The sequence below is a fragment of the Rutidosis leptorrhynchoides genome, chromosome 8 (assembly GCF_046630445.1).
Source record: "Rutidosis leptorrhynchoides isolate AG116_Rl617_1_P2 chromosome 8, CSIRO_AGI_Rlap_v1, whole genome shotgun sequence".
In the NCBI taxonomy this organism is placed as follows: Eukaryota; Viridiplantae; Streptophyta; class Magnoliopsida; order Asterales; family Asteraceae; genus Rutidosis; species Rutidosis leptorrhynchoides.
This window is the reverse complement of record NC_092340.1, coordinates 73,339,727-73,411,815: the sequence shown is the minus strand read 5'-3', so window position 1 is coordinate 73,411,815 and position 72,089 is coordinate 73,339,727. Positions and strand designations below refer to the sequence as shown.

General features: G+C 34.2%; 1 protein-coding gene across 1 annotated transcript; it reads left to right on the top strand.

Annotated features, from left to right (window-relative positions):
* Positions 1 to 45,170: 45,170 nt before the first annotated feature.
* LOC139864989 (nucleobase-ascorbate transporter 12) lies at positions 45,171 to 51,069 on the top strand. The gene is made up of 10 exons (XM_071853536.1): positions 45,171 to 45,927; positions 46,058 to 46,155; positions 46,254 to 46,424; positions 47,681 to 47,781; positions 48,157 to 48,292; positions 48,428 to 48,478; positions 48,572 to 48,859; positions 48,946 to 49,180; positions 49,888 to 50,174; positions 50,589 to 51,069. The coding sequence occupies exons 1-10, from the start codon at positions 45,411 to 45,413 to the stop codon at positions 50,808 to 50,810; spliced, it is 2,106 nt and encodes a 701-aa protein (XP_071709637.1). The 5' UTR covers positions 45,171 to 45,410; the 3' UTR covers positions 50,811 to 51,069.
* Positions 51,070 to 72,089: the final 21,020 nt, after the last annotated feature.

Sequence of the window (72,089 nt, the reverse complement as noted above, 5' to 3'; positions counted from 1 at the left end):
ATTAAAAACTACTGTAATCATCATTATTATGAGATTATTTATTGAAAATTATCATTAATATCAAAATTATCATTTTAAGCAGATAAATATTTTATACATAAAATATTCTTACTATACTTATATTAAAATTTCACATAACTATATAGATCAAACTTACTAATATTATTTATATAAATACTTACAAATAACAAACTATCGATTTTTAAATATAACAATTAAACAAGTATAGATATATTAATATAACTAAATATATATGATATTAAACAATTTGAATATATGCACAAACTAAATAATTATAATATATAATTAAATAAAAATATAAAATTGTTCGATTATGATTATATGTATTAATATATATACAAATGATATAGGTTCGTGAATCCGAGGCCAACCCTGCATTGTTCAGTTGTTCAAAGTCGTCATATGTATTTTTACTACAAAATACAATATTGTGAGTTTCATTTACTCCCTTTTTACTCATTACATTTTTGGGCTGAGAATACATGCAAATGCTTTATTAACTGTTTTACAATATTTATATGCGTGAGTTTCATTACTCCCTTTTTAAATGCTTTTGCAATATATATTTTTGGGACTGAGAATACATGCGCTGTTTTTATAACTGTTTTACGAAATAGACACGAGTAAATGAAACTACATTCTATGGTTGGATTATTAAACCGAATATGCCCCTTTTTAGTCTGGTAATCTAAGAATTAGGGAACAGACACCCTAATTGACGCGAATCCTAAAGATAGATCTATCGGGCCCAACAAGCCCCATCCAAAGTACCGGATGCTTTAGTACTTCGAAATTTATATCATGTCCGAAGGAGGATCCCGGAATGATGGGGATATTCTTATATGTATATTGTGAATGTCGGTTACCAGGTGTTCAATCCATATGAATGATATTTTGTCTCTATGCATGGGACGTATATTTAAGAGAACTGAATATAGAAATCTTGTGGTCTATTAAAATGATGATAATGGTTATTTATGTTAAACTAATGAACTCACCAACCTTTTGGTTGACACTTTAAAGCATGTTTATTCTCAGGTACAAAAGAAATCTTCCGCTGTACATTTTGCTCATTTTAGGGATATTACTTGGAGTCATTCATGACATATTTCAAAAGACGTTGCATTCGAGTCATTGAGTTCATCAGGATTATTATTAAGTCTATTATATTTGGATATATTATGAAATGCTATACATGTCTGTCAACTGTCGATGTAACGAAAGTTTGTCTTTTAAAAAAGAATGCAATGTTTGTAAAATGTATCATATAGAGGTCAAGTACCTCGCGATGTAATCAACTGTTGTAAATCGTTTATAATCGATATGGACTTCGTCCGGATGGATTAGGACGGGTCATCACAGTTGGTATCAGAGCGGTGGTCTTAGCGAACCATGTCTGCATTAGTGTGTCTAACTGATAAGTCGTTAGGATGCATTAGTGAGTCTGGACTTCGACCGAGTCTGCATGTCAAAAGTTTTGCTTATCATTTTGTGTCAAAAATTACCTGCTTATCATTCTTAGAGAATCACTTGCTTATCATTCTTAGTCTAGACACGTTTTACTGCATTGACTACATGAATAGTGTATAGACAAAATTCATATCTTAGTGTATCGGCTACTTCATATCTTAGCGTATCTGTTACTATAACTTTGCCTAACAACTTTCGTAGATTCCTCCGTAACTTATGGGATTTTAGTATTATATATGCATATGTAAATTATGTATTGCAGGGTACTAATCTACATCCTATAATCTAATTCTTATCGAAAATCCTTCATCTGATCATACGAGATGAATCCTGCAACCAGTTCGAGTCCCTCAGATTCCGATAACTATTTCGATAGTTATTCCGACAGCTATTCCAACATAGATGTTCACCTAAGCTCCGAAAACAGTGTCATCGGCATGAATCAACCAATCAGCCATTATCAATTCATCCGATGGGTTCGTAGTCGACTTAATTAATGGAAACGCGCAGAAGGCAATCCCTTCCACCAACCGAATTCACCTCTTGACAATGAACCTGAAGCGTTTACCGGCGAACCTGTTCGAGACACCATTTTCAGTCCCATTTCCAGGGTAACTCGACAAGATTATATTCTATCCACAATTCTGAACCTTATTCATCCGCTCGTTCCGACCGACAATCATCCTGGAGTAATAAGTCAACGAACTTCGCGCTCGAATAATCAATTCGGAGAATATGGTGCAAAATGTACTAGCTTCAGCAACATCACTGATACTAACAGTACCATCAGTAACATCACCAGTACCATCAACAATTCATGCCTCAACATTTCATTCTGTACCTCAAGTATAATCATCGTTCTACATGACGTTCTACATTTTCGTTCTTCATAATGATTATGTAATCCCTAATGTTTCAGAGATTATGTATTCTAATTCTAACGGTAAATCAAATGAGATTAATATCACATTAACTCATTAAATCCATGATTATATCTGAAGAAAATATATATGTAAATATGTTTTCATAAAGATTGTAATTAAAAATTCTTTTGTATAAACTGTTAATGGTGAAAATATTTTAACGGGTAGGTAATACCCGAGGAGTATTTAGATTTCACATTAATAAGTTACACTGTACATTCTTCGGATTTGATTCAACGATCATTTACTATCCTATTTACAACCACCGATTTACGTATCCGTTCATCAAAGAATAACTATTTTCATTCAAATTCAATTTCATATTTGGATTTTGATCCATCATAATCCAACAAGTGGCATAATGAAGAAATAATGGACACAATAAAAATTGATTAGAAACAGACAAATTAACAATATGAAATTTTGTTAAGAAACCATGCTAACAAGATCCTAGCTAACTGTTAATTCTGTATCACATTTTATGTTATCGCAATTTATTTATTGCAATTTATATTCTTGCATTTTTATTTATCGTTATTTAATTTCTGTTATTACTTTACGCATTTTATTTATCGTCATTTAATTTCTGTATTTATTTTACGCACTTTAAATATCGGGACACGTATACAAGGTTTTGACATATGATATCGAGGCATTTATATATATTATTTGGAATAACCATAGACACTCTATATGCAATAATGATCGAGTTCTCTATACAGGGTTGAGGTTGATTCTACAATAATATATATAATTTGAGTTGTGATCGAGTCTGAGACGTATACGGGTCACGACACGTATTAATTAATTTGAATATTGTATATTAAACTATATATGAATTATTGGACTGTTACTGTGGACTATCGACTGTGGACTAATAACATTGGACAATTAAAATGAATTAAAATATTGATTATAACTTATGAAACTAAACATTCTTCAAGTTTGCCACTTGATTTCATCTTAAACCTCATTTGTATCTTTACGATTCCAATCTGCGTTCAAACCTTTCATGATTCTTGAAAATACTTTAATCGAGAGAATAAACCAACCGCACTTCATCTACGGAAGAAAAGATTGATGCATATAGTTATGCACCTGAAAGCACTCGGAAACTGAGTAAACGTTTAACGCGTAGCTGTGCTAATTTCTTTAGTGTTATTATTACCCAAAATAACTTTGCAATCCCTTTTCAAATTAGACAATTTTTTCACAGCTTCAGCAAGTCAACTTCGACTTTTCATTCGAAGTAGCCTTACTATAATCCTGATATATACGATTACCCTTTTGATACCGGAGAATTCGTTTATATTCCACCATATTACCAGCAGACGTACCAGCAACCTCGTTGCTTCTTGGCTTAAATCTCTCTGACAAATCATTATATTTATTCATTGAAACCCTATCATATAATCATCCGCATCTTGTAATGAGAACTGCCATACCAATTACCGAGAATCAGCAACCAGTACTTTGAAAACTCACAGCATATCTACATCAACAGTTATATGTAAGACATTTATCTTTTAGAATTATGATCTCTCATTCTGAAGTTCTGAAAAGCACTCAGTCACAAATCAATACTCTGAATGTTGAAAAAGCTGAATGAAGCAGCATAAACCATAGACAACCGTAAATGACCCTAATCATCGGAAGTTTAATGATAAAGAATAGTATGTTGGAAAAACTCAGAAAAGTTGGAACTGGAAAACGGATTGAGCTAACCACGAAGGAGACCAAGGACAAATACAAGAACCATACCATATATTCAAAGAATCCAGGTAATTCTGGATCCGATGAAACCTTCAACGAATATCTTGCTCCATACTCATGTTAAAATCTTGCGGAAAATCTTTCTTCATCAACCATCGAACTTTGAAATTCCAAAATATCATCATAAATATCTTCGATATTTCTGAAGATATTTTCATAAATATTCTCGTCCGAAATTATATACCTCTTCGTGTTTCCTGTGTTTCATTATATTGGAAACTTCTGAAAAATCTAAATTTAATTTATGAATGAATCCTGGAAAAATGTAAAGAAATTGATGCATGAATTAGTATAATATAATGACACTTGATCAACGTGATTATATTACAGTAAGTCATGCTGAGTTTCTAATGAAACTTGATGATTCACAGACCATAACTTCATCAAGTACCATGTTACATAACTTCTTCATTCTGCTTAACTTCTGAACATATCAAGAAAATATATTCTTGATAGTTTTATTCTCAGTGATTCAGGTAATTTAACAAATCAAATCGTTCGGTAACGTTCTTTCTTGTTTATAACATTAAGTTCATTCGAAACTCCATGCTTACGAATTCTGAACTGTTACTCGCTTTACTAGAGGTCGAGAGGATAATAAAAAGGCAAGGGGCTCCAAAATATATAAAAAGGGGCATATTCGATTTTGATCATTCAACCATATAATGTAGTTTTCAATTACTTGTGTCTATTTCGTAAAACAGTTATAAAAATTGCGCATGTATTCTCAGCTCAAAAATATAAAGGGTAAAAAGGCAAATGAAACTCACGCATATAAATATTGTAAAATAGTTATTAAAACATTGCATGTATTCTCAGCCCAAAAATATATATAAAAAGGGAATAATGAAACTCACAATACTGTATTTTGTAGTAAAAATACAAATTACGACATTGAACAATGCAGGGTTGGCCTCGGATTCACGAACCTATATCATTTATATATACATTAACACATATACTCGTAAACAAATATTATTATTATACATAATATTTATATATATTCAATTCTTATTTAAATATTTTAATTAGAGTATATATATGTCATTTATTATAAGTTTTATATATATACTTAAAAATATTATATAGTGTATCAAAATGTATATTTATATGTATGATTATGTTAAAATATGTATTTATACTATATATAAATTAATTATATATAAAATTATGGATAATAATATTTTATAACAATTTGTGTAATATTAATGTAATATAGTATATGTTATAAGTATATTTTATATACAAAATATTTATTTGTTACAAAATGATAATACTCATAATAATAATTATGATATTATTACAATTTAAAATTTTAATAATGGTAATATTGATAATGATAATAATAATAACAATAGTGGTTTTACTCATAATGATACTGCTAATAATAATTCTTATAATAATAATAATGATACTCATAATAATAATAATCATACTTGGGACTATAATCTTAATAATAATAATAATAATAATAATAGTTAATAATAATAATAATAATAATAATAATAATAATAATAATAATAATAATAATAATAACAATAATAATAATAATAAATTTTAGTAATACTACCTTTAAAGAAAAGCTCAAAAAAAAAATATAATTTGCCTCAGCCCGGACTCAAACCCGTGACCTCCAGTTTACAAACACAACACCTTAACCATCTGTGCTGCTATTACTTTTCTTTCTTGATTCTTAACTAAATTTTATATAACCCATATAACTGTTTCTCTCTTTTCTTCTTCTAATCGCCAACATTATCTAATTATCTTCATACTCTAATCGTGATTCATCATCAGTGCTATCATTATTTTATCGAATCACCATCATCATAGTTATCGTATATCATTATCAATAATCATATCATAATCATGATCATATTATAATCATAGTCACAATCACTAATATCTTTTATCATGCACCTTTATCATCTTAACATTTCATCATCAACTTATTATTATATTATACCATCATCATCAAAATTCTCGTACAAAAGAGTGAAGGACCGATGTATCAGCTCAAGTTAGCTAGTTGTTCTACGGCACGATTATCAAATACAATCATGGCAGCCCAATAGAATTTCGCAGTCCAATTAACCACTAACGGCCCAATTATAAACTAGTATCTATCGGTCCATCAGTAATTAAAACTTACAGCTCAATTCATGGTATAACTCCAGCTCATTACACTATCTAGGATTCGTTTTCATGTGATGCCCCACAATACACTTTATCATTCCACTAACTCCTAATCATAACTGATGCATAATACTAATTTAATTATAGTGACATGTTTATAACTTTTAGAACAAAATTGATTGAGTGAGATGTTAATCTACAATGGGTGATGGTTTTCAATCTTAAAATATGGCTGTGGGGGTGTGTTTGGGTCACGAAGAATAACAGCACAGCAGAAAAGAACGATTACAGTTCAGCAGCATAGTTGCACACGGGAGTAAATGGAAACAGCTCAATGGTGTGGTTTGTCGAGTTGAAACCAAAACAGATAGCAGCAATCATCATTCTGTCTATTTAACTTCTGCTATTCATTGTATCGAAAACAGAAATAGAAGGAAGCTTCAATCAGCGAATTTTCAGTGGGTTTTTCAAATAGGTTTTATTTTGGGTGCATAAGAAGTTGGGGATATGGGTGTTGCAAGATGGTTTTCGACTACAGCAAACAAAAGAGGAGTAATTTGATAGCAGCAGAAATCATGGGGTTTGAGGATGGTTTTTGGGTGACGGTTTACCACAATAATGTTGTTGTTGTAGTTTTTGGTTTGTATCAAAAGAGGTGATCGAGGGAGAGGGTAAAGGTGGTATAGATGATGGCTTCGATTGACACAAGATATAGAAGAAAAGAGATAGATGGTTCATGTTTCATGTATGTATATGCATATAAATAAAAGGTGAAGAAGTTGAAGTAGCTTTTGTGTCGTTAAACTTGTATCCGGAAGGAGGTGAATCTTCACTGCTATTTGGAGAGTAGTCATGATTGTCGTGATCTGTTGTTAGCGAGCTCTATCCATGACCCATGATAGAGTACTTCATTTTCTTGATCGATATCCGATAACTACCTTTATGTATAAATGCGTTTAATCATGTACAAAACTATTAATAATTGCGTGTAATTGTTTCGTATAGTAATTCTCCACAGCATGAGTTGTTCGGTAGTGTGTGTTCTTTGATGATGATGAACAAGAAAAGAGTGAAAGTGATGAGCTGTTGGTTAATAAAAAGAAATATAGGATATTGATTGTATGATAATTGAGAGAGTGATATCATGGTTTTAATCATGCAGGGAGAAACATAAAGCAACAAGTGGTTGTATAAATATATTTTAATATCATAATATCTTGAAGAGTTAAAAACTCGCATTTAGATTAGATGAAAGAAACATATTATATACTATTTATTATGTTAACAAATTGTAATACAATAATATGAATTGAATGAAATTGAATGGCAGCTGGATGTAGGGACCGATTGATGAGTTGATGGTGATATCTATGTGCATACATGTATATAACGCGTGCATATATTTATATCTAATAGATAATCACAGATATATCACCTAATCGAATTAATCAATCACCTGGACCCTGCTATCCCATGACTGATGCACGTCTTTTCCCAGTTTCAACAGATTTTAACTCTTTGCTTGTTGACAATAATAAATGAATAAATATAATATTAATTATAAAATATTTAAAATAAAACATGTGAAATTATTAGCTGTCGCTTTTCACGGACTGGATTTCGTACTCCGCTGTTAATCATTGATGGATAAAAGTCTGTGAAAAATCTCAAATTTGAAAAACTCTTTTTCGGATCAACGTTTATTTTAAAATCATATATGTTTGAATTTTAACTTACTTAATATCAATCGAATGACAAGTGAATGTTACTGTCGTTTACTAAATAGATCACAAAATATATATTTAATATACTTATATATATATATATATATATATATATATATATATATATATATATATATATACTTTAAATAATAATTATTATATATTATTATTATTTTTCAACATTGATAATAACAATTACAATATATAATATTTCTTTTTATAATATACATGTATGTTTATATATATATATATATATATATTTAATTATACTCATATCTATATATTATATATTAAATTAATAATATTAAATATATTGATATTATTTTATATATTTATTTCCAACAATAAAATCATATATTAATACAAATAATATTTCAAATAAAATTATATATATCTATATACAAATTAGTTGTTCATGAATCGTTCAGGAGTAGTCAAAGGTCAAATGATATTATGAATATAGTTTACAAACTTTGTTACTCAACATTACTGGCTTTGCTCATCGTGTCGAAATCAATTACGAATTAAGTTTAATTTTGGTCGGAAATTTCCGGGTCGTCACATTTATTATATCTAATGAGATATTAAATTATTACATTATCATGATATTATGATATATTAATATATCTTAGTATGATATATATACAGTTAAATGTTGTTACAACGATAATCGTTACATATATGTCTCGTTTCGAAATCATTAAGTTAGTAGTGTTGTTTTTACATATGTAGTTCATTGTTAATACACTTAATGACATATTTACTTATCATTTATCATGATTAAACATAGTGTATCAATATCTTAATATGATTCATATGTATTTAGTAAAACGTTGTTATAACGATAATCGTTATATATATCGTTTCGAGTTTCTTAATTCAATAAACTCAATTTTATGTAAATAACTCATTGTTAAAATACCTAATGAGATACTTACTTATCATAGTATCATGTTAACTATATATATAATCATATATATGTCATCATATAGTTTTTACAAGTTTTAACGTTCGTGAATCACCGGTCAACTTGGGTGGTCAATTGTCTGTATGAAACCTATTTCAATTAATCAAGTCTTAACAAGTTTGATTGCTTAACATGTTGGAAACACTTAATCATGTAAATAATAATTTCATTTAATATATATAAACATGGAAAAGTTCGGGTCACTACAGTACCTACCCGTTAAATAAATTTCGTCCCGAAATTTTAAGCTGTTGGAGGTGTTGACGTATCTTCTGGAAATAAGTGCGGGTATTTCTTCTTCATCTGATCTTCTCATTCCCAGGTGAACTCGGGTCCTCTACGAGCATTCCATCAAACTTTAACAATTGGTATCTGGTTTTGCTTAAGTCTTTTAACCTCAGGATCCATTATTTCGACGGGTTCTTCGACGAATTGAAGTTTTTCGTTGATTTGGATTTCGTCTAACAGAATAGTGAGATCTTCTTTAGCAAAACATTTTTTCAAATTTGAGACGAGAAAAGTGTTATGTACAGCTGCGAGTTGTTGTGGTAATTCAAGTCGGTAAGCTACTGATCCGACACGATCAATAATATTGAATGGTCCTATATACCTTGGATTTAATATATTTCTCTAAACTCTCTTTGTCCTACCTGTTCAAGATAGGTGTTCCACCATGTTAACGCAGTACCTGTGAAGGTATGCGTAGCGTACTTAACTTTGTTCTCTTCAGTACACTTACTTATGGCAAACACCGATTCGACTTTCTCGGTCCACCGTTTCAATCCAATTGGTCCTTCGGTTCCATCAAATTCCAAAGGTTTGCAGGCAGTGAATTCTTTGTAGGAGCATCCTACACGATTTCTTGTGCCGTTAGCTGCATTGCTAGATTTAGAGTTATTGTTGGTATGTAGCGCAGCCTGTACTGTGGCTATGTTTTCAGCAAGAAAGGTACGAAATTCCTCTTCGCTCATATTCATGGTGTGTCGAGTAGTCGGTGCCATTTCCTTCAAAATAGCCAACTGAATCGAGTTAATCATACAGAATATTAAGAGTAGTCAATAGGATTTCGTAGCATAATATGAACTCATTTATAAAAGCTTTTTCTTCATATTAGCGTTTTATAAGTTTAAATTCGGGTACTACCTACCCGTTAAGTTCATACTTAGTAGCTAATATACAATTCAACTACTATAATTCCATATGAAAAACTGATTATAATAATATATCACATATAAATATTCTTCAAACTTACAAGTTTGCTATATTACATATAACATGAAATATAGTACACTTTGATACATGACAGTTTTTGAAGATAAACCTAGTTAATACGCAAGTTGTTCAGCAAAGGAAATAAAGACACGTAGTTCATAAGTCCAGAAACAAGTCATGCATTCTGGTTTTACTAAGACGACTTCCCATCCTTGGTCTTGTGGAAAATAACCGTTATGACCATTGGCTAGGTAGCATGTTGTAATGTCGTCAAAAGGACGAGGGTTTCGTAATGTCCAATAGCCCCGTAATTATCTAAAAACCTTATTTCTCACCCCAACTACTGAATCCGTCACTTGTGGGAAGGTTTTATTTAAAAGTTGCAATCCGATGTTCTTTTTCTCACTTTGGTAAGAAGCGAACATCACTAACCCGTAAGCATAACATACTTCTTTATATTGCATGTTAGTAGCTCTTTCTAATTCACGAAATCCTATGTTGGGATATGTTGAGTCAAAATAGGTTCTTAACCTGTAGCGTAAAATTGTATTTGGGTTCCCCGCATTTAACGCTTTGAAGAAAACACGGCATAACTTACGGTCTCCCCAATGTGATATACCTCACCTATCAAAGGAAAGCCTTTTATAAACTAAGGCATTTCTGGAAAGTCTTTCAAATGTTTGACAAGTTAATTTTGCCATAATTAATTGTGCTGATGAATTCTGACCGACTCTAGACAAGATTTCCTCAATCATATCCTCTGGAAGATCTTCTAAAATATTCGGTTGTCTACCCTTAACGTCATTTTGTTTTTATACAGTAAAATAGACAAGGATTAGATTCGTAAAAGATAATTAACAAACAATACAAGCAATTTTTACATATAACATAAAAGTACAAGCACACTACAATACATATAATATACAACATGATTACAACCCTCTAATCTGAATCACTGGTTTCTTCTTCTTCGAACTTGGTTCGTTTTCCTAATTTTCTAGGAATATATGGTGTTCCTCTAATACGAGCCGTCGTTTTCCATAATGGTTTAGAAAAACCTGGTGGTTTAGAGGTTCCCGGGTCATTGTTAAATTTTAGGAAATACGGATGTTGCCGATACATATAAAGTTCATCGGGGTTGGAATCGGGTTTCTCTATTTTTATACCTTTTCCCTTATTATTTTCTTTTGCTTTATTAAATTGGGTCGAGGTAATTTCTATAACATCATCGGAAACCTCATCGAGATCCGATTCATCGGAAAATTGGTAATCTTCCCAATATTTTGCTTCCTCGGCAGAAACACCATTGACCATTATTAACTTTGGTCCGTTGGTTGAGGATTTTCTTTTATTTAATCGATTTACTATAGGTATCAATATTTCTTCCTCCAGAACCTCTTCTTCTGGTTCCTCCTCTTCCGGTTCCTCCTCTTCTGGTTCCTCTTCTTCCGGTTCCTCTTCTTCCGGTTCCTCTTCGGGAATTTGTGAATCTTCCCAAAGTATATTCGACTCTTCATTATTATTAGGTGAGTCGATGGAATTTGTACTAGTGGTATACATCTATCACACAATATCAAACACATTAAGAAGTTAATATATCACATAATATTTACATGTTAATAACATATAGTTTCCAACAAAAGTGTTAAGCAATCATTTTTAAAGAAAACACGATCGAAGTCCAGACTCACTAATGTATCCTAACAAACTCGATAAGACACACTAATGAAAATTTCTGGTTCTCAAAGACCAACGCTCGGATACCAACTGAAATGTCCCGTTCATATTGATTATAAACGTTCCATATTAATTGATTTCGTCACGTGGTTTTGACCTCTATATGAGACGTTTTTCAAATACTGCATTCATTTTTAAAACAACCATAACCTTTATTTTATCTATAAAGGTTTAAAAAGCATTACTTAGATTATCAAATAATGATAATCTAAAATATACCGTTTACACACGACCATTACATAATGGTTTACAATAAGAATATATTACATCAAAAATAAGTTTCTTGAATGCAGTTTTTACATAATATCATACAAGTGTGGACTCCAAATCTTGTACGTATTTTAGTATGCAATAGCGGAAGCTCTTAATAATCACCTGGGAATAAACATGCTTAAAACGTCAACAAAAATGTTGGTGAGTTATAGGTTTAACCTATATATTATCAAATCATAATAATAGACCACAAGATTTCATATTTCAATATACATCCCATACATAGAGATAAAAATCATTCATATTTTTTTTTTTAAAGGCAAACTCACACACCCACTTAAATCTAACTCGAATATATACACCACGAATTGTCCTAAACAGGACTCGAACCCTCAACCTCAAGGTTGTAAGGGTGACCTCGATACCGTCAAGCCATTGGCTCTTTGGTTAAAAATCATTCATATGGTGAACACCTGGTAACCGACATTAACAAGATGCATATAAGAATATCCCCTATCATTCCGAGAAATCCTTCAGACATGATAAAAATGAATTCGAAGTACTAAAGCATCCGGTACTTTGGATGGGGTTCGTTAGGCCCAATAGATCTATCTTTAGGATTCGCGTCAATTAGTAGATCAGTTTACTAATTCTTAGGTTACCAAGCAAAAGGGGCATATTCGGCTTCGATCATTCACCCATATAATGTAGTTTCATTTACTTGTGTCTGTTTCGTAAAACATTTATAAAACTACGTGTATTCTCATCCCAAAATATTAGATTTTAAAAGTGGGACTATAACTCACTTTCACAGATTTTTACTTCGTCGGAAAGTAAGACTTGGCCACTGGTCGATTCACGAACCTATAGCAAATATGTACATATATATCAAAGTATGTTCAAAATATATTTACAACACTTTTAATACATTTTGATGTTTTAAGTTTATTAAGTCAGCTGTCCTCGTTAGTAACCTACAACTAGTTGTCCATAGTTAACTGTACAGAAATAAATTGATATATATTATCTTGAATCAATTCACGACCCAGTGTATACACGTCTCAGGCTAGATCACAACTCAAAGTATATATATTTTTGGAATCAACCTCAACCCTGTATAGCTAACTCCAACATTACTGCATATAGAGTGTCTATGGTTGTTCCAAATAAAAAATATATATATGGATCGATATGATATGTCAAAACATTTTCATACGTGTCTATGGTATCCCAAGATTACATAATATATTAGAATACATGTATAATACAATATAAGTTAGCTAGGATATGATTTGTATAGAATTGTTACAATATTTCCCGTAGCTACAACAATCAAAAAATATCCAATCTTGTTTTACCCATAACTTCTTCGTTTTAAATCCGTTTTGAGTGAATCAAATTGCTATGGTTTCATATTGAACTCTATTTTATAAATCTAAAAAGAAAAATTATAGGTTTATAGTCGGAAATATAAGTTACAAGTCATTTTTGTAAGAGGTAGTCATTTCAGTCGAAAGAACGACGTCTTGATGACCATTTTGAAAAACATACTTTCACTTTGAGTTTAACCATGATTTTTGGATATAGTTTCATGTTCATAAGAAAAATTATTTTCCCAGAAGAACAACTTTTAAATCAAAGTTTATCATAGTTTTTAATTATCAAACTCAAAACAGCCCGCGGTGTTACTACGACGACGTATGTCCGGTTTTACGGTGTTTTTCGTGTTTCCAGGTTTTAAATCATTAAGTTAGCATATCATATAGATATAGAACATGTGTTTAGTTGATTTTAAAAGTCAAGTTAGAAGGATTAACTTTTGTTTGTGAACAAGTTTAGAATTAACTAAACTATGTTCTAGTGATTTCAAGTTTAAACCTTCGAATAAGGTAGTTTTATATATATGAATTGAATGATGTTATGAACATCATTACTACCTCAGGTTTTGTGGATAAACCTACTGGAAATGAGAAAAATAGATCTAGCTTCAAAGGATCCTTGGATGGCTTGAAAGTTCTTGAAGCAGAATCATGACACGAAAACTAGTTCAAGTAAGATTTCCACTCGAAATAAGATTGTTATAGTTATAGAAATTGAATCAAAGTTTGAATATGAGTATTACCTTGTATTAGAAATATATCTTACTGTAAATAAGAAAGATTTCTTGAGGTTGGATGATCACTTTACAAGATTGGAAGTAAGCTAGCAAACTTGGAAGTATTCTTGATTTTATGAAACTAGAACTTATAGAATTTATGAAGAACACTTAGAACATGAAGATAGAACTTGAGAGAGATAAATTAGATGAAGAAAATTGAAGAATGAAAGTGTTTGTAGGTGTTTTTGGTCATTGGTATATGGATTAGATATAAAGGATGTGTAATTTTGTTTACATGTAAATAAGTCATGAATGATTACTAATATTTTTGTAATTTTATGAGATATTTCATGCTAGTTGCCAAATGATGGTTCCCACATGTGTTAGGTGACTCACATGGGCTACTAAGAGCTGATCATTGGAGTGTATATACCAGTAGTACATACATCTAAAAGTTGTGTATTGTAAGAGTACGAATACGGGTGCATACGAGTAGAATTGTTGATGAAACTGAACGAGGATGTAATTGTAAGCATTTTTATTAAGTAGAAGTATTTTGATAAGTGTCTTGAATTCTTTCAAAAGTGTATGAATACATATTAAAACACTACATGTATATACATTTTTACTGAGTCGTTAAGTCATCGTTAGTCGTTACATGTAAATGTTGATTTGAAAAATTTAAGTTAACGATCATGTTAAATGTTGTTAACCCAATGTTTATTATATCTAATGAGATGTTAAATTATTACATTATCATGATATTATGATATATTAATATAACTTAGTATGATATATATACAGTTAAATGTTGTTACAACGATAATCGTTACATATATGTCTCGTTTCGAAATCATTAAGTTAGTAGTCTTGTTTTTACATATGTAGTTCATTGTTAATACACTTAATGACATGTTTACTTATCATTTATCATGATTAAACATAGTGTATCAATATCTTAATATGATTCATATGTATTTAGTAAGACATTGTTATAACGATAATCGTTATATATATCGTTTCGAGTTTCTTAATTCAATAAACTCAATTTTATGTAAATAACTCATTGTTAAAATACCTAATGAGATACTTACTTATCATAATATCATGTTAACTATATATATAATCATATATATGTTATCATATAGTTTTTACAAGTTTTAACGTTCGTGAATCACCGGTCAACTTGGGTGGTCAATTGTCTATATGAAACCTAATTCAATTAATCAAGTCTTAACAAGTTTGATTGCTTAACATGTTGGAAATACTTAATCATGTAAATAACAATTTCATTTAATATATATAAACATGGAAAAGTTCGGGTCACTACACATATGGTCAGGAAGTGGTTCCGGTTGTTGGAAAAACAACGGTGGGTCGATACACGGTGCGGGTGGTTCAACATACTCCGCTTCTTCAGGAAGAGATGAAGCATAGTTAATATAATCAACCTACTCATAATAAGGGGTAACCGTACGGCCATTCATTATTGCCATCTACGATTATCCCGAACATAATCTCGTTGCCTATAATACTCAGTCAAATAAAGTTGAGCTCGGGCGGTCTCAAGGGCTCTAGCACTATTCTTTTCCATTCGAACCAACCTTTCTTCCTCAATCATAACATACCAGTTTCTCCTTCCGCTAGTACCTTCCTCATTCGGGTCGTAATCCTCATCACCTACATCATCCGCTCTTCCTACACCTTCCCTAATACATTCCTCCGTACTCATTGAATGTGCTTCCTCTTCATCTGGTCCTAACACATAGTCATCCTCTAGCCCATGAATATGAATCTCCTCATTATCCCGATCCTCAATTTTATACACACGCCCTTGGTGATTAAAGGTTAACCCAACAACGTTATCCCTCATATATTGTATCTTCGTTATGCAGGGTATTGTGCTCGCTGGAACTCCTCCCTTTTTAAACAAGAAAAATGACAAAAACCGGGTATATGGAATAATAGCCCTTGATTTCACCAAATCTCGACATTCCCAAATCCAGCACATCATTAATAACCTCAAAGATGGTACCACATAATTGGTAACCATGGCATATAACAAAGGAAGCTCATACATCCGAACCTCAGTTAAGTCGCTTCTTCGAGGCAATATATTACTTGTAATCACTGTTAAGAGAAGCTTGGGCACTATCTTTAACCTCTTCTTTTCTAGCGTGAACCTATGAATTAGCGTACCCGGTGGTACATGAAACAATTCCCGAATCATCTCCTCATACCTATCTGCTGGAGGTTCAAACAATTGTTCCCTTGTGGGAGAGTCATACTCAGTTCGGCCTTGCAAATCAATACTCGCATCATATTGCAATTCCGAGTGTGCTAATTGGTTGAACGTCTCCATTTTAGTGGAATCTCCTTATTATTCACTTTCCACACTAGCCTAAGTGTCATCGGGAAATCATCTCCTTCTTCCCATTTCAATGTGGACATCCACTTAAGAACGTGATTCGGATAACCTACATTATACTTGATCGGGATTTGATTATCATCCCATCCGCATAACACCGGTTTAAGCGCCGCTTCCCAACCCCACTTTTGAAATACCGTAAAGGCACCATACCTTCTCCATGCTACCCGAGTTAAATCCCTCTCATATAACAACCCTTTGAGCAACGTGGTCTTTCTTTGCAAGTATAATTGGGCTTATGCCTCATACGGTGCCTCTTTGAGCTTTGTAAAATCCGCCAAGTCCAAGTTAGAACTTGAGCCCTCGGCTACTTCTTTACCTTTACCTCCTCGTGCTCATTTCATTATTCCTGAAAAGCAACACTTAATCACACGATTAGTATCTAAATAAACATTCACTCTACATGTATTTGCTGAAATAATAATCGTTCAAGTTACAAAGCAATACATGCATTCTTAACTTCTATCTTCGAATCTTATTTCCACTAACAATTACAAAATCATTCACTTTAACTTCTAAAACACCCCACTTCATCACTTCTAAACTCCTAAAGCCATACATATTCATACATATTCATGCTTGCTTCAAAAGACATCACACTTATGCCACAAACTTTCTTTATCATCATCAAGGTATGCGATAAACACAAAAGAAACTCACTTTAACACAATACATAATTGATTTAATCTTAAAAAGTCAAACCTAGTCAACTACTAACAAGTAATTTCTCAAGTTCACCCTAAATCATGAAACAATTATGTAAACATAACCTAACATATGCTATTAAACAAAATAAATTCGAATTTAAACAATAAATGAACAAAACACTAACAATTTCGGACCTTACACAAACCCTAAACATAAGTATCATCAAAAATTAAAATTAAACAAAGAAAAAGATAAAAGAACATAGGAATTGAAGTACCTTGAAGAATGATTGAAACAATCTACTCAATTAGTGGCAAAATTGAAAACCCTTGAATTTGGGTTTTTTCTCAAGAACACCCAATTAATCCCAAATACTTTTGATTTTGATGAAGGTTTGATGTTAGGATGGTGTTATGTTAAGATTATTTGATGGATTATGAGAAGATTTGTTGAAAAAAATCGAAAATTTTGAGTTTTTGGGGTGGAACCGTCGACTAGCGGGTGTGATAGAAGTGGGGGTTTGAGAATTTTTTTTTTTTTTATAAGTGCTGAAAAACCCGACCCATCCGCGATTTGCGGTGGGTGGGCGTATTTTTGCACCTGGCCGCCTAAAACAGCCGCCCCCTTGCGCCTGTTTTCCACCTGAGTGGTACCCGTGAAAACACCAACCGCAAATTGCGGCTGGCCACCGTAATTTGCGGCTGGAACCCCTCTTTTTTTTTTTTCGTTGACCCCCTCCCACACTTAGAGCAAAGCATTGTCCTCAATGCTCTAAAATAGAGATAGTCCATAAGTTTAACCCGACTCCCTCATAAATGAGGTCCTTTTTCCACCCGTATGTACGAAAAAATAAAAAAAAATAAAAATGCAAGCTTACAAACTTTACAAGAGGGTGCGGTATTTATTTTTGACTCGCGCACTCGACTCCTCTTCCACATTTAGCAATCGTCGAGGTCCTCGACTCCGATGGTGCTAGAGCTGAATCCATCTTCCATATCGAGAGTGATCATATTACCTTCATCTTTAATTATCAATGTACCCGTATCAAAATCTAGTGACATCCTCGCGGTTGCTAGAATTCCACGTCCCAACACAATTTGAGTGTTTTTATCTGGTTCACAATCCATAATGAAGAAATCTTCTTTATAACCAATACCATGGATAATAAAAAGGACATCTACCGCAACCCTGATTGGGTCATCAACGGTTTGGTTTCCAAATCAGATACTTGTATTAGTTCGAACCAACTCCCGAATGCCTAATGATTTTGCAACTTTGGCCGGCATCATATTAACACTTGCACCCGAGTCCAACAATGCCAAGTAAGTCTTCTTCTTTTTAAACTGACACATAACCGAAAACTCGCCCGGATCTCTATATTTTATACGAGGCTTGAATTCACATTGTGGTTTAGGCTTAACGTACTCAACTTCAATCGTCCAACCCTCATCATCAACAAAAGACTTTTTGGTGTTGTTCATGAACTTGTCCGTGTTTTCTTTACCCCACATACTCTCGAGCGTCTTACGAATCTCTTCTACATCCATATCCGATTCTTTTTCTAATTCGGGTGTTTCCTTCACCGTGTTAACACAAATGGTTTCAATTTTGCTCGAATTCTCTTCACTCTTCTTCTTCAATTGTCTTTCCAAGTAGAAGTGAAAAGGCTTTTCTTCTTCCATAATCTCTAGGAGTACATCATGTTCTTTCGGTTTTAACTCGAACAACATCCTCTCGGTTAGCTTGTGATCACCCCTAGCTTTCTTGAATTCTTTATACTTTCGTTTCATGGAGTCGTACAAAATTTCAGCTTTTTCATCTTCACTCAACTCGGAACCTAAGCGTTGATCGAGGCGAATACCCCCACACTCAACACTTTGATAGATCTCATCCATGTCTATCGTATCATCAACCATTTCCTCACTAACTTCTCCATTTGTTTCACTCTCTTGTACCCCAAGCATCATACAATATTCATCATCAAAGCCTCTCTCAACTATATAGGCCGAAGGAAACCGCATGTTTTCCGAATTACAAAATCTAAAAGTTCCATTTCCTCCTTCAAAAGTGATAGAACCCTCCCCTGGTCTATTTTACAACCCGCGATTGCAATGAACTCTCGTCCTACTAACAATGGAACATCTTCATCCGTTGGCATATTGAAAATGGTGAATGGCACCTCAAGAAAAACACCTTTCACACTAACCATCACATTACGAAGAATCCCACGTGCCCCACACTTAGTATTATTGCTAAGTGTGATTATCGCATCCGATTTTCTCAACTCACAAAGAGTACACTTACCATGAAATAATCGTTTGTACATTTCATATGACATGATATTAATGGATGATCCCGAATCGGCAATCACTTTGAATTCTCGGAGATTGCTAACAAGGTGAGGTAATACCCCAATGAGACTTAATTCGAATAATATCTCACCCGGATCTTCCTCTTGATAAAGAATCACCGGACTTCCTATAGCACCCTCTTCCAATGGCAACTCATGAAACTCTTCAAAACGCTCATCAGAAATAACTTCAGATACCGCATCTTCGGGCGCATCATCAAATCGCCCATCATCATCCCAAGAAATGTAAGCGGGCATATGACAAATAGTAACATTTTGATCAAGCCATGAATCAACACTCCCTTTAGTAATTCCTGTCTTCGGTTCATTCACCCTAATTGTCCTAAGTTGATGGCCTTGCATTGGTTCAAAGTGAACCGTTTCAATTACCTTAGAATCTTCAAGTGACAAACTCGGAGCGATTTTCAATCGTTGCCCATTAACTAAAAATGGTTCTCCACCTTTTGGATCTTTTATTTCGATTGCCCCATGTGGAGTAACCTTAGTCACAACATATGGCCCGCTCCACTTACTTCTCTACTTTCCCGCGAATAACTTTAGCCTTAAATTAAACAACCACACACTTTGCTCTACCTCAAATGTCTGCCTTATAATTTGCTTATCATGGAACGCTTTTGTTTTCTCTTTGTAGATTTTTGAACTTTCATAAGCATCACGTCTCAATTCTTCTAATGCCGTCAATTCTAACTTCCTTGCGTTTCCTGCCTCTTTTATGTTCATGTTCACCTGTTTTATGGCCCACTCTGCACGATGCTCAATTTCAATAGGTAAGTGACATGCCTTCCCATATACGAGTCGGTAAGGTGAAGTACCAATAGGGATTTTATAAGCTGTCCGGTAAGCCCAAAGCGCATCGTCTAGTTTTAAAGACCAATCTTTGCGATTAGGATTTACGATTTTTTCTAAAATCCTTTTTAATTCCCTATTAGATACTTCCACTTGCCCACTTGTTTGGGGATGGTAAGGCGTAGAAATTCGGTGATTTACCCCATAATCCCTTAAAAGTTTAGCAAAATGGGAGTTCTTAAAGTGTGAACCCCCATCACTAATTATGGCCTTAGGTATACCATGACGACATAAAATATTTTTCTTAACGAACTTTAGGAAAACTTTGTGGTCATTGGTCCGAGTAGCCTCAGCCTCCACCCATTTGGAGACATAATCAATGGCTACTAATATGTACTCAAACCCGAAGGACAGTGGAAAAGGTCCCATAAAGTCTATGCCCCAAACATCAAAAATTTCACAAATCAAAATTGGGTTCATGGGCATTTCATTACGTTTATAAATTCCCCCCATCCGTTAACACCTAGCACAATTTTTAACATACTCACATGCATCTTTGAAAATAGTAGGCCAAAAGAAACCTGAGTCGAGTACTTTGTACCCGATTTTCTTTATTCCGCAGTGTCCTCCACATGCGAAAGTATGACAATGAGCTAAAATGTCTTTATGCTCGTCTTCCGCTACAAATCTCCTTATGATTTGGCCGGGTCCAATTTGGTAAAGAACCGGGTCCTCCCAAATGTAATGCTTAACCTGTGAGAAAAATTAATCCTTCTTGTGCTTGTTCCAATGCTCCGGTACTTTTTTAGTCACCAAATAGTTAACAATATGAGCAAACCAAGGTACCTGCACAACACTAAACAAACACTCGTCGGTAAAATTTTCCTGGATTGGTTTAGCAGGGTCAAAAGGTGGCAGGGGTATCCGAGACAAATGGTCTGCCACTACATTCTCTATTCCCTTCTTATCCCTTATTTCCAAATCAAACTCTTGCAACAGCAAGATCCACCTAATTAATCTAGGCTTGGTCTCCTTTTTCTTTAACAAATGTCTCAATGCACTATGGTCCGAGAAAACAACTACCTTAGATCCCCACAAATATGATCTAAACTTGTCTAAGGAAAATACTACCGCTAATAACTCCTTTTCGGTTGTGGTGTAATTCACTTGGGCTTCCGAAAAAGTCTTACTAGCATAGTATATAACTACCGGTTTCCTATCAACCCTTTGCCCTAAAACAGCCCCAAGTGCGTAGTTGTTTGCATCACACATGATTTCAAACGGTTTAGTCCAATCGGGTGATTGCAAAATGGGTGCCTCGGTCAACTTACGCTTAAGGGTGACAAAGGCCTCCTTACATTGATCATCAAAGTCAAACGGCGCATCTTTTAACAACAAGTTGCACAATGGTTTAGAAATTGCACTAAAATCTTTGATAAACCTACGATAGAACCCCGCATGTCCCAAAAATGACCTTACCCCCTTGACATTGGTCGGTGGTGGCAACATTGAAATTAGTTGCAACTTGGCCCTATCTACTTCAAATCCCCATTCAGACATAATGTGTCCCAAAACCACCCCTTCCCTTACCATAAAATGGCTCTTTTCCCAACTAAGGATGAGATTGGTCTCGGTACATCATTTTAAAACCTTTTCCAACATTTTTAGACACGATTCAAAAGAGTTGCCAAATATTGAGAAATCATCCATGAAAATTTCTAAAGACTCGCCTATTAATTTTGGAAAAAATACTCATCATACACCTTTGAAAAGTAGCAGGTGCATTACACAAACTAAAAGGCATTCGTCTAAAAGCGTAAGTTCCATATGGACAAGTAAAAGTTATTTTTTCTTGGTCATTAGGATGGATAGGTATTTGGTTGTATCCCGAATACCCATCCAAGAAACAGTAAAACTTTTGACCTGACAACTTCTCAATTATTTGGTCAATAAAAGGCAAGGGAAAGTGGTCTTTTGAAGTTGCGGCATTTAACTTCCTATAATCAATACATACCCGCCAACCCGTCACGGGACGAGTTGTGATCTTTTATCCTTCCTCAGTTTCCATGACCGTGATTCCAGCTTTCTTTGGCACTGTTTGAGTGGGACTCACCCACTGACTATCCAAAATAGGGAAGATAATCCCTGCATCCAACCACTTAAGCACCTCTTTCTTTACAACCTCCTGCATGTTCAGGTTTAACCTTCGTTGAGTGTCATGAGAAGGTTTGACCTCAGAATCTGTCACTATACGATGCATACACACCGAGGGACTTATCCCTTTCAAATCAGCTATTTTCCATCCCACTGTAGCTTTGTACTTATTGAGCACCTCCATTAAAGCTTGTTCCTGCACACCTATCAAATATGAAGCAATAATAACTGGCAAAGTGCCATTAGTACCCAAGAATGCATACTTTAAATGGGACGGTAACGGTTTAAGCTCAAGGGTCGGTGGTGACTCTAATGAAGGTTTTGTGTTGGTATCTATGGATTTGGGTTATTGCTCATATTTATGAGTCCAAGGTGGTAACCTAGAGTCTAATGTACTTGCTATGGCCAACTCAACCTCCTTAACTTCCTCACACTCAATGTCATCCTCATCTCCTCAGCAAAATACTTCCACCGTATCATTTGTTATCAAATGAGAAGTATGTTTTTCCACTTGCTCATCAACCATGTCTACTTGGTAGCATTCATGGACATATGGAACATGAAGAGAATTAAAGATATTAATCCTCATTTTCCTATTTCCAAATGATATGTCCATGGCACCCGTTGTACAGTTTATATGGGCATTTATGGTGGCCAATAACGGGTGCCCCAAGATTATCGTGGGTTGGGCATCTCTATTCCTAGGTTCAATATCCATCACTACAAAGTCAACCGGGTAATAGAAATCCTCCACTTTTACTATCACATCTTCTAAGATACTCCTAGGCGTTTTGATTGATTGGTCCGCTAGTTGGATGATTATATCTGTTCTTTTCATCAATCCTAATTCAAATTGGTCATCTAGGCAAAAGGGTAAGATATTAATGCTAGCTCCTAGGTCCAATAACACCTTTTTCACATTTATGTTTCCTATGGTCACTGCTATCAATGGGGTCCTTGGGTCCTTAAACTTAGGTGGGAGTGTACCCGAGACAACTGCACTTAGGTGCTCAGTTAGCTCCACCTTCTTGGGTAAAGTCGCCCTTTGCTTCCTCTTTTGAGTGCAAAGGTCTTTCAAAAACTTAGCGTAGGACGGGACTTGCCTAATAGCGTCGAGAAGGGGCAAATTAATCTTAACCTATTTAAATGTTTCCCACATGTCTTCTGGTTGTGGTCCTTTCTTCCCATAAGGGAAGTGGTTCGGGGACTCTAAGGCTGTGGGAAATGGGACAGGTTTTGGTTTCGTACCCGATTTCCCAATTTCCTCAATGACGGGTTCTTTATTTTCCACCCCCTTCCCAAGGTCATTATTTTCACTTACCTCGTCCTCCTCATCAAGAACGATAGGAGACTTACGTGCATCGCATTGAGCTACCTCTTTCTCACCAACCTTATTGTTATACTTCTTTCCACTTCGCAAGGTACCTACCATATTAACACTATGCCCTTTTTCTTGATCCTTATGATTCGGATTTAGAACCGTGTAGCTTGGAATTGTACCCGGCTCTCGACTTCCCTTACTTTCCTCTACATTACCAATCTCCTTAGCCAATGCACCAATTGACTTGTTTTGCACTTCCACTATTTTACGCATTTCGGAGATAAGCGCGTCCATCTTGGTGTCCGAGCTAGATGGTTGATTGGGTGGGACATTGTTTTGATTTTGGTTTTGGTTTTGGCCTTGATTTTGGTAATTGTTTTGGTTTTGGTTCCGGTTGTTGGGATAAGGGTTTTGATAGTTTCTTTGATAGTTGCCTTGATTCTGAAAGTTCCCTTAGTTTTAAAAGTTGTTCTGCGGTCTTTGTTGGGTCCCTTGGGTGGCATTTAGAGCATTGTTATTGCTCCAACTAAAATTAGGATGATTTCTCCAACCCAGATTATACGTGTTGGAGTATGGATCAAATCTTCGTCCCTGCACTTCATTAACTTGTTCCTCCAATATTTGTTGATTCACCGGTGGAATCTCATTTCTACATCCATATGCAAAGTGAGAAGGATCTCCATAAATCTCACAAACTTCCTGAACCTGCGAAACATTACAAGCAAGACCATAGTTTGGGTTGTTAAATATAAGCATTTTTAAATCATCTAATTCTTGCTCTAAGTTCCTCGATGAACCACCCGAGTCAGAAACATGATTCACTCGGGAGGTACTAGGTTGTTTCCGATTAACCGAAGGTTGGGTTTTCGAACCCTTGCTTAACTGCTCAAAGAAGGTCCACTCGTCATCACTAGATCGAGTTAAAAATGCCCCACCACTAGCCGCCAACAGAAATTGCCTATTCTAGGAATCCAAACTATTATAGAAAACTTTAAACAATTCCCACTTTGGTATCTCATGGTGTGGGCATGCCCTAAGTAATTCCTTCAGACGTTCGTACGCTTCATGAAAAAGTTCACCAGGCAATTGCCTAAAAGATTTTATTTGCGTACGCATGTCTGAGGTCTTACTTATCGGGTAGAACTCCTCTAAAAACTTCCTTTTCATTTCCGCCCAAGTATTAATACTCCGGGCGGGTAAAGAGAGAAACCAACGTTTTGCCTTATCTTTTAATGAATAAGTAAATAAGCGAAGTCGTACCTCATCATCAGTGAAACCGTTTACCTGATTAGTAGCATATATTTCATTAAACTCAGTGATGTGTTCATATGGTTCCTCATTGGCCATACCTCGGTAGGTTGGCAAGATCGATATGAGTTGAGGCCGGACCTCGAATCTTCGTGTGTTTCCTCCCGCCGGTGCGGGAAAAACAATGGGTGAATGATCCGCATAATCACCCGGTTGGTAGTAGGAGTCCACTCCTCTTTCACGGTCAGCCATTTTGGTTTGTTGAACAAAAACTTCCTCCTCAACGTCGGAGTCTGATTTAGTCGAGTTTGGTGGAACAATAGGATGTGACTCTGGTGGTGGTTGTGTTGATGCTGAAGCCACCGTCGAGCTTTTAAGAATCCTTGTAGCTTTTTGATTAGCTTTTGCAGATTTCTCGATTTCCGGGTTTAAAGGCTCAAGATTTTGATCTCCTGAACTCCGAGTTTGCATACACTAACCTGCACTTCAACAAAAACAAGAATACCGAGCGTAAAACTTACAAACAAAATAAAAGAAACAATATTTTTGGATTTTTTTTTATGTTTTATAATTTTTATGGTTTTTCTAATTTAACAAGAAAGCAATTAAAATAAGAGCTTGCAATCAAGCGCACACCTCCCCGGCAACGGCGCCAAAATTTGATCGGTGTCGAAGGGCCGGTCAAAAATAGCCTAATTACTCTATTTTAGATAGGGTAAGCAGGATTCGTTCAACGGGAAGTTATGGTTAACTAGCAAGCAATTTCAAGATTGGTTTGTTTGTGATTAACTAAAATTAACTAAAGTAAAGACTAGATTAACAATTACTAAGCAAATGTAAACTTTGAGTATTTAAGAGCATAAACAATGAGCTAAATGAAAAAGGTTGTAATCAATTGATTAAAAGCCTTTATCCTTTCACAATCCCAATCTAACATGCATTCATTCAAACAAGTATTATGCTTATCAAGTATTGATCAAATCTCATAGACAAGATTTCTTAGGCTTATCAATTCTAACTATCTTGAGATTGAATCATGCAACCTAGACACTATGTCTTTATCCTTAATCTAATTAACACTAAGTTGGATTAAGAACATAATGTTAAATCACTATAATTCAACTTGCAATAATCACAATCAATAATACTTGCATTGATCAATAAACAATTGGTTTATAATATCACAATTCAAAAGACATAAGTATTATAACATTACAAACCACATAACTTTGAATGAAAAGAATACATGTATCAATTGTTCATTGAAGGAATAAAGTAAAAGAAACTAGCCAAGCATGTTGGTGATGATGATCATGGTTGCTTCTTGAAGTTGCATGATGAACACTCCTTAAAACCTAGCTTGAATCTTTATTTGATGATGATTGATGGTGTGTTTTTGTGTGTTTGATGCTCTTAAAACTGATAGAAAAGGTGTAATTTTCGTAGCCTAGGGTTTACCTTATATATGGGTGAAGTAGGGTAACCCCCAAGCATGAAATCCCTCAAATTTGGCCTCAAATTTTATCCCCGGGCGCAAATTACACCCGGGCGCCAATTTCGGGCGCCTCCTTATGCCCAAATTCCACCTGAGAAGATTTGTGACCCAGGCCAGGCGCCTACATGCGCCCACCAGCTGCAATTTGTAGCTGGGTTCCATTTTTCGCATCTTTTTCTTATTTTAACCCCCATTTTCGCGTTTCGTCTTGACTTGTTGCCCATCATGAAAACCTTATAAAATAACTTTTTAAAATTCAAATGCACGCGTAAAATCCATCTCTTAATATCAAATACGATCGGTATTTATGAACCGATCAATTCCAACAACCTCGGCTCTAGATACCATTGTTGGGATTTAACATGTTTCAAAATACTTAAACCCATTTAAGAAATAAACTTTGCGAAAGCGTGTAAACCGATTACAAACATGTTATTCTTTAACCAATTAAAGTCAAATCCCAAATCGGATCAAGTTGTGAAATATGCTTACAAACTACAAGTGAGTTAAGAGATTATACCTTCTCCAAGTTAGGAGGTGGGTGATGAAGATGATGATGAATGCAACTCCAAAATGATAAAGTCTCAAGTAGTGAAACCCCAAGCTTGTGCACCAACACACTCTTGATTTGGTTAGGATTTTACACTTGAAAAAATCACCTTAAAAAAAACTCAAGAACCCTTTTCTTGCTAGAAATATTTTGGCCAGCCAAAGAACAAGGAGAAAGAGAGAGTTTTGCAACTCTTGATATGTGTATTTGCATGTGTATGTCCCCAAAAACAAGTCTAGGTTCATATGCATATGGAAGTGGGAAGTAACCACACCAACTAACCAATTAAATGTGTCTAGGGGATGCAAACTTGCACTCCCAATGCCACTCCCACTTTATAAAATAGTTTTTATAAAAAAACATATTTTATAAACTTTCATATTATTTGTTATGTACACTTTATTTATAAAACCCATTTTATAAAATGTAACATAACATAATTAATTATTTTACCAATTAAATAATTAAATCCGCGATAAATTATTCCATAATTTATATACATATCAAGCGATTTAAGAAAACCATTTTTCTTATAATTCAAGTGTCGTGTATTATAATCAATGAATCAATCGCTAAGATTAAATACGAATAAGGTGTCGGTAAGCTTGTTATTGGGTATGACCCGACTTGGATCAAAACATACTAGCCACATTAATTTAATATGTCTCTCGGGCATACGAAATACCTTCAGTTTTGGGGTTGAGGGTACGACCAAACAAGGAGTGGGATTTAGTATATAAGGTAATTACTATTTAGCATTACCAAAAAAATATAAATAACCTCCCTCGTTTCTTTCATGGGCATGTTTGTGGTCGAACCAGCTGAAACATTAGCTACTTTTGAAAGTTATAAGCTGAAAGCTATTGCATATTATATTTTGTAAGTTTATAGTAAAGTACTTGAAGTTTGAGCCGTAATTTATAATTGTTCTAGAAGCGAATGTCTGTCGTTTAGAAGACCAAGATGTCAAATTATCACCTGAATAAAAATAGTATTCGAAAGTAGAATGGCGGGTGTTGGGGCAACCCGCCCAATCGGCATCGTATACGATATTAGAGACGAAGACGCACATTTAGAAATGTGTAAGCCAAGAGATAACATGCCTTTGATGTAACAAATGATTAGTTTCAGAGCTAACATGTTCGCATCATGAGGTGAGTGCATGTATAGACAAACTTGTTGCACGACATAAGAGATGTCGGGTCGTGTAAAAGATAAGTATTGTAAGGCACCGACCAAATTACGATAGTATGCAGGATTAAATTAAGGTGTATATATAGATGCACTTTGTTTACCAAGTGTGTCGACATGTGTGCTCATGGGATTGCATTGAACAAAATACGCACGCTGAATTAAATCTCTTGCGTAAGCCGTTTGATCAAGAAACAAACTGATGGGTGTCGAAGTACCCGTCAAAAATGATCTAAATACTCTAGCTTAGCTAGGGTAAGTAGGATTCGTTCCAAGGGAGATTGTGGTCAAAATCAAGCAATTCTTAGAGTTGATTTTGCAATTAAAACTAAATTAAAACTAATTAAAAGACTTTTAACGAAAATGACTTAAACTTTATGAAGTTTAAGCAACGGGAATGAAACTAGTAATTAAAAGTGATGTGTTGTGATCAATAGGTAAAAAGCTTTATCCCTTCCAAATCCCAATTAGGTACCATTCATTCAAACAAACATGTGTGCTTATCAAGTTATTATCTAAATCACATAGACATGAATTCTTAAATTTGTTAAAACAATTATCTTGGACACGATTATGTAACCTAAACACTTGTCTTCATCCCTAATCTAAATTAACACTAAGTGGATCAAGCACAATTGTTAAATCACAATAATACGTCTTGCAATTATCAAAATCAACAAACTTGCATTAAATAATCACTTGAACAATTTAAAAAATTATTAATCAACGAACTTTATCACTGTAAAATTACAAATCACACACATACTTGAATGAATAAACAATACACTAAATGTTCATTGGAAGGAATAAAGAAAGGAACTTAGCCGAGCATGATGATGATGATGAAGAACATGATGGATTGTTGATGAACCATGATGAACTCGCCTTCGATCCTTGAAACCTTGATGATTTTGGTGTTAGGGTTGATGTTTGGGGCTTAAAAACTGGAGAAAAAGGTCCCCAATTTGTGGCTAAGGGTTTCCCTTATATAGGGAATGAATAACTTGTTCCCAAAGCAAAAATCTCTCAAAATCCGGCATCAGTAAAATTGCATTGGCATAATTTACGCCGGACTGGCGTATATTACACCCATATTTGTACTGGCAAAAAAACTTGGCGTAATTGTACGCCCAAAAATGCCTTTTTCCTGATTTTGAAACTTGCCTGGCGTAAAAAGCTGGCGTAATTTACTCTGATGTGGCATAAATTACTCCAGTGTTAAAATGCTGATACTTTTCTGTTTTTTCTAACTTTTTCCACAACTTGACTTGAAACGCCATTTTTCGCACCTTTTTGTACTAACTTCTTTTCACACCTACAATACATGAAATTTCATCAAAGTTCCTTGTTTTTCACTTAAATGTAATCACTTTTATCATGTTTTTGAGTACGAACGATCGCGTCAAACAATGACCGATCAAACCCCCCCCCCACCACACACACACACTTGGCTTTTGCTTCTCCTCAAGCAAATATGTTTTTAACTGTAAGACAACAACACCCAGGTGATCTTCTTTTTATCATTCAAACAAATTTTTGCAAAACAATTTTAACTATTAATTGAGATGTAAATGCAACTCGGGTCAATCACTCAATACCTCAAACAATTTTTCCACATCAACTACATCAAACCACAAAATGTTTCTCATAGCACATTTCCTTAACTTACTAATTTCAACGCTATGCATAACATGATAAGCCTCAATCATTTCCCAAATCAACACTTAGAACCAAGTTAAACAAATATCCATCACAACTTTTTCATGATCCATACTTAATCTTTTAACAATAAATATAAATGTATCTAGGTAGCATGTCAAAAGAAACACAAAATGGGTTAAATTACATCTGGTTGGGTTTATCGGGTTGGTCATGACTCGGATAAAAATTGGTGTAAAATGGTTACGAATGTCGAACCAATCAAACTTTATAAAGTTTGAAGATTTAACGTGACCCTTATTCGTACAAAGATAAATTAAACTTAAATCAGAATGTTAATCATAACTAGAATCGTACATATGTTTGTGTTTTTGTCCTCCTTAACTTTCCAACTAACCAAACTCATGCCCTTGTCTACACTAGTACTAAGTGCATAGGTTTTAAGTCCCGACACCAATGAACCCCCTAAGTCTAATTAGAAATACTCTATATCACAAGCTTGGTGAAACAGATGTTGGTTACATTGCCCATTTATGCAAGGCATCACATGAAAGGTATGGATATATTTGTGAGGTCATGAGAAGTCTTCACTTTGATTTTGATTTTACATTTCAATGAGAACGAATTTTATGCCTCAGTGGTCCATGCTTTATAAGGCACTCATTTCACAATTTTTGGCATACTCTTCTTCTACTCTCTTTTTTCATCAATTTTTTTCCTATGCCTCAGTGGTCCATGCTTTTTAGGGCACTCGTTTCACAATTTTTGGCATACTTTTTTTTTTCTTTTCAAATTCGTCTCTTTCAACTCCCTCCTTTTCTTCTTACATGATAGCACACAAGATATAACATATTTGAAACATTTTTGATGTAACGGTGAATTTGTGATGATGTTGACAATGATATATAGATATATAGGATGTAGATTATGGGTGTCGGGTGTGGTAAATATCATTGTCATAACTTGTGATATAAAGTACTTCATTTCGACCTTTGCCTAGGGAAGAGTAAACTCTACAAGTGTTGCATTGGTCACAATCATCATTATTATGCACCTTCATACTAGTGAGTAAATCGTGGAATCCAATGTGGAACCTAGGAAACCACTCTGAGTCAAACTAATCAAAAAGCCACAAACACTATAATATGATAGCCAGTTATAATTGCATTTCTAATTTAAACTAATTATGTCTCAGCACTTTGCGTTGTCACCTAATGTTACTACGTCTAAACAAGATAAAGTAAGATTAAATTCGACATTAATAACCAAAAATAAGGGTAGGAATGGGAAGTTGGTTTTTCTTTGGTTTTCATTCTAAAGACTCATGCTGCTAATGGTAACTAATTGATTCTAGTACACAATTGTGTACTAACGACCTGGGTGGATTGGTTTCAAAATGGTGTAAAATAAAAATGGTTTAAAAAAAAAATCCTAAAGTGTTTCTTTATCATACATGTTACCTAAAGTACAACCACGGAATCTTATTTTCATCATTTTTTTTTCTTTCTTCCATGAGCATTCATATTCTTAAAGTCTATCGGTCGAGGTCAATAAGGTCAAATGCATTTGATAAATTGTCGAACACTATCATTCCTCATCGGCCAAGTCCAAAAATAACAAGTTAATTCTTAATCACTATGGGTACTCTCATGAGTCAACATCTCAATTATAGCCTTAAAATTAAAAATTTGACCACCTAGGCAATTAAAAAACATTTATTCCATAAAACCTTTGAACAACAATCATTTTTAAGCTAAGCCAAATGTGCAAATTTCCTTCCCCCCCCCCACCCACACTTAAGTCATGTTACGTCCTCGTATGCATGTTAAAATAATTTTAGACAAAAGTGAGGAAATTAAACAAAGAGAAGAAGAAAAAGAACAATATTACCCGGGGATAAAATCAATTTCCATAACAACCGTATTAAGCACACGAACTTCTCAGATTTCATCACATAAACATGTTTCCTTCCATCAAACTTTATTCTTACAAAACAAAAACAATAAGAAAATATAAAATCTAACTAGCCCACTTTCGTAGAGAACACGATTGCACTTAGCATGTGCAACAAGCCTTTAAACCACCCGATTCTCTCGGATGGACGAGTTTTGTCTCGTGAGGGCTTGCAGTGAACATACCCACAAAGTTCATATAAATAAATAAATAAAATAGAAATAAAAATAAAATAAAGGAGACTTACAAACTCTACACATAGTTCGTGCAGTTTTTATTTCCGAGTCGTGCACACGACTCGTTCTCTACTTCAGCTAATCCCGGGACTGTAGAAGATTCATCCTTCTCTCGCTTTGTGAGAATCTTCATTAACTCTAACTTTTCTCAACTTAGACTCCAACCATGCATCATCTTCCTTGGCGACATGCATTAACTCAAATAATTTATCTTTTTTCTTTAGGAGACAAGTTACACACAAGACGGTTACTCAAACTTTCGTCTCCTCTAATCCTAACATCATGAACCCGTCTATGTAATTTCCTCATGGACCGATGAATCACCGAGTCATCCACATATTCCTTACACTCACTATCATGCCTTAAAAACTATGTGGCGGGTTTACACTATCTCCCCCACACTTAGGCCCTTCAAGATCCTCGAAATTGGAAGACACTTCATAATCAACTTGAGAATTCACCTTCACATTCTTATTCATTTTTATCTTGTGACCTCCAAACCTTTCAACAAGTTTTTCTACGTTCCCCCATTACTTTGACTACTTTTCCACTGCATTCTTCAAAATTTTCAAGTGTATCATCAGACACATTCCCAGCACACATATTCTCCATTTTGTTACCACTAGATACATGCTCATTTGATTTTCTCATGGATGGTGGTCGGTAAGGCTCAATCATCTTCGGAGTTACCAAATGTTCCATCTTATCATCTTTCTCAATAAATGTGGACACTGCCATCACAGTTTCTTTCATCTGTAACAAATAAGTGGTGCTAATAGATGAACTCAACTTGATTTCAAGAACTTAACTCAAAATTTTCAATTCCCGCTCAAGATTTTGTATCGACTCTTGTTGATTCATCAAAATTTTTTCATTAGTTCTTATTTGAGATTCCATGAATTCACTCGTCATACCCTTTTCACCAGATTTCCTTACCTCATCTTTCTCTTTCACATCCAGTGCATACTTTTGAACCTGTTCATGGTTAGTATCCAACAAAAAACAATCCTGGACATCCGGTGTATGTAATGAATTAAAAATATTAATCTGTGATCTCTTATTACCAAAAGAAATGTCCATAACCCCGGTTCTACAATTGATAAGAGTATCAATTGTGGTTAAAAATGAACGACCAAGAATGATCGTCTGTTGGGTCTCCCTAAAGTTAGTCTCAATGTCCTTAACTATAAAATAAACAGGGTAATAAAAAATTTCGACTTTCACAATCACGTTTTCTAACCTACCTCTTGGAGTTCTTATTGATCGGTCCGCAAGTTGGATGGGAATATCAGTATGTTTTCAAGTTCCCAACTCGTACCGTTCAATAAGACTCGATGGAAGTATGTTAATACTAGCCCCTAAGTCCAACAAAGCCTTTTTAATATTTACATTTCCAACCATAACAGAAATTAAATGTGTCCCCGGGTCTTTAAACTTCGGTGGAAGTGAGCCAGAAATAACAGCACTCACTTTTTCAGTTAATTTGACCTTTTTGGGCAATAATGCATTGAGTTTCTGTTTTTGAACACACAAATCTTTTAAAAACTTAGCATATGCTGGAATTTGTTTGATCGCATCAATAAGTGGAATATTGATTTTTACTTGTTTAAATGTTTCCCACATATCATCTATTTTTGGTCCCTTTTTCCCATAAGGGAATTGGTTCGGGGACTCCAAAGCCTTGGGGAATGGAATAGTATTAGTCTCCATATCCGTTTCCTCAAACTTTTCAACTACCGATTTTTCAACATTTAACTCAACCTCAAAATCCACCGGAACTTCATTAACATTATTACTCAAATCATGTAAAATAGGAGACTTACCTGGACCATACTTGATTTCTGATTTCCTGTGCATTTTTACCTTGTTATCATATGCCTTTCCATTTCTTAAAGTGCCCACCATGTTCACTTCATCTCCTCTTCCTTATGATTCATGATTCGGGTTAAGCAATGTATAACTCGGAATTGTAACCGATTCTCGTGTTGCCTTTTCCTCTGCTACTTAACCAATTTGCTTACAATGCCGCAATTGACTTATTTTGAATTTCCAAAGTCTTCTTCATCTCTTCCATGAATGACTCCATCCTAGCATCCGTGCTTGAGGATTGACTTTGTTGATTATTTTGAGACAAGTTTTGGTTCTGATAGTTATGGTTTTGGTTTTGGTTTTGCCTTTTGTATTGGTTGTTGTTTTGGTTCGGGTAATGCTTTTGGTGTTGGTTTGGTGCATTCAATGTGTTGTTGTTGTCCCAACTAAAGTTTGGATAATTTCTCTATCCTTGGTTGTAGGTGTTGGAATATGGATCATATTTTTGCCCTTGAACCTCGTTCACTTGCTCTTCCATCATTGGTGGATTCCATTGCTTACATCCATTTACATAATGTGAAGCATCCCTGCATAGTGAACACACTTCTTGAACCTGCACAGAATTAAAACTACCACCCTAGTTCGGGTTGTTAAACATGAGAAACAACAATTTTATCTCATCTAATTCCTTTTGTAAATTCCTAGTCGAACCTCCCGAGTTAGAAACGTGGTTAACATGGGAAGGATTGTGAGTTTTCCTAGCAACCAAAGCTTGGGTTTTTGAACCCTTACTCAATTGCTCGAAAAATGCCTACTCATCCTTGCTATTTCGGGTCATAAAAACACTGAGAAAATATTTTTAAATTTTTTTAGGTTTTATAATTTTTATGGCTTTTTCAAAATTTAAAAGAAAACAAATTACAATTAAGAGCTTGCAAACAAGCGCACACCTCTCTGGCAGCGGCGCCAAAATTTGATAGGTGTCGAAGTACCCGTCAAAATGATCTAAATACTCTAGCTTAGCTAGGGTAAGTAGGATTCGTTCCAAAGGAGATTGTGGTCAAAAGCAAGCAATTCTTAGAGTTAATTTTACAATTAAAACTAATTAAAAGTCTTTTAATGAAAATGACTTAAACTTTATGAAGTTTAAGCAACGGGAATGAAACTAGTAATTAAAAGTGATGTGTTTTGATCAATAGATAAAAAGTTTTATCCCTTTCAAATGCCAATTAGGTATCATTCATTCAAACAAACATGTGTGCTTATCAATTTATTATCTAAATCACATATGAAATGTCCCGTTCATATCGATTATAAACGTTCCATATTAATTGATTTCGTTGCGAGGTTTTGACCTCTATATGGGACGTTTTTCAAAGACTGCATTCGATTTTAAAACAAACCATAACCTTTATTTTATCAATAAAGGTTTAAAAATATTACGACGATTATCAAATAATGATAATCTAAAATATAACGTTTTCACATGACTATTATATAATGGTTTACAATAATATTACACATCAACTTAAGTCTTTGAATGCTGTTTTTAAACAATATTATACAAGCATGCTGACTCCAACTCTTGTCCATACATTAGCATGCAACAGCGGAAACTCTTAATAATCACCTGAGAATAAATATGCTTAAAACATCAACAAAAATGTTGGTGAGTTATAGGTTTAACCTATATATTTATCAAATTGTAACAATAGACCACAAGATTTCATTTTTTTTCCATAAATATACATCTCATATCAGGCATTTCGCAAACTGCACAGAGATAAAATTCATTCATATGTTGAACACCTGGTAACCGACCTTAAGAAGATGCATATAGAATATCCCCATCATTCCGGGACTCTCATCAGATATGATAAATCGAAGTACTAAAGCATCCGTAACTCGGATGAGGCTTGTTAGGCCAAATAGATCTATCTTTAGGATTCGCGTCAATTAGGGGCCATTTCCCTAATTCTTAGGCTACCAAGCTAAAAAGGGGCATATTCGGTTCGATAATCCAATATAGAAAGTATTTTCGATTACTTGTGTCTATTTTGTAAAACATTTATAAGTATTCTCATCCCAAAAATAATAGATTTTTAAAAGTGGGACTATAACTCACTTTCACAGATTTTTACTTCGTCGAAAATTTAAGACTTGGCCACGGATCCATTCACGAACCTATAACAAATATATACATATATATCAAAGTATGATCGAAATATATTCACAACATTTTTTATTACGTTTTAATGATTTAAGTTTATTAAGTTAGCGGTCCAACGTTAGTAATCTACAACTAGTTGTCCACAGTTAGATGTACATAAATAAATCAATATATATTATGTCGAATCAATCCACGACCCAGTGTATACAAGTCTCAGGCTAGATCACAACTCAAAGTATATATATTATTTTGGAATCAACCTCAACCCTGTATAGCTAACTCAAGCATTACTGCATATAGAGTGTCTATGGTTGTTCCAAATAATATATATAGATGGGTCGATATGATATGTCAAAACATTGTATACGTGTCTATGGTATCTCAAGATTACATAATATATGTTAGAATACACGTATAATACAATATAAGTTAGTTAAGTTATGGTTAGTCTAGATTTGTTACAAAATTTTTGTAGCTAAAACTAGCAAATTTATCCAATTTTGTTTTACCCGTCATTTCTTCATTTCAAATCTATTTTGAGTGATTCAAGTTGCTATGGTTTCATAATGAACTGAAATTTATGAAACTAAATAGAAAAAATATAAGTTTATAGTCGGAAATACAGGTTACAAGTCATTTTTTAAAGAGGTAGTTATTTCCGTCGAAAAAACGACATCTTGATGACCATTTTGAAAAACATACTTCAACTTTGTGTTTAACCATGATTTTTGGATATAGTATCATATTCATATGAAATATTATTTTTTCAGAAAACAAACTTCCAATTCAAAGATTAAGATAGTTTTTATTTTTCTAACCCAAAACAGCCCCCGGTTTCACTACGACGGCGTATGTCCGGTTTTACGGTATTTTTCGTGTTTCCAGGTTTTAAATCATTAAGTTATCATATCATATAGATATATAACATGTGTTTAGTTGATTTTAAAATTCAAGTTAGAAGGATTAACTTTGTTTGCGAATAAGTTTAGAATTAACTAAACTATGTTCTAGTGATTACATGTTCAAATCTTCGAATAAGATAGTTATATATATATAAATCGAATGATGTTATGAACATCATTACTACCTCAAGTGTAGTAGGTAAAACTACTGGAAATGATGAAAAATAAACTTGAGCTTCAAAGGATCTTCGATGGCTTGGAAGTTCTTGAAGTAGAATCATGACACGAAAACAAGTTCAAGTAAGATTACTACTTGAATTAAGATAGTTATGTTTATAGAAATTGAACCAAAGCTTGAATATGATTCTTACCTTTGATTTAGAATGAAAACCTACTAAGATTAACAAAAGTTTCTTGATCTTGGATGATTACTTGGAATGGATTTGAAAGCTTGGAAGTAATCTAGCAAGTTTGAAAGATTTATTGAAGTGTTCTTGAATGGTTGTTTTTATGATGATTAAAGCTTGTAATTGAAGATAAAAGATGGTGAAAATGCTTGGAGATGATCAAGTATGATGTTAGGAGTATTTTGAGAGAGAATTTGGAGTGTAAGTATGGGAAAATGGAATGGAAAAATGAGGTGAAATCATAAAAACGTTTTTACTCATTATAAAGAAAGAAAAGATTCTTAAGTTTATTTTCTTGCTAAATAATTCATGCTAGTTGACAAATGATTGGTTCCACATGTTTGTTAATCATTTAAGGCTGCTAAGGAGCAGATTTTTATGTGTATATACCAATAGTGTGTATATCTAGGAGCTGGGTATTGTACGAGTACGAACACGGTTGCATATGAGTAGAATTGTTGATGAAAATGAATGAGTATGTAATTGTAAGCATTTTTGTTAAGTAGAAGTACTTTGATATGTGTCTTGAAGTCTTTCAAAAGTGTTCTAATACATCTAAATATACTACATGTATATACATTTTAACTGAGTCGTTAATTCATCGTTAGTCGTTACATGTAAGTGTTGTTTTGAAACCTTTAAGTTAACGATCTTGTTAAATGTAATTAATTCATTGTTATTATACTTAAATGAGATGTTAAATTGTTATGTTAACATGATAACATGGTGTATGAATATATCTTAACATCATATATATATGTTAAAATACTATTACAACGATAATCGTTACATATATATATTGTTTCGAAATCCTTAAGTTAGTAGTCTCATCTTACTTGTATAGTTCATTGTTAATACACTCAATGATATACTTAATTATCATTTTATCATGTTAAATATAGTATATCAATATCTTAATACAATACATATGTATTTAGTAAGACGTTGTTATAACGATAATCGTTATGTATATCGTTTCGAGCTTCATAATTCAATATTCTCATTTTTTTTTATGTATATCACACATTGTTAGTATACTTAGTGAGATACTTACTTATCATAATCTCATGTTAACCATATATATGTCCATATATATATATCATCATGTCGTTTTTACAAGTTTTAACGTTCGTGAATCGCCGGTCAACTTGGGTGGTCAATTGTCTACATGAAACTCATTTCAAATAATCAAGTCTTAACAAGTTTGATTTGTAGTGACCCGAACTTTTCCATGTTTATATATATTAATTGAGATTGATGTTTACATGATTAAATGTTTCCAACATGTTAAGCAATCAAACTTGTTAAGACTTGATTAATTGAAATAGGTTTCATATAGACAATTGACCACCCAAGTTGACCGGTGATTCACGAACGTTAAAACTTGTAAAAAACTATATGATGACATATATATGGTTATATATATAGTTAACATGATATTATGATAAGTAAACATATCATTAATTATATTAACAATGAACTACATATGTAAAAACAAGACTACTAACTTAATGATTTTGAAACGAGACATATATGTAACGTTTATCGTTGTAACGACATTTAATGTATATATATCATATTAAGAGATATTCGTACATCATAATATCATGATAATATAATAATTTAAAATCTCTTTTGATATTATAAACATTGGGTTAACAACATTTAACAAGATCGTTAACCTAAAGGTTTCAAAACAACACTTACATGTAACGACTAACGATGACTTAACGACTCAGTTAAAATGTATATACATGTAGTGTTTTAATATGTATTTATACACTTTTGAAAGACTTCAATACACTTATCAAAATACTTCTACTTAACAAAAATGCTTACAATTACATTCTCGTTCAGTTTCATCAACAATTCTACTCGTATGCACCCGTATTCGTACTCGTACAATACACAGCTTTTAGATGTATGTACTATTGGTATATACACTCCAATGATCAGCTCTTAGCAGCCCATGTGAGTCACCTAACACATGTGGGAACCATCATTTGGCAACTAGCATGAAATATCTCATAAGATTACAAAAATATGAGTAATCATTCATGACTTATTTACATGAAAACAAAATTACATATCCTTTATATCTAATCCATACACCAACGACCAAAAACACCTACAAACACTTTCATTCTTCAATTTTCTTCATCTAATTGAACTCTCTCAAGTTCTATCTTCAAGTTCTAAGTGTTCTTCATAAATTCCAAAAGTTCTAGTTTCATAAAATCAAGAATACTTTCAAGTTTGCTAGCTCACTTCCAATCTTGTAAGGTGATCATCCAACCTCAAGAAATCTTTGTTTCTTACAGTAGGTTATCATTCTAATACAAGGTAATAATCATATTCAAACTTTGGTTCAATTTCTATAACTATAACAATCTTATTTCAAGTGATGATCTTACTTGAACTTGTTTTCGTGTCATGATTTTGCTTCAAGAACTTTGAGCCATCCAAGGATCCATTGAAGCTAGATCCATTTTTCTCTTTTCCAGTAGGTTCATCCAAGGAACTTAAGGTAGTAATGATGTTCATAACATCATTCGATTCATACATATAAAGCTATCTTATTCGAAGGTTTAAACTTGTAATCACTAGAACATAGTTTAGTTAATTCTAAACTTGTTCGCAAACAAAAGTTAATCCTTCTAACTTGACTTTTAAAATCAACTAAACACATGTTCTATATCTATATGATATGCTAACTTAATGATTTAAAACCTGGAAACACGAAAAACACCGTAAAACCGGATTTACGCCGTCGTAGTAACACCGCGGGCTGTTTTGGGTTAGTTAATTAAAAACTATGATAAACTTTGATTTAAAAGTTGTTATTCTGAGAAAATGATTTTTATTATGAACATGAAACTATATCCAAAAATTATGGTTAAACTCAAAGTGGAAGTATGTTTTCTAAAATGGTCATCTAGACGTCGTTCTTTCGACTGAAATGACTACCTTTACAAAAACGACTTGTAACTTATTTTTCCGACTAGAAACCTATACTGTTTTTGTTTAGATTCATAAAATAGAGTTCAATATGAAACCATAGCAATTTGATTCACTCAAAACGGATTTAAAATGAAGAAGTTATGGGTAAAACAAGATTGGATAATCTTTCTCATTTTAGCTACGTGAAAATTGGTAACAAATCTATTCCAACCATAACTTAATCAACTTGTATTATATATTATGTAATCTTGAGATACCATAGACACGTATACAATGTTTCGACCTATCATGTCGACACATCTATATATATTTCGGAACAACCATAGACACTCTATATGTGAATGTTGGAGTTAGCTATACAGGGTTGAGGTTGATTCCAAAATATATATAGTTTGAGTTGTGATCAATACTGAGATACGTATACACTGGGTCGTGGATTGATTCAAGATAATATTTATCGATTTATTTCTGTACATCTAACTGTGGACAACTAGTTGTAGGTTACTAACGAGGACAGCTGACTTAATAAACTTAAAACATCAAAATATATTAAAAGTGTTGTAAATATATTTTGAACATACTTTGATATATATGTATATATTGTTATAGGTTCGTGAATCAACCAGTGGCCAAGTCTTACTTCCCGACGAAGTAAAAATCTGTGAAAGTGAGTTATAGTCCCACTTTTAAAATCTAATATTTTTGGGATGAGAATACATGCAGGTTTTATAAATGATTTACAAAATAGACACAAGTACGTGAAACTACATTCTATGGTTGAATTATCGAAATCGAATATGCCCCTTTTTATTAAGTCTGGTAATCTAAGAATTAGGGAACAGACACCCTAATTGACGCGAATCCTAAAGATAGATCTATTGGGCCTAACAAACCCCATCCAAAGTACCGGATGCTTTAGTACTTCGAAATTTATATCATATCCGAAGGGTGTCCCGGAATGATGGGGATATTCTTATATATGCATCTTGTTATTGTCGGTTACCAGGTGTTCACCATATGAATGATTTTTATCTCTATGTATGGGATGTGTATTGAAATATGAAATCTTGTGGTCTATTGTTACGATTTGATATATATAGGTTAAACCTATAACTCACCAACATTTTTGTTGACGTTTTAAGCATGTTTATTCTCAGGTGATTATTAAGAGCTTCCGCTGTCGCATACTTAAATAAGGACAAGATTTGGAGTCCATGCTTGTATGATATTGTGTAAAAACTGCATTCAAGAAACTTATTTTGTTGTAACATATTTGTATTGTAAACCATTATGTAATGGTCGTGTGTAAACAGGATATTTTAGATTATCATTATTTGATAATCTACGTAAAGCTTTTTAAACCTTTATTGATGAAATAAAGGTTATGGTTTGTTTAAAAATGAATGCAGTCTTTGAAAAACGTCTCATATAGAGGTCAAAACCTCGCAACGAAATCAATTAATATGGAACGTTTTTAATCAATAAGAACGGGACATTTCATGATTGCTTGACATGTTGGAAACATTTAATCATGCAAATATAGTTTTCATTTAATATATAATCATGGAAAAGTTCGGGTCACTACAACATAGACATGAGTTCTTAAATTAGTTAAAACAATTATCTTGGGCACGATTATGTAACCTAAACATTTGTCTTCATCCCTAATCTAAATTAACACTAAGTGGATCAAGCACAATTGTTAAATCACAATAATACGTCTTGCAATAATCAAAATCAACAAACTTGCATTAAATAATCACTTGAACAATTTACAAAATTATTAATCAACGAACTTTATCATAGTAAAATTACAAACCACACACATACTTGAATGAATAAACAATACATTAAATGTTCATTGGAAGGAATAAAGAAAGGAACTTAGCCGAGCATGATGATGATGATGAAGAACATGATGGATTGTTGATGAACCATGATGAACTCGCCTTCGATCCTTGAAACCTTGATGATTTTGGTGTTAGGGTTGATGTTTGGGGCTTAAAATCTGAAGAAAAAGGTCCTCAATTCGTGGCTAAGGGTTTCCCTTATATAGGGAATGAATAACTTGTTCCCAAAGCAAAAATTCACAAAATCCGGCATCTGGCGTAAATTACGCCCATATTTGTACTGGCGTAAAAACTTGGCGTAATTGTACGCCCAAAAATGTCTTTTTCTAGATTTTGAAACTTGTCTGGCATAAAAAGCTGGCATTATTTACTCTGATGTGGCGTAAATTACTCCAGTGTTAAAATGCTGATACTTTTATGTTTTTTCTAACTTTTTCCACAACTTGACTTCAAACTCCATTTTTCGTACCTTTTTGTACTAACTTCTTTTCACAGCTACAATACACGAAATTTCATCAAAGTACCTTGTTTTTCACTAAAATGTAATCACTTTTATCATGTTTAAGTACAAACGATCGCGTCAAACAATGACCGATCACAAACCCGTGGAGTTTCGGGCAACCGAAATACTGAGGAAAAAACTTAGTTGACCCAAATCCTTCATAGCAAATTCTTTAGCCAATAATCCCATAAGATAGTTGCGTAGATTAGAAGAAGAGTTTGTCAATATGATCTCATCGACATAAAGAAGCAAATACGCAACGTCATTACCTTTGTGATACACGAAAAGGGATTGATCACATTTACTGTACACAAAGCCAATGGTAGATACAAAATTGAAAAACCTTTGGTACCAAGCTCGTGGAGCTTGTTTCAAACCGTAGAGAGATCTCTTGAGAAGACATATGTGACCCGGACGGTGAGAATCATGAAACCGTTTCATTTAAAATGCCATGGAGAAAAGCGTTTTTCACATGAAGTTGATATATATCTTAACGATTAAAAAAAAGATCACGATATATATTAATACATACATTAAAAAAATAATCTACGTAGCCTCCATCTAGTTACCACATTACACAGCTTATATACATTGTTTTTGTTTTTTTTAAAAGATCACGACATATATTAATATATATCTTAACGATTAAAAAAAACTCTACGAACATTTCTAGCTGCAAACAAATTAAACCCTAACCCAATCGGTTCTTACTTCAAGGTTTATCCATCATCATGGTTTATCATCATTATCATCAAACCCTAGTTATAACACAACTCAGGTAAGTGTGATCGATTACACAATATTGTGTGTTTGAATCTTTAGCTCGTTTTACTACTGAATGTAATTATTTATATAAAACAGTGTCATCCACTGTGGCATCCGAGTCGGCATTTAGTACAGATGGTCGTGTACTTGACCCGTATAGAACAAGGTTGTCAACCCAAAATAGTGGAAACTTTGATTTGCACTAAAGATTGGATAAAACAATCAAGTACTCCTATATTTTAAGATGAAGTGATTGATATATTGAAAGATGATGACGTCACAATTGGTAAAATATTATGTTTTATTTATATTGTTTCTAAAAAGTATATTTATATATGTTTGTGTGATAAATAATGACCAATTAATAAAATTTGTGTCTTTTTATTATATAGAGATGAAAGAGGCGATCAAGAAACAAAACAAAAAGGAAAAACAGAAGGCGACCTTCAAAGCTTAGTTGAATTTTTTGTTAAACTTTATTTAGACGAATTTTTCATGAATTTTTTCTATTTTTTTTAGATTGTTCATGTATGCAATTTTATTTAAGCAAATTTTTTCGTTTATCTTAAATTTGTTTGTCGCATATTCATCTTCATCTTATTTATATATCACTGTTCTTTAACGAATAATCTACACTTTATATTATAGCAACGTGTATTCATTGATGAACCATATCATCATTAACTAGATAAACTACTATACTAATGAAAATTTACAGCTTACATATATTAATTGATTATATAAGTTTGAGTCAAACTCACTAGCAAACTCAATGTATATGCACAAGTGGGACATATATCTTGACGATAGTAACATACTTGCAAACTCATTGTATATGTAAATTATTCTTTATAAACTCAAATATGATAAACTAATAATAATAACGTTATATTTTTTTTCGAACAACATAATTTTATTAGAAACACCCCTAGCAAGACGCTAGGGAGAGAAACGTACAAAATTTACAACGGCTTTTGAAGCCACAAGTTCCAACTAACAATTTTGCGACCTCTATTACAATTACAATTACAATACCAATTAAAAGACAATAATAACATTATAGTTGCATTTATGAAAAAATTTCGATACCAAATGAGTAAAAAATCGAAAAATACCGCTCCGTACCGGTACCGAAACCAGTACCGTATTGTAATTCGCTACGGTTTCGGTTCTCCATTTTACCTATTTTCAGTACCGGTACTAAATAGTTCCAGTATGGTTCCAAAACCGATCTCATCCCTAGTATAAACATTCGTTAGCAACACATAACACATGGGCGAATTCTGCAACAATTTAAAATATAGAGGTTGAACATTAGTTAACATCATAATACAAGGATCAATATGCAAAACACGGTTTTCCCCCTACACTCATTCACGGCCCACACCGTTTTCTTCTCTCCGTAATCACTTGCTATATTAGCTGTATGTATATATATGTATATATACGTACAGCTATATCTATATCTATATCTATATCTCCCTAAAACACTATCACACACTGTACTTCGCTCACTTACAAACACATAAATACATACAAATCTTTATATCTACATCCACTTCCATGCGATTGGGATCTTCAATTTCATGAATGACAACATCAACAACAATTTGCGCTATTATCACTCGTTAATTCACTTCACTCCTAAAACCTTCTCTCATTTTTATTTCTTCAAAACCCTAATTTCAGATCTACTACTAAAACTATGAATTAACAACAATTAAGCTCGAATGGCACAGAATTCCGACCCGACCAAGCGTCCGACACCCGGTCCATGGCCTCCGGGTCAAAACTCCACCGATTCACCTGCAATGCCTCCTTCTTCCTGGGCCAAACGTACAGGTTTTCGCCCTAGGTTTTCCGGCGAAACCAATGCCAGTGATTCCGGTCAAATTACTAGGTCTCCGGGTGATCTCGAAGCCTCTCGCGTCCGTCCGACCACCACAGCGGCGGTGAACGGTACGGCTACGCCTCCGCCACCACAACCGCAGCCGGCGAACGCTCAGGTGCAGGTGCAATCGGATAAGGATCAGTCTGCGAAGAAGGAGACAGAAGTTGCTTCTGCTCGGCTACCGCCTAAGCCTGTAGCTACAAATGGTGCTGCAGCCGCTCCAGCCGCGCCTCGGCCGACTCAAAGAGTGGTTAGAAACGGTGATGTGGAAAATGCTTTGCCACAAATGGTTGATGATGAATTTCCATCACGTAATTTGCATATGAAATATGAGCTTAGAGACACTCCTGGTCTTGGTAATTATTACTGTATTATTTTTATATGACGCTAATATATTTAAATATTTCTAAATTATACTATGTTGACTGTATTGACTGATTATATTATTGCAGTGTTAACTTGTGTAATTATTGTGGTTGTTATCAGTTCCTATTGGTTTCTATGGATTGCAGCATTATATATCTATGTTAGGTTCTTTGGTTTTAATTCCGCTTGTGATAGTTCCAGCAATGGGTGGTGACCATGTAAGTGAATGAACCCTTATTGAAGGTTAACTTATATTTGTAATAATGTGAATGATTTTGATATACTGAGTTGGTCTGATGAGGATTAGTTGGTGTAGGAGGATACTTCAATGGTGGTGTCCACTGTGCTTTTTGTTTCGGGTATGACTACATTGTTACAAGCTAATTTTGGATCAAGGTTGCCACTCATACAAGGTCCGTCTTTTGTGTTTCTTGCTCCTGCACTTGCGATTATAAAGTCCCCGGAGTTCATTGGATTGAATGGAAATGTAAGCTTTACTTTTTTGATTCAATTTGTCTCAAGCTTCCATTTAATGTATTTTGTTATTGTTATACTTTGTTGGTAAACTATGTGATTATTCATTATTAAAGAGGCTTATACAGGGTATGCTATGTGAATCTGATTCTAAAACTGTCTCAGCTAAACTTATACACATATGTTGCTATTCATGGAGCATAAACTAAGCTCCATATATCTACTGTTTAAAAAAATAATCTCGATTTTTTATTTACTTTGCTTAGTTTCAATTTAATTCTTTGAGAATGATTACTAAGACTAGGACTGTACTCCTTAAAGCAAACACGAGGCTAAAAAGTTGTATAGGTTGAGGCTATTAGTAGGCTAAGAAAGCGGAACACCAACTAAACATTTAAGTATCAATATATTATCAACAAGTTGGCTTTATGTTGTATAATTCTCAAGTCATTTCATTTTTTCTAATATATACCTCAAAATTGTCAGTGCACGTTAATACTTGTTATTTAAAGTAAATTGAGAAGATAAGAATAACATTACGAGCTCAAAGAGAAAAAGGTTGGGAGTGGTCCATACATTACTTGACTATTACATCTAAATTCAAGCTTCACCTTAAAGATGTATTCATCAATGGGAAGCCCCATAAAGTGAGAGAAGTGTTTATAGCCCCTCCTCGTCCTAGGCACGCCCAACGTGACAACTATGAGAAGAATTTGATTTTCATTTGTACTATATTCTTGTCCAATTGTGTAATTTGTATATATATTTGTAATAAAGTATCTTTAGATTAGTTATATTTTAAGCTGCTGTCGCTATTCCTTTAATCTTTATGGATGTTTATAGCACACTAACGTTAAAAAAAAAAAAAATTCATTAAACTCTGACCAAATTGGTTATTGGGAGATGAGGAACAAAAAAGAAGTAATAATATACCAATTTCTCCTAAGTACCACATCTCCATCTCATGAGTAAATAGACATGGTTTAGTAGTGTTATCGTCTGCCGCTGACATATTTATACTAGATTGTCTCACATGCTTGTCCCTATTGGGGATTAAACCCACAATCTCTTAGTTGTGGGTCACATTTGACATCAATAAGGATAGGCCACACACCTTTTGATAAATATTACTTTGTTGCACTCCTTACGGATTAACCATGCCATAAATATTGTGAAAGGTTGCATTCCTTGCTACCTTTCCTATTCAAATGCCTTTATTTGTCCATTAATAAATGACACGCGTGAACTTTTACTTCCCTTACATTACAGAATTTTAAGCATATAATGAAGGAGCTACAAGGGGCTATAATAATTGCATCAGCTTTTCAAGCATTCCTTGGATACAGTGGACTGATGACACTGCTCTTGAGGTACGTATCACGTCTCCTCATTTGGTTGATTCTTCCTTTTAATCACATTGAGGTTCAATAATGTATGATTGTCTTGATGGTTACTCGCGTACGATAGATTTAAATTGAAATATTAATAGTTATATCATTTTCTAGATTTTATGTACTCACAAATTACTTAAAATATTTATTACATTTCTTTTGATGAGGATCTTCGAGTACCATTTTTTGTTTTCGTGTACATTTGAATGGGTGGTGTGAAGGTTTGTCTGTTTGTTATTACATGATTGTGAGCTTTAAATTTTATTTACTAGCTTTAGCACACCCAATGGAATATAAATATAACTAATGATGTGCAACAAAGTTAACCACGATTTGTATCATATGCCATTTCAGGTTGATTAACCCAGTGGTAGTGTCCCCAACTATTGCTGCTGTTGGACTTTCATTCTACAGTTACGGTTTCCCACAAATGGGTGCATGTCTTGAAATCGGCATGGTGCAGATTTTGTTGGTTATCATGTTTTCTCTAGTAAGTGATCCTTTTTCTACTTAGTGTACCGTCCAAAAAGTTGTTGATTAAGAGTTGTAAAACCTTCAAATATTTTACACTATTCTGTAGTTCACCTCACTTGTTTTATAACACAGTCTACTATGTGTGTTTCAGTATCTCCGCAAGATATCTGTTTTGGGACACCGGATATTTCTAATTTACGCTGTAAGTAAACCTAATGTTCCTTTTCTTTTATGTTATATATCACTACTTCGGTTCAAGTAGCAAATCTAACGTATCTACAATATGTGTCCCCAGGTACCGTTAGGTCTAGCAATTACATGGGCTATGTCGTTCCTTCTGACCGAAGCAGGGGCTTACAAGTACGATGGCTGTGACGTAAATATACCGACCTCAAATATGCTATCGGACCATTGCAGACGTCATGTTGCGAGGATGAAAAGTTGTCGAGCCGATACTTCCCATGCCCTGAATTCTTCCCCGTGGTTTAGATTTCCATACCCGTTACAATGGGGTACACCCGTTTTTAACTGGAAAATGGCCCTTGTAATGTGTATGGTATCTGTTATCTCTTCTGTTGACTCAGTAAGTTGCAAGTCTACGTGGCCTATTAGGTTATTAAATGAGTTGTTGAATATTGAATTTATAATTTTTTGTTTTTGTTTTGGTAGGTTGGTTCATATCATGCATCGTCTTTGTTGGTTGCATCTAGGCCACCCACACCAGGGGTTGTGAGCCGCGGGATTGGTCTTGAGGGTTTGTGCAGCATCTTGGCTGGCTTGTGGGGAACCGGGACCGGTTCAACTACTTTAACTGAAAACGTGCACACAATTGCTGTAACAAAGATGGGGAGTCGCAAAGCAGTTGAGTTGGGAGCCTGTGTTTTGATTATATTATCCCTAATTGGTATGTCTCATTTTTTTAAATTGACCACCCGGTATCTTATATATTAAGGATATTGTATTCATAAGCTGCCAAATGTCAACATCGCATTTCAGTCACCACTCACCAAATTATCTATCTGGGTGGCCTGTTGTGTTGATATTTGAGGTGGTTTCGTGTAATATTTCTACTTCTTGAGTGATCTATGTATAAAATCTAACTACTTTCTTTTTATATCTATTTATATACGGAGTATCTATTATTATTATTTACGGAGTATTATTTATTTATTATTATGTAGGAGTACTATTTTACTATTATTTATTATATATTATTATTTTATTTATTAATTTCTTATTCTTATATTCTTATTCTTATTTCTTATTTCTTATTTCTTATACATATAAAAAGAAAGCCATAATTATGTCTTATCATTTTTTAAAACATTGAGTTTCAACCTTTAGATTAGTTCACAATTTTAAATTTCAACCATGTATTTGGATGATGATGTCATATTTGTCTATGTTATTTTATTTCAACTATCGACTGATTTGAATTCCAACCATTATCTTGAGATTTCAACGGTAACTCAAATAAAACTACTTTTTTATGCTTAATATCAAATAATAAATAATCAGTTATTCAGCGGGTTATAAACTGGTTTTATCTTAATTTGATAAAAAAAAAGTTTAGTGTTTTACTCTCTGATTTCTCTTTACATTTACTGACAGGTAAAGTAGGAGGGTTTATAGCCTCGATCCCTCAAGTAATGGTTGCAGGCTTACTCTGTATTATGTGGGCCATGCTTGCAGCATTGGGCTTATCAAATCTACGTTACAGCGAGGCCGGAAGCTCCCGGAACATAATCATCATCGGGCTTTCGTTGTTTTTCTCCCTTTCTGTTCCATCCTACTTTCAGCAATACGGTCTCTCCCCAAATTCCAACTCCCCCGTCCCAATTTACTTCCAACCGTACATTGTTGCTTCTCACGGTCCGTTCCGCTCACAATACGGAGGGGTACGCCGTATATATATATTCTCTATATCATTTCTTGTCCTTCATATATTTCTATAACTAGGTGTGTGTGGGCCCCATTACACAAGCAAGCGAACAATATCAAAATAATTAAACAAATACATTTTTATACGGAGGGGTATGTCGTATATATATGTTCTCTATATATCATTTCTTGACCTTCAGATATTTCTATAATGAGGGGTGTGTGGGGCCCCATTACACAAGCAAACAAACAAAATTAAAATAAATAAACAAATACATTTAAAAAAAAGGAAAATGAAAAATTACTAAAATACCCCTGTGTAAAAAATTGTGAAGGTTACTGTTCACAGGGGCATATTAGTATTTATGGGTGCACGAATGGTATGTAATAGTTAGTTTCTAACAGAATGTTTATTTTGATGATGACTATAGTTGAATTATGTTATGAACACATTGATGTCGTTCCACATGGTGATAGCGTTTCTAGTGGCGGTAGTATTGGACAATACAGTACCTGGGAGTAAGCAAGAACGAGGGGTATACGTGTGGTCTGAACCAGATGCAGCTCGAAGGGAGCCTGCTGTTGTTAAAGATTATGGGTTACCGTTTAGAGTTGGAAAAATGTTCAGATGGGTGAGATGGGTCGGGCTCTAGAGGTTAAATTAAACGCTGCATCGTTGAAGTTTTGTTATGAAAAGAGAATGGCTGGTTATGGTCATTAATTATGTAAAACGGATGCCACGGATTGTAGTTTTAAATGGAGCAGCTTGCAAAGGTAGTGAAGCATGATGAAACAGGTGGATTTTGTACATTGAAGAGAGAATATGTGTTGTAATGTTAAAACTACAATCAGATGCTTTTGTATGTAATTTGTAATTGGAAATTCTTGTTTAAATTGAACCGAATTTTTCTTTATTTGCGCGTCGTTTAATTAATGGTATATTGTTGGTTGGAGATGGGGATTGAGGTACAATCTTAATAGGGTTTACAGAGTGTACAAATGTTGTTAATGAGTTCTGCTAGCAAAGTTAATAGGATTTAAAGTGTATAATTTGTGTGCTTGGGTTGTAAACCCTATTTTGGCGAAAAACGAATTTAATTAAAACAGATTTGACAATCTAAAGAGAGGAATGACTTTCTCTACTTTTCTGGGTGGAGAAATGACTTGTTTTTTTTTTTTTATTCTCGGATAAGGGAAGGATTGTCTACATCGCACCTCCCCCATACACCACTCAAGTGGTATTGGGTACTGTTGTTGTTGTAGATTTGACAATCTAGTTAAGTTACAAAATGATTTAGACTTATCGACAAGATTTTACCATATTTTTGAACTTACAAGGGATCTAGATCCTATTACATTGATTAGAACTATATAATACACAATACAATTACCAAACAAAACAAAGCGACAATTGAAGCATTCGTATAGACTCTTCAACCAGCAGCAATCGAAAACGTCATTAGAAATAGTCGTCGACTTGCAAATTGATGGCGAAGATGTGTGAACGTTAGTCTGGAAAACGACGTTAATAATTGTTATAAAGCCCCAACAAACTTCGATAAAATAATCCCACCGAATGCCTACACACAAATAGGGGCGAACACCCAGAATGTTGTTACTTGTTTGAGATGTGATCATAGCAATAATGCCGTCAAATGTTTATAAATAAATTTATAAATGAACATAAAGTTGACCTCTATTTTTAATCTCTAATAAAAGAATAATAGAAATAAGAATTAAAAATCCTTATTTGAAAGATACCAGATAATCAGAACGTGTTTTGTGTGTTAAAGTCGAAGGGATGCAAATGAGTTAAAACGTGGTGGTTATTAATAAATTTAATATAAATAAATAAATGTTTTTTATTTTATACTTACAACTCAAAGTGTTTGGGTTCGAGTTATTTATTTATTTATTTTTTTTTTCAAAAACGAAAACTTTTATAACAAAAACTTTATCTCAAAAGAGACGAAGAATAATAAGATACAAAAGGAGAAACACGCACGGAGCTTGGAAGCAGTAAGCTAACCTTAAACGACGAACCAGAACTTTGGGTTCGAGTCAGTGACGATTCCAGGATTATAACTCAATAGGGTTCCGAAATTTTTTTCGGGTACCAATTAAATTTGAATGTTATTTTAGTCGTAGTTTACCTTAAAAATACTACGAATTCGACAAATATATCGGGTCCAAGTAGTTACATTTAGTAGTGTCTTATATACTTTAAAAGAATAACTATATATTTAAAAATTTTACTGGGTCCTTCATTTAAATTTAGTTGTGTCCCGTTACCCACTAGTATATACCTAGATTTCCCATTGGTTCGAGTTTTGTTTTCTTATAATTTATTCAGCAAAATACGTGCCCACCTTTGGACCATTTGGAAGCGTAGATGTTTTTTGGAAGTAGATAATTTGCAAATAGATTCATATTTTTAAAATAATACATTCAGATCTGGAGGATATTTTAAAACAGATTATTTAATTCTTATATGTATTTGGTTATTTCTTTATGCATTTAGATGATTAAACTCAAATTAAGGTCTTCAATTAGCGAATTTGTTATCATAGTTTTTGAATGGCCATGAAGACTTAAAGAGTAATAGCCTAATGGGTTGGCACTTGTCACAAGATATTAATCATTTATATTTTCATATAAGTTTGGGTTCAACGTTGTGAACCATCATTTTATAGCCTCATTTAGACATTTGATTTTCATTTCGAATCATGAAATTATAATTATAATGTAACATATTAGATAAGTGGTGAGTCGACGTGCAAGTGTTTTGGTGGGAAACTAGACGTATAAGGTATAGTTTTATTCATGTCACGTATATAGTTTTTATTTAGAGCTAAGTATGTGTGGTACGTTTGTATTGTTTTTATAGTAAGTATCGTTTGTAGTAATTTTTAAAGTTGCAACTTTCATGAAGTAATTGAAAGACAATTGCTATTATTCTAGAATGAGATAAAGGATTAGAAGGTTGATTTTGATTCTTTTATAAAATAATTGCTATTATTCTAGAATGAGATAAAGGATTAAAAGGTTGATTTTGATTCATTTATAAATATTAAACTTTACGTATTTTACCTATTATATGCATAAATACTAAAATTTATTCAAAGATAGCTTTAGTTGCTATCTTTAAAAACCATAGTTGTATATAATTATGTGATAGTTTGGTTAGTAAAAGTAGTTATTTTCAGAAAGTGAATACTTTTTATTAATATACATGTAATTTATGTATGTCTTTATTTTTTAAGAATAATCTTTTGAGCTATACATAGATTAATCTTAACGTTACATGGGCATTTTATTAAGTGTTACTAGTATTAAGATGATTGAATTTGAGGATTACATAATTAAATTCTATATTGGCATAGTCTAATTTTTATGGATTTTTTTTTTGTTAAAGCTATAAATACGTTATATACTTTCACTTTTGTTTTAATGTAGGGTTTTCATCAAATAAAATATCACTAGGTCACATACTTTCAAAAAGTGTTTTAATATAGTCTATTGCTGACTGGTTACCTGCTGAACTGGTAAAATTAATTTTTTTAACATTTTTTTTTAATTATATATGGCTACACAAGTTATATACTTTAATCTGTGTTTCGATGTAGGCTATATACAAAAATGATATGTTCCACTGTTTCACTAGCTACATTTTTCACAAAGATGCTACGCCAACTCATTTTTGTTTTATCCGGTTAAAAAGTTCAGTGCATTCATACTATCACACTTTTTGAAAGTATATATAGCCTACACTGATATTTTATTGGGTAGATAGCCTACATTGGAACAAAAGTAAAAGTTCACATCATATTTATAACTTTAACCTTTTTTTCCATCTCAAATAGTAATAACAAGTTACAGAACGGCCAGCACGTTGTTGTGAGTGCGTTTGGTTCGCTATAGTTTTGTAGTCGATTATCTGTGAGTCATAGGCTAATATTATTCGATAGCATTAGTGTTTCTTTGTTGCATAACGTTACTTATTTACATAAACAAAATGGCTACGGCGATAATCTTGTTTATGTGATCACATACATAAGGTTTAAAGGTGGCCCTCTTCTCAAAATGACGTTATTTTCATTTATTAGATTAACATCAGTCACAATTTTTTTGGAAAGAATTAACAACTCTGCAGTCTTTCTTCGGCATCTCCATATCATCATTATTGCTTTTAATAAGTTCATGATTTCTCATATAGGACTCTTGGTCTTCCACAACATCGTCACCAATTGGACTGTTCAATTCTTTTTCGGCAGGTTCATCTGGTGATGAAATGCCAGAGAAATATTGGTTAACTTCATGATCTGCTTTTTCAGATATTCTTATTCGAAATCATATATGTCTTCATCCTCATATTCATCATAATCAAACCCATCGCCGATGCAACAGCCCGTCAAATGCCCTTGATGACCAGCGTTAACTTCAGTCATATAACTAACGGTACGCCCTTTATATGAGACGTTTTCAAAAATATTCGCATTTATTACTTCAAACATTTTCCAGTAACAGTAAGTTCTCGTAAAAAGTAAATGATTTTAAAGTAACATGATACATTTAACAATGTTTAAGTCTTTAAAATCCAAATGTGAATAAATAAAGTTTAAAATGACAACCGGATCTCCAATTATGTAGTATGCGACTTCCAAGAATACAACAAAAGCAAATCATCTAAATACATGTTAATAAACATGCTAAAAAGTCAACATAAAAGTTTGTGAGTTATAGGTTTAACATTTCAAAAGATAAAAAGAAAAGACCACAAGAGTTTTCATGTTCAATAACATTTATAAGAATAATGCAAAATATATTCTAACGTTAATCTGAGCACACCCAGTAACAAAACCTTAACAAAAATTATGGATAATCACAAAATAATAACGCCAAATCAATTTTCTCAACCTCGAAGTACTAAACACCCGATTGACAGCCTAAGTGGAGTTGTCAAATTCTATAGATCTATATTTAGGATTCGCGTCCACCAGTTCAAAAACCAATAGTTACTAGTTACCAAGCTCGGGAATATTTTTGATTCACTCAATGTAGAATTTAACTTTTGATACTTATGTTCATTATGTAAAAATAAAATCTTCCATCTATTCTCACCTCAAATATGAAACAGTAAAAAGTTTAAAAAGTGGGGCTATAACTCACCTTAAGCACAACGATGAATTATTAAACAAAGCGCAATAAGCAAGACCGAAACTGGTCAACAGTCAACCTAGAATAATAGAATAAGTTAATAAATACCTAACACGCTAGCTCGGGTCATAGTGTATTCGTAATCCTGGTGCTTTAAGTACTTTGAAAAATATTTAAATCAAATAGTATACGCCTTTTTAATAAGTATTGATTTGATTTATTAAAATAGTATTCTTGTTTTTTTTTTTAAAAGTCAATTAAAAAAATTAAACTTAAAAAGTCAACTCTAAAAGTCAATCTTAAAAGTCAATTTAAAAATCTTATTTATAAAGTCTGTAGTCAACAGTTAACTTAAAAGTTAACAGTCAACGATCAAATCAAAAGTCCATGTTGAAAGTCAACACGACCTAAAAATGACTTTTAAAATTCATAAATATTAACTATATAATTATGTTTCCGTAGTGTAAGTCTCGATAGTTGGATGACTCGATATTATGTAAAACTCAAAAATATTGCAAAAATGACTAAACTGCCCACTTTAGAAATTTTTAGACCAATCAGCGGGACTTCGTTTGACAAATGGCCAATGCCAAGAGTTTCTTGTTACCACAAAGATACTACACAAAAATTTTCAGAAGCTAATTCGACCTGAGCAACTCGTACCAACTGGTATTGTTTTGATATTTCAATGGCTTTGCAATCAGTTTTTCGAAAAACATTCATTTATGATCAAGTGACATACTTTGACGATTTTTAGAACGATCCTCGGGACTTGGAGTGGCAAACGAAAAGAGCCGAGAGCTTCTCCTTGTCTCAAAGATATAACACGATTTATTTCAGAAGCTAAATCACATTTGAATGACCTTGGCGATCGATATGATTTTGACATTTCACATATTTTTAATCAGCACTTTTAAAAAACTATGATTTTTATAAAAATTTAAAAACTCATAACTAATTAAAAAAATGCAAATGACGTGTTTCAAAAGCCTAAACTTATTAATTTCTCGATACACAGGCAACCGTGAGCCCAGAAATCTGGTGTTGGGTTGCACGCATCTCGAGACAGCTCAATTAGACCTGAATTTAATAATAATTATAAATATTGAAAATATCGAATTTGATTTTGCCATAACTTTTGACTATTTCGACGGATTTTAACGAAATCTACAAGAAAGTTTAACTACTCGACGAGACCAACACAATGTAAAACAAATCACAAATCAAAAATCAACGCACGCGTTCCCAAAAATCTGTTCAAAATCGGCTATATACATATGTATACCAAACGTTCGTATTTTCGCATCAAAGTCAAGATTCAATTTAAATCAAGCACCATAACACTAATACACTTAATAGATCACATAAAGAATAAGAATTGAAAATTAAGGTTTCATGAACTTTACCCTAGATCAAAATTGAATAGAGTTACAGATAGAGGAGAACACGTAGATTTCGAATATGCAAGCAATTTAGAGATCGGGTAATTATTCGATGGTGTTTTGATGATGAAAAACGGTGATGGTGATGGTGGTATTCGACTATATCGATTGGAGAAGGAGAGGGAAAGAGATTGGGCAGTTAAAATATTTAAGGTTAGGTTTAGTTGCCTTTAAATACCCCATCCATTTAATTAATAAGTTCCAAAATTTGGCAAAACACCCCCTCTCATACAAGGGCCATTGAGAGCCCCAAGTTAGCTTTACGGATGCAATCTGGGAGCCCCAAGTCACCTTTACACCATACATCACAAGTGCTTAGCCCTCTTGAAACTAGCCCCTCGTAAATTCATCATCACATACTTAGTAAGTGCATAGTTCTCTCGGAACTAGCCCCTTGCATCATTCATCATCACATACTTAGCAAGTGCATAGTCTTCTCAGAATTAGCCCCTTGCATCATTCCACCTTTCTCTCTATACAAGTGCGTATTCCTCTCGGAACTAGCCCCTTGTATCATCAACAATTAAAACGATACTTGGATACTAGGAATTAGCCTCATAACTTAGAGAGAAATGGTTGATTTTGATGAGACCTTTTCACCAGTTGTGAAAATGGTAACTGCGAGATGTTTGATTAATATTGCTATTCAAAATGATTGGGAACTTTATCAACTTGACAACAATAATGCATTTTTGTATAGTGATTTAGATGAAGATGTTTACATGTCTTTACCACTTGAGTATTTTAGTGATAAAGAAAACAAAGTGTGAAAATTAAAGAGGTCTTTATATGGTTTAAAACAAGCTCCTAGAAAATGGAATGAAAAATTGACTGCTGCTTTAGTTGAAAATGATTTTGTTAAAGTATAGATGATTATTCAATGTTTATTAAGTCCGTGAATAATGTGTTTAGAACTGTTCTTGTTTATGTTGATGATATTGTGGTTATAGGGAATAATGTTGATGAAATAAACAAGTTTAAGACTTTTTTAAAAACTAAGTTTCAAATAAAAGACCAAGGTGTTTTAAAATATTTTCTGGGAATTGAAGTGATTAGAGATAAAGATAATATTTGTCTTTCTCAGAGAAAGTATACTCTTGACTTATTAATCGAGTTTAGTTTGTTGGATAGTAAACCTATTCAAACACCAATTGAACCAAATCTTGTGTTATGTGTTGATAATGATCAAAATGATTTACCTTTGAAAAACATTACCGAGTATCAAAAGTTAATTGAAAATTTTTATCTATTTGACTTTGACTAGACCAAACATTTCTTGTTCTGTTCATGTTTTAAGTCAGTTCATGCATGCACCAAAGTACTCTCACTTAAGATGTGCTTCAAGGGTGTTAAGGTATCTTAAGTCTGCACCAGGAAAAGATGTATGCGTTAAAAAAGGAATTGAAACAAATTTGATTTGTTATGTTGATTCAGACTGGGGAAAAAGAGTTATGACAAGAAAGTCAGTAACAGAGTATTGTTTGTTTTTTTAATGGTTCACTTCTTACTTTGAAAAGTAAAAGCAAAGTACTATCTCAAGGTCATTTGTAGATGCAGAATACATAGGTCTTGCAGATGCCACTTTTGAAGTCATTTGGGTTTTAAAATTACTAGTATAAGATTTTGATTGAGTTGTCACTTACTTTTTCATGTTTGTATTGACAACTCAATAGCACTAAAAATTGCTACAAATCCAGTTTATCACGAGAAAACTAAATATTTTGAATTGGATTTTCACTTTGTAAGGGAAACAAAATCAATAAAGGAGTTATTCAAACTATAAAGATTGAGTCAGCAGTTAAAACTATTAATGCTTTTGCAGTTGTTCTCTCATGGATTCTTGAATCCATATCAAAAGAGCTGTATTATGGTCAACTTTATTCTAAAGTTGGCTCAGAAGTCTGGGCTGAATTAAAAGAAACTTATGACAAAGTTGATGGATCTATATTGTTTAATCTTTATCAAAAAATCAATTCTCTCACCCAAGGTGGAACTCCTATTTCAGATTATTACTATCATAAACTAAACTCTTTGTAGAAGCAATATGACACAATGGTTCATTTACACAACAGTTGATATGACTTAACCCTAAGGCAACAATAAGACAAGAATATGCAATAGGAGTGGGTCACACAGTTAAGGCACTAACTAGATCTTAGTAGCTCCTAAGAGGTCTCCTTGGAACAACTAATAGGCATACTAGTTCATTCATGTTTTAATTCCTAAGTTCTGTGTCCTAAAAGCGCATTAGATGCCTCTCGGGAACACCGACCATGTCGAGTTCATACAATCTTCAGACATAGTATAACCAGGGTTCTTATTCCTATGAATTAGCTAAGTTCATATAGATGGATAAGTCATGATCACAACCTAGGTTGGTCAATCCTCAAGATACTAGCATATAAACCTATCGGGGTTACAGATACAATATAACAACAATAATCGTACTAATGTAACATAACTACGCTAACCCAAACTTCTATCGTGGCAACATACAAATTAATTAAGCCAACATGGTAATATCAAAACGCATATTTAATCATAAATGATAATTGTACATGTTTATAAAAAGACAATCATTTTGGATAAAAACCTGAAAAGGCCGAAGAAATCTGCTCGAGATCGCAGTGACTCACCGAAATATCCTCCAAAAAATAAAAGCTAAGCTAACTACTACTAAAAACTAACTAATAAATTGAAAACTACATTGAAATCAAAATTGAGTGTGTGTTGAAAATGAGCCCAAATGACCCTATTTTTTGGCTAGAAACGGCTGGCAAGCCGGCCTGGCAAGTCAGCGCTCATGCTCGACGTGGGTGCCCGTTTCCTGGTGTAACGGATTGAAACCAGGGCTAGTTGTAAGTGGACTATTTTGCCCTTAGGGTTTGTGCTTAGTCTTAAGTGCTTTTTATTTTAATTATTTAATTAGTGTTTTATTATATTTGTGTTGTGTCCAGTTTGTGACAAGGGTCCCAGAACAGGTTTGTTTATTTTATTTGGACCTCGTTTGGGTTACCTAATCTTGTGCGAAAGATATCAGATAATTGGTGAATTCCCGTGTGCTGCTCAGTGTGGGAATTAAACCCAACTAAGAGACTAGTGTACTGTATTACCTTCCCATTTCTAGAAAATTCATTCTTCACTCCCGTACCTAACTTCAACCTCTTCAAACCCTAATTCCTAAATTGTGTTCTAGAGCTCAAATTGTTCATACCATCTTGTTTCTTATAGATTACTGAGTCTATCAAGGTAAGTAACATGTGTTTTTGTGTTTAATTCGTTGTTAAATTCTTGTTTTTGTGTGAGTTTTGTAAAAAGCTTGAATTTGTGTCAAAACAAGTGATTTAAGTGTTGTTATGGTCAAATTGTTGTGAATTTTGAGTCTATAACAAGTAGTGAACAAGTTGTGGTCGATTTTGGTGTTTAAAACGAGCTCTAGATCGAGATTTGAGGATTTCATCGTGAAGTCCGTAGCCTTTGTTCAGTTTCTGAGGAAGATGAACACAGTCGACCGACTGTCGGACGACAGTTGACTGACGGAGGGTGAACCGACCGACTGGCGAGTGAACCGACCGACTGAGATTTACCTTCGGCCGATTGATGTATTACCCAATGAATCGACCGACTGGACAGGTCAGTCGACCGATTGTGTCGACAGTCGACCGACTGTAAGTGTCAGTCGACCGACTGTGTGTCCAGGGCAGAATGTTTTACCAAAGTGCCTTTTTCTAGCCGTTATGCTGCCCGTTTATATTTTGGTGTTCAGGATGTAAATTTTGAAAGTGCAGAAGTGTTAAGCATGAAAATTTTAGCGGGCGCATTTTTTTTATGAATTTGCTATAATTCGCTGCCAGTGTGTCTAATCTTGATGGGAACACTATTCTAACTTGGTTTTTGCTGTTCTCAGGAGATAAGGACAAGGAAGAAGCTCAGAAATAATAACTGAGCAGTTGCTGGTAATTGGTGAGTGGGTCTATCTACGGATAGAGTTTAAGTAGCATATCATGCTACAGTGGTTGACTCTTTTACCATGCATAGTGTAGAAATTGCCATGTTAGAATAATAATATCGTTTCCTGATGTTGTATGTGAATTTTGTGTATACTGTGTGAATGGCACCAGTCGGGCTTAGGGAGACTGGGGACTCGAGACCGTGCCTAGGAGAGGTTAGAGTCCGTATGAGGTCAACCGTGCCTAGGGGAGGTTGGGTCCATAGGCTACTAATTGTGGAATATAGTGTGAACGATGCACCCCCTGCATCTGGATAACTATACTGTGAATTGAGTAGCAGGGACTATCGATAGACTCAGGCCCGATGAGCTGGGAGTCGTGTGCTCGTACAAGCCGCCGATCCTCGTATTGTCTTATTGTATGCTAGTTGGTAGTTAGCAAGTGTTGTTGTTAGCATATAGCTTGTGTGTGGCTTAAGCTATATCTGTTAGATAGATTCCATTCACTTAGCGGTGCGCTAATCCCCCACATATTCTCCCCTTGCAGGTTTAGGTACTGCTAGTCGGGGTGGGTGCTGTGGCAGAAGACATGTTTGACAACCCTACTCTGATGTGGACTTTTATTTAAATCATGTTTTGTAATAACGTAACACCGTTGTGTAAACTTAAACTTAATTACTCAGATTGATGTAATGACGTGACTTATATTGTGTTTATTATTAAAGTCTTCCGCTGTGTTTAAAAAAAAAAAAAAAGGCCAGTGTTACAAGTTGGTATCAGAGCATGGTTTGGCATCAAGTGCGTGCGCGTACTTTGTTCCCAAACCCTGAGGCAAGTCAAACATGTCTGTGGGAGTGGGGGGCTAAGTGAAAATAGGATATACGTGTGTTAGTTGTGATTGAACTAACTGTTATCCACTAAGCTTTTGTGTGAGCTATTTTGTAGCACAGGTATGGCTGATAGAAACGCAACTGGCCCATCCAATCCCGAAACATTCAGAGCACCAGAAGAGGGTGTTGAGTCTGATGATGATCAGAGTAGTTACATCCTTCAATTAGAAAGTAAGCTAAAAGAGGCTGAGGACAAAATTAATGAGCTTGAATTGGCAAGGCATTCTGGAAATGATGATACACCACCTGGATTCCCAACTGCGCAATCCCAAACGATACCTAATGTGCACCAGAACCAGTTTCAGAATCAAATACCTAACCAATATTATATGCCACCGCAAAACACTTTTACTTACCAAAATCCCATGATGATGAACCCGTACCAAATGCAAATGTTTCAACAACCTTACATGCAACCACCCAAAAAGTGTACTTATAAGAACTTCCGTGATTGCAAACCCTCTGAGTTCTCTGGAAGTACTGATCCGACTGTAACTCTCAATTGGTTGCGAGAAATTGAAAGGGTATTTGAAGCATGCCAGTGTGAACCCGAGCTGAAAGTGACATATGCAAGTCGAATGTTGAAAGGTAGGGCTATGATTTGGTGAGATTCCTTGATTTCCAGTATACCGAAAGAACAAGTGAGTATGATCACATGGGAGCAGTTTCATGGGAAGGTGTGTGAACAGTATTATAATCCGTTTAATATGAACCGAATCAAGACTGAGTTTCTTGAAATGAAGATGACACCTCAAATGACGATCGATGAGGTAGTAGAGAAGTATATGGATAAACTAAGGTTTGTACAACAATGGGTGCCAGATGAAGCGTCTCGTATCCAACATTTTGTTAATATCATTCTGCCAGAGTACTGAACTTTTGTTAGAACAGCTACATCGTTGTCTTAAGCTGTTGTGATGGCTAAAGATGGTAGAAAGTGATGTTCAGGCCGCCAGAAACAGAATGTTTGGTAATGTGCTACAACAAGGTGGACAAGTATCTGGTCAATCAGGATCTAAATCCAAGAAGTCTAGTGGGTTTAAATTGAAGGGTAAAAGTGGTCAGAATAGTTCTGGATCTGGATCAGGTAAAGGGAATTGGTGTCACACGTGTCGATCTTCTCACAGTGGTCAGTGTTCTGAGGCTACAAGAAGGTGCTTAAAGTGTCGTGTGGTTGGGCATGAGTCTTCAGCATGTCCGTATCCGAATAGTGTGTGTTGGAGTTGTCATAAACCAGGGCATCGTGCAGTTAGTTGTCCATCGAAGAGTGGTAGTTCCGGGGCAGAGTCAGGGGCGCGTTCAGCATCAGCCGTAGGGTCAACTGCCTCGAGTGGGCAAAAGAGGAAGAACCCTCCAACAGCAGAGGCTAGAGCTTTTCAGATTTCGGTTGAGAATGCCGTGGCAACCGACGAAGTGATCACCGGTATGTTTCTAATCAACTCAATACCTGCTCGTGTATTGTTTGATTGTGGCGCCAATAGGTGTTTTATGTCCCTAGATTTCTGTACTAAGTTGAATTTACCAGCTACTGTGTTACCCAAGCCGGTTAGTGTAGAAGTAGCCGATGGTAAGACCACACCCGTCACAACATATGTGTCTGGGGTTTGTATAGAGATCGAAGGGAAGTCTTTCCCAGTGACTTGTTTAGTGTTACCTATTCCTAGCTTTGATGTAGTATTAGGAATGGATTGGCTGAGCTCGCTTAGGGCTAATATTAAGTGCGATAGGAAAATGATTACCTTTCGTTCGACCGATGGAACCCGTGTTGTGGCCCGGGGGGAGCGGGGAGGGTATAATTTTTCGTTGATAACCATGATGAAAGCGAAAAAGTTGATGGAAAAGGGTTGTGATTCGTTTCTTGCGTATGTGATTGATGCGAAGAAAGAAAAGAGAACTGTGGCCGATATTCCAGTAGTATCAGAATTTCCCGAAGTGTTCCCAGATGAGTTACCAGATCTGCCGCCGGTAAGGGAAGTCGAATATAAGATTGAGTTGGTTCATGGAACAACTCCAGTTGCAAAAGCTCCATACCGATTAGTGCCGTCTGAAATCCGTGAAATGATGTCACAGATTCAAGAGTTATTAGATCGTGGGTTTATCCGACCGAGTTCTTCACCGTGGGGTGCTCCGGTATTGTTTGTTAAAAAGAAAGATGGGTCAATGCATATGTGTATTGATTATCGTGAATTGAACAAAAGAACTGTGAAGAATAAGTATCCGTTACCTCGAATAGATGATTTGTTCGATCAGTACAGGGTGCTTCATTCTTTTCTAAGATAGACTTACGATCCGGATATCATCAGGTTCGTGTTGCTGAATCAGATATACCGAAAACAGCGTTCAGAACAAGGTATGGTCATTATGAATTTCTTGTCATGCCTTTTGGGTTGACGAATGCGCCAGCAGTCTTCATGGTTCTAATGAATAGAGTGTGTCGTCCATTCTTAGATAAGTTTGTGATTGTGTTTTTTGATGACATATTGGTGTATTCGAAAACAGAGAGTGAACATGCTGAACATCTGACGTTGGTTTTGAACTTGTTAAAACGTGAGCAACTATTTGCAAAATTTTCAAAGTGTGAATTTTGGTTACGTGAAGTGCAGTTTTTGGGTCATGTGATTTGTACCGAGGGTATAAAAGTTGATCCGACAAAGATAGAAGCGGTAATGAATTGGAATTCTCCGAGGACTCCGACTGAGATTAAGAGTTTTCTGGGATTGGCTGGTTATTATCGCAGGTTTATCAAAGATTTCTCCAAAATAGCGGGTCCATTGACTAAGTTGACTCGTAAAGATGTAGCCTTTCGATGGACTGATGAACAGGAAAAGGCTTTTCAGATTTTGAAACAGCTACTGTGTCAGGCACCAGTGTTAGCTTTACCAGAAGGTTCAGACAACTTCGTGGTATACTGTGATGCATCATATGCTGGGTTGGGTTGTGTATTAATGCAAAGAGATAAAGTAAACTCCTACGCCTCACGACAGTTGAAAGTTCATGAGAAGAATTATCCAGTGCATGATCTTGAAATGGCTGCAGTAGTGTGTGCTTTGAAACTGTGGAGACATTATTTGTATGGAACTCATTGTGTTGTTTGTACAGATCATAAGAGTTTGCAATATATCTTCTCACAGAAAGAATTGAATATGCTTCAGATACGGTGGCAAGAGTTGATCAAAGATTATGATTGTGAAATTAAATATCATCCGGGTAAGGCAAATGTGGTTGCAGATGCGCTAAGTCGTAAAAAGTCAAGTGAAAATGTGAAATTTCTTCGTTTGAATATAACTCCAGATTTGATTAACAGCTTAAGAACCGTTCAGGCCTGTGCTTTAGAGGACGAACATATTAAATCTGAACAAATGATCAAATGGAAAGTGGACTTAATTGATGACTCACGTGGACTAAAGACCTTAAACAATCGTGTTTGGGTGCCTAAGCTTGGAGATTTGAGAGATTTAATCATGACAGAAGCACACAAATCAAGATGGATAGTACATCTGGGTAGTAATAAGATGTATCATGATTTGAAAACAGTGTATTGGTGGCCGACAATGAAAACAGATATCGCTCGATATGTCGAAAAGTGCCATATTTGTGCTCAAGTGAAGGCAGAACATCAGAAACCTTATGGTTCGCTACGTCAGTTACAGATTCTAGAGTGGAAATGGGAACATATAACGATGGATTTTGTGACCAAATTACCTCGAACTCAGAAACGACACGATATGATTTGGGTAATAGTGGATCGTCTAACTAAAAGTGCTCATTTTCTTGCTACTCGTGAGACAGCTTTGTTAAGTGAGTTAGCCGATTTGTATGTGAAAGAAATAGTTAGTCGACATGGTGTGCCGTTATCGATCGTTTCAGACAGAGATTCCAGATTTGTGTCGAATTTTTGGAACAGTCTTCAGCAGAATTTGGGTACACGTGTGAATTTAAGTACAACTTATCATCCTCAGACAGATGGTCAGAGTGAAAGAATGATACAGACTTTGGAGGATATGTTAAGGGCTTGTGTGTTAGAATACGGTGGTTCGTGGGATACACATTTACCGTTGGTCGAATTCGCGTATAATAATTCATATCATTCGAGTATAGGGATGCCGCCCTATGAAATGTTGTACGGTCGTCGTTGCAGAACTCCGACTTGTTGGTTAGAAGCCGGGGAGAAACAGTTTGCAGGTCCCGAAATTGTTCAAATGACAGCCAAAAAAGTTGCAATTGCGCGAGAAAAGTTGAAAGCCGCTAGAGATAGACAGAAAATGTATGCTGATCCTTTAGTGTGGGTGAACGAGTGTATCTGAAAGTTTCGCCGTGGAAAGGGGTTATCAGATTCGGTAAACGCGGTAAGTTAGCACCGAGATTTATTGGTCCATTTTAGATCAGTGGAGTATTGAATGATCAGACTGTGGTGTTAGATCTTCTGCTAGAGTTAGCCGGTATTCATAATACATTTAACGTGTGTTATCTTCGTAAGTATAAAGTCGATGATGAAATGCAACTTCTTCCTTTAGAAGATTTAAGGGTCGATTTGAATAAGAAATTGGTGGAAGATACCGATGGTGTTGATTGAGTGGAAACACAGTTTGGGTTCTAATCTTACGTGGGAAATGGAAGAGTTGATGAGAAACCGCTACCCTCATTTGTTTGACCAAGACCAGATTCCGAGGACGGAATCTCCTTAAGGGGGGTGGATTTGTAACGGACTGAAACCCGGGCTAGTTGTAAGTGGACTATTTTGCCCTTAGGGTTTGTGCTTAGTCTTAAGTGCTTTTTATTTTAATTATTTAATTAGTGTTTTATTATATTTGTGTTGTGTCCAGTTTGTGACAAGGGTCCCAGAACAGGTTTGTTTATTTTATTTGGACCTCGTTTGGGTTACCTAATCTTGTGCGAAAGATATCAGATAACTGGTGAATACCCGTGTGTTGCTCAGTGTGGGAATTAAACCCAACTAAGAGACTAGTATACTGTATTTCCTTCCCATTTCTAGAAAATTCATTCTTCACTCCCGTACCTAACTTCCACCTCTTCAAACCCTAATTCCTAAATTGTATTCTAGAGCTCAAATTGTTCATACCATCTTGTTTCTTACAGATTACTGAGTCTATCAAGGTAAGTAACATGTGTTTTTGTGTTTAATTCGTTGTTAAATTCTTGGTTTTGTGTGAGTTTTGTAAAAAGCTTGAATTTGTGTCAAAACAAGTGATTTAAGTGTTGTTATGGTCAAATTGTTGTGAATTTTGAGTCTATAACAAGTAGTGAACAAGTTGTGGTCGATTTTGGTGTTTAAAACGAGCTCTAGATCGAGATTTGAGGATTTCATCGTGAAGTCCGTAGCCTTTGTTCAGTTTCTGAGGAAGATCAACACAGTCGGCCGACTGTCGGACGACAGTCAACCGACGGAGGGTGAACCGACCGACTGGCGAGTGAACCGACCGACTGAGATTTACCTTCGGCCGATTGATGTATTACCCAATGAATCGACCGACTGGACAGGTCAGTCGACCGATTGTGTCGACAGTCGACCGATTGTAAGTGTCAGTCGACCGACTGTGTGTCCAGGGCAGAATGTTTTACCAAAGTGCCTTTTTCTAGCCGTTATGCTGCCCGTTTATATTTTGGTGTTCAGGATGTAAATTTTGAAAGTGCAGAAGTGTTAAGCATGAAAATTTTAGCGGGCGCATTTTTTTTATGAATTTGCTATAATTCGCTGCCAGTGTGTCTAATCTTGATGGGAACACTATTCTAACTTGGTTTTTGCTGTTCTCAGGAGATAAGGACAAGGAAGAAGCTCAGAAATAATAACTGAGCAGTTGCTGGTAATTGGTGAGTGGTTCTATCTACGGATAGAGTTTAAGTAGCATATCATGCTACAGTGGTTGACTCTTTTACCATGCATAGTTGATAAGGCTAAAAAGGAACATATATTTTATAGCATTATTCCCCAAGAAAGACAAGATGTTAGTGGGTATTGTTCGATTTACAAGCAATATTCGTTTAAATATTAAAAAGTGAAGACAAAAGGCAGATTCGACAAATTGAAGACAAAAAGGTCCAAAGAGCTAAAAAGTACAAGATACAACTAAAAAGGTTCAAAATATTGATGAGGAACGTCTCAAAATGACAAGAGTACAAGTTACAAGACGCAAAGTACACGATATAAAATAATACGCGAAGACATCCGAAAATCCGGAACCGGGACCTGAGCCAAGAAGAAACGCCCGACGCAACGGACCAAAAATATCTAGTCTACTATGCACAAGAATATAATATAATATATATATAATTATATATAATTATATATTATATTATATATTATTATTATATTACGTCGGCAAGAAGAAAACAAACCAATTTGGCTGGATCCAGGGTGGCCATGCGACTCGCATGGCCAGAGGCACAAAATCCATGCGAGTCGCATGGAGTGAAAATGCTGGTCAGGTCCTATATAAAGCCAGTTTTCTGCCGAGTTTTAAACACAAAAAATATCTCTCTCTCTCATATATACGATATATATATATATATATATATATATATATATATATATATATATATATATATATATATATATATATATATATAAAATTTATATTTTAATTTTAATTTTAATTCTAATAATAAGGGTATGTTAGCGAATGTTGTAAGGGTATAAGTCGAAATTCTGTCCGTGTAACGCTACGCTATTTTTAATCATTGTAAGTTATGTTCAACCTTTTTATATTAATGTCTCGTAGCTAAGTTATTATTATGCTTATTTAAAACGAAGTAATCATGATGTTGGGCTAATTACTAAAATTGGGTAATTGGGCTTTGTACCATAATTGGGGTTTGGACAAAAGAACGACACTTGTGGAAATTAGACTATGGGCTATTAATGGGCTTTATATTTGTTTAACTAAATGAAAGTTTGTTAATGTTAATATAAAGATTTACAATTGGGCGTCCCTATAAATTACCATATACACTCGATCGGACACGATGGGCGGGGTATTTATATGTACGAATAATCGTTCATTTAACCGGACACGGGAATGGATTAATAGCCACTAGAATAATTAAAACAGGGGTGAAATTACATTCAAGGGTAATTGGTGTAATTGTTAACAAAGTAGTAAAACCTTGGTTTACACGCAGTCGATAACCTGGTGTATTCATTAAACAAAGTATTAAAACCTTGTTACAATTCGAATCCCCAATTAGTTGGAATATTTAACTTCGGGTATAATAATAATTTGACAAGGACACTTGCACTTTATATTTATGACTGATGGACTGTTATGGACAAAAACCAGACGGACATATTAAATAATCCAGGACAAAGGACAATTAACCCATGGGCATAAAACTAAAATCAACACGTCGAACATCATGATTACGGAAGTTTAAATAAGCATAATTCTTTTATTTCATATTTAATTTCCTTTATTTTATATTTAATTGCACTTCTAATTATCGCACTTTTATTTATTGTTATTTAATCGCACTTTTAATTATCGTACTTTTTAATTATCGCAATTTTATTTTATCGCATTTTTATTATTCGCAATTTCATTATCGTTATTTACTTTACGCTTTAATTTAAGTCTTGTATTTATTTTATATTTTACATTAGGTTTTAACTGCGACTAAAGTTTTAAAATCGACAAACCGGTCATTAAACGGTAAAAACCCCCCTTTATAATAATAATATTACTTATATATATATTTGTATTTTTATAAAAGTAAACTAATATAGCGTTGAGCTTTGTTTAAAGATTTCCCTGTGGAACGAACCGGACTTACTAAAAACTACACTACTGTACGATTAGGTACACTGCCTATAAGTGTTGTAGCAAGGTTTAAGTATATCCATTCTATAAATAAATAAATATCTTGTGTAAAATTGTATCGTATTTAATAGTGTTTTCTGCTAAAATTAATAACTATTTTATATACACCTCGTACGACATCAAGTATTTTTGGCGCCGCTGCCGGGGAACACTCTTAAACGCCGGAAGCGCAACGCTAATATAAAAAAAAAAAAAAACATATTTTAAAGTGTATTTTAAGTTTTTCTTTATTATTTACAAAATATTAAAGTATTTGTATTTTATTTTAGTATTTTATTAAGTTTTTATTTAAATTATATATTTATATCTTATATTATATATAAAACAGAAATTAAAAATAAATATTAAATAATTACGTGACCTGTCATTTGAACCAGTCCAATTGAACCAGTTCAGGGTGTCCATGCGACTCGCATGACCCACCCCCTTATTCCATGCGACTCGCATGAGGGGTCTGACAAGACCACAAACTTACCCTAAAAACGCATTTATTACGCGTATTAATTTATTATTATTAATTAAACCCTAATCTTATTATTATTATTATAATTAAGTTTTTAGTTTATTTTATTTATATTACTTTTAAACTAGTTTTATTTATTATAAACTTAATACTTTTATTATAAAATATAAAAATAATATTTTTATAAAAATTATACTTTTTACAACTTTTTGTATATTTTTATATTTTGTCCCTTTTTAATCGTTGTAGCATAACTTTTGTATTTTTAACTCATATTTAATTTTAAACTTAGTTTTTGCTATAGTCATTTTTACTCCTAGATTTTTAGGATTGCCGTAAACTCTCTTAAGTGCTTATTTCTTAGATTAAGTATTAGGTGCTTTAGAATTTTGCGACGCCTTTTTAAGTTTTAGTTTCTTTTTAAGTTATTTCCATTTGGGATTTAGTTTTTCCTGTAAACTTTAATATTTTTAGACACCTTTTACTATGTACCAATTATCATTCCAATTAGTAATTTCAATTTGCGATTATAATTTTAAGTTAGTTGTAGTAATAAGGTTAGGTTAGTCAAGTATTTTTAAGTTTTTATAAGTTTCTTTTATTTTTCCGTCACCTTTTATTTTTCAACCATTTTTCTTTTTCGACCTTTTGCGACGAACTCTTTTTCTCTCTTATTTCTCGCCATTCTAGTTTTTAGGACTTAGAATTTTTTCTACTTCTTATCTAAATTTCTTAAAATTACGAAAATTTATTTTGAGTGGTTAAATTGATAGACATCAAAATTTTCTGGTTCGTAGTAATAGTTGGATTTGTACGTGGACGGGGTTATTGGAGCCAAACAGTCCTCAATTATATTGAGACCAAACGAATCCTGCCCCTCTGCTGCATCTTTTGGCTATTCGAAACGTGGGCAAAATCAGAAAAGTCTATTGATTGGATAACTTATTATAATTTTTCTTTCCTTTTTAAAACTAATAGGATATTCAGTGAATGCACCGAGCAAGACGTTCATCACCTTTTGTACGTTCACCACCTGTAACTCGATCAAGACATCGTTTAACAAATATAACCGCCGTTGATTTTTCTTTAGAATCGTCATCCAGTCAACCAAGTACTTCAGCTCAAATTTCCGATAATCCATTTTTTGAACCCAACCTCACAATTGAGAATCCAGAAAATATTCAGGAACGGTTCGTAGATCCTGAACCACTAAACTTTCCTCCGGAACCACCAATCATTCAAACAGAGATTGTTGAGGAACGAACCATTAAATCTGAATCATCTAGTGATACCGATTCAACAAATTCAATTATGGAGAATCTGGAACCTTTAAGTATGGAAGACCGAATGAGAGCTAAACGCACTGGCCAAGGTCACGCAATTACTCATCCAGACATTAATGCGCCAGATTATGAAATCAAAGGACAAATTCTACACATGGTGACTAATCAATGCCAATTTAGTGGTGCGCCGAAGGAAGATCCAAATGAACATCTACGTACCTTTAATAGGATCTGCACACTATTTAAAATACGAGAAGTGGAGGATGAACAGATATATCTCATGTTATTTCCCTGGACTTTAAAGGGAGAAGCCAAAGATTGGTTGGAATCGTTACCTGAAGGGGCGATTGATACATGAGATGTTTTAATTGACAAATTTCTTAAACAATTCTTTCCTGCATCTAAAGCCGTAAGACTTCAAGCAGAAATTGTTACGTTCACACAGAAACCAAATGAAACTCTATATGAGGCGTGGACAAGATATGGAAAGTTATTAAGAGGATGTCCGCAACATGGTTTAGACACCTGTCAAATAGTACAAATATTCTACCAAGGATGCGACATCACTACAAGGAAAGATATAGATTTAGCAGCTGGTGGTTCTATTATGAAGAAAACCGAAACTGATGCTTACAAAATTATTGATAATACTGCTTCCCACTCACATGAGTGGCACCAAGAAAAAGATATCATTAGATCATCTAAAGCAGCTAGAGCCGATTCTAGCCATGACTTAGATTCCATTTCGGCAAAGATAGATGCTTTCGAGAGACGAATGGAAAAGATGACTAAAGATATTCATGCTATACGAATTAGTTGTGAGCAGTGTGGAAGACCACATTTGACAAAAGATTGTCTCAGTATTGAATTAACAATGGAACAAAGAGAGAATATTTCATACATAAACCAAAGGCCT

Excerpts from the sequence above, each read along its gene's own strand:
- LOC139864989 (XM_071853536.1), top strand. The coding sequence starts at position 45,411 with ATGGCACAGAATTCCGACCCGACCAAGCGTCCGACACCCGGTCCATGG. Across the intron at positions 46,156-46,253 it reads CAGCAATGGGTGGTGACCAT|GAGGATACTTCAATGGTGGT; the intron begins GTAAGTGAATGA and ends TAGTTGGTGTAG. Across the intron at positions 47,782-48,156 it reads CTGATGACACTGCTCTTGAG|GTTGATTAACCCAGTGGTAG; the intron begins GTACGTATCACG and ends ATGCCATTTCAG.